Genomic DNA, 72089 nt, shown 5'->3' with positions numbered 1-72089 from the left:
TTTTTTCTTCTTTTTGTTGGACAAAAAAGTTTATAACCGGGCTGAGTCCCCAACTATTGTACATTTTCCTTGCTTTTGAATGAAAAAACCTTGCATCTTTCTGTTCGATCTGTGCTATACATGCATTCACTTTTGTACATAGACTAACATTTTCCTGCCGAGATAAATATCTCGGTCCTATACTTTGAAAATTTATTACAGCTACCAACCACTCTGTAGCCGAGATGCCTGCCTCGGCTGAAGAGTACTAAGAGTTGGTTTAATCCAGCCAACCACTCTTTAGCCGATATCCTTACTTCAGCTGAAGAGTACTAAGAGTTGGTTTAATCCAGCCAACCACTCTTTAGCCGAGATCCTTACCTCGGCTAAAGAGTACTAAGAGTTGGTTTAATCCAGCCAACCACTATTTAGCCGATATCCTTACTTCGGCTGAAGAGTGCTAAGAGTTGGTTTAATCCAGTCAACCTCTAAATTGGTTATTCCAGCCAACTTTAGAATAAAGTGTTTGGTTATTCTGACCAAACATCCTGCAGCCTGGATCCTTATCCTGGGTTTAGGAGGGGTGTTGGTTATTCTAGCCAACCTAGAGTAAAGTGTTTGGTTATTCCGACCAAACGTCTTGCAGCTTGGATCCTTATCCTGGGCTTAGGAGGGGTGTTGGTTTTTCCAGCCAACCTAGAGTAGAGTATTTGGTTATTTCGACCAAACGTCCTTTAGCCTGGATCTTTATCCTGGGCTTAGGAGGGGTGTTGGTTTTTTCAGCCAATCTCTAGATTGGTTTTTCCAGCCAACCTAGAGTAAAGTGTTTGGTTATTCCGACCAAACGTCCTGCAGCCTGGATCCTTATCCTGGGCTTAGGAGGGGTGTTGGTTTTTCCAGCCAACCACTAGATTGGTTTTTCTAGCCAACCTAGAGTAGAGTGTTTGGTTATTTCGACCAAACGTCCTGTAGCCTGGATCCTTATCCTGGGCTTAGGAGAGGTGTTGGTTTTTCCCGCCAACCTTTAGATTGGTTTTTCCAGCCAACCTAGAGTAAAGTGTTTGGTTATTCCGACCAAACGTCCTGCAGCCTGGATCCTTATCCTGGGCTTAGGAGGGGTGTTGGTTTTTCCAGCCAACTATGTTTTTAATGCCCCTAACTCACTAAAACAATCTTTTACAGAAGGAAACAACTATACTGAAAAGAAACTACTTGTTTTATTGAGAAAGGGAAAAATTACACATACTTAAAAAAAAGCTAAAAATAAAATAACTTGAGATTTGCAGTATTCCAAGGTCTGGGAATTGCTTTGCCGTCCTTATCTTCTAAGTGGTATGCCCCCTTGCCAGCTAATCCGACCACTTTGTAAGGTCCTTCCCAATTGGGCCCTAACTTGCCATCTCTCGGAACCACGGTGTTTCCCATTACTTTGCGCAGCACCCAATCTCCGATCTTGAATTGCCTTGGATGCACTGTTTTGTTGTATTTCTTGGATAACTCTTGTTGGTATGAGGCAATATGAACCAGCGCTCTTTCTCTTATTTTTTCTGTGAGGTCGAGTTCCAATGTTATGGCCTCTCCATTCAAGTCTGGATCAAAATTTTCGCTTCTAATTGTGGGGAGGCCAACTTCCAGTGGGATTACCGCTTCCATGCCATAGGCTAAAGAGAATGTTGTCTCTCCAGTTGATCGCCGAGGTATGGTACGGTACGCCCACAGAACATGAGGCAGTTCCTCAGCCCACTTGCCTTTTGCTTTTTCTAACCTCTTCTTCAATCCATCCAAGACAACCTTGTTTGATGCCTCTGCTTGGCCATTTGCTTGGGGATTCACCGGTGTAGAATTGTAGAACTCTATCTTGTATTCTTCACAAAAGCCTCTAAAGATTCTGCCATCAAACTGAGTGTCGTTGTCTGATATTAGGGCTTTAGGTATGCCGAACCGAGTGATGATATTCTGCTAGACGAACTTATTCACATCTTTTTTCTTGATTGATGCCAATGCCTCTGCTTCCACCCATTTTGTGAAGTAGTCTGTTGCCGCGAGAAAGAGCATCCTGTTTCCGGGTGCTGTTGGAAGTGGTCCTACTATGTCCAAGCCCCACATTGCGAAGGGCCATGGGCTGGTTAGTGGTAGGAGTTCTCTAGCTGGCTGATGTATTTGGTGTGTAAACTTGTGACATTTCTCGCACTTCTTTACATACTTCTCTGAGTCTGCTTGCATGTAAGGCCACCAGTATCCTTGCGAAATGGCTCTGTAAGCTAACGATCTTCCTCTTTGGTGGCTTCCACACACCCCTTTGTGTATTTCGAACAAGAATGCTTCCACTTTGCTGGGGTGAACACACTTTGAATAAAGTCCTGAGAATGATTTTTTGTACAATGCCATAGAAGGGGAGAGCCAAAATCGCTACGACTTTGCTCTAATTTTGTTGGCTTCCTTTTTTTCTTCTGGTAAGACGCTGTCTTTTAAGAACAGTATGATGGGATCCATCCATGAGGGGCCTAGTTCAGCGCAACATACCTCTTCTGCTTCCGGGTCTTCAATGCTTGGTCTTGGTAAGTAGTCAATCAGCAACGGATGAGGGATGGATGTATCTGCCATTAAAGCAAAGCCTACTAGTTCGTCTGCTCTGCTGTTTTCCTCTCTGCTAATCTGTTCTATCCTCACTACTTCAAATTTCTTGATCTCTTTTTTGACTAAGTCTTGACACTTAGCCATCCTGTCATCCTTTGCCTCGTAGTCGCCTGAAATTTGGTTTACCACCAGCTGTGAGTTGCTGTAAACCATTAGCTCGGTGGCCTTCATGTAGGATGCTGATTTGAGACCTGCAAGAAGCGCTTCATACTCTACTTCGTTGTTTGATGCTGGGAAGCCAAGGTTGACTGCTTGCTCCATAACTAGGCCGTCTGGTGAGATGAGGACTATGTCAAGTCTTGCACCATGTCGGTTGGATGCTCTGTCCACAAAGAGCTTCCACATCTCTCCAACGAACAACTTTCAGCAAGTGGAGGGACCAGATGATGCCGTGGAGTTAAGAATGTTGTTGGCGTTTTCTTCAAGGTCCATGCTTGCTGTCTGCCCCTCGTTATCTGATTGTATCAAGTCTTTATTTGTTGGTGAGTCTTGGCTTGGTGTAGCATGGTTCGCTTCTTCCTTACTTTCTTTACTCTGGTCTGCCTTGGGGTCTGACTGAGCATCCTCCACCAGGGGTTGCGGTATTCCAGCGTCAACTTCTATCCTTTGTTCAGTTGTGTCAGTCAGGTCGACTGGGCAGACATGATGACTTCCTGGGGTGAATTCTACGACAAAGTTTGCCAAAGCTTGGGCCTTTATCGCGGTTCTGGGTTGGACCTTGATGTCGAATTGTCCCAACTCTACTGCCCATTTCAAGATTCGTCCAGAAAAGTTCGCCCTCTCAAACAAAGCTTTTAATGGGAAAGTGGTGAGGACGACTATGGTGTGGGCGTGAAAGTAGTGCGACAACTTCCTTGAGGCCATCATCAAGGCCAAGGCCAGTTTTTCCAGTGGCAAGTACCTTGTTTCGGCACCCAGCAATGTCTTGCTGACATAATAGACGGGCAGATGTTGGATTCCTTCCGCACGGACCAACACTGCGCTAATTGCGTGCTGAGAGACTGCCAGGTACAGGAAGAGTTCTTCTCCAGGTATTGGGGTCACCAGCAGTGGTGGAGAAGACATGTATTCTTTCAAGCTTTCCAGAGCGCGGTCGCATTCTTCGTCTCACTCGAACTTGGCTTTTAATGCTTGAAAAAATGGTTGTAGTCTGTCTGATGACCGGCTAATGAATCGATTAAGTGCAGCTGCCATGCGGTGAGATGCTGTACTTCCTTTACTGAGTTAGGCCTCTCCAGATCCTGAATAGCTTTGATCTGGGAGGGGTCTGCCTCTATACCCCGGTTGGTCACCAAGAAGCCCAGGAATTTGCCAGATCCTACACCGAGCGCGCACTTAGATGCATTAAGGCGCAACTTGTGCCTCTTCAGAATCTGGAACATCTCACCTAGGTTCCTTAGATGGTCGTTCTCATCCTTGCTTTTGACCACCATATCATCGATGTAAGCTTCCATTGTTCTTCCAAACAACGGCTCAAACATCCTGGTGACCATTCTCTGGAATGTTGCCCCTGAGTTCTTTAGGCCAAAGGGCATGACCTTGTAGCAATACAGTCCTCTTGGAGTTGTAAAAGACGTGACCTCTTGGTTTGGTTCGTACATGGCGATCTGATGATAGCCTCTATACGCATCCAGAAAGCTAAGTCAGTTGTGCCCCGCCGTTAGGTCTACCAATTGATCTATCCGTGGTAGGGGGAAGTTGTCCTTTGGGCATGCTTGTTGACTGTCTTATAATCGACGCAGACACGCCATTTGCCATTCTTTTTTGGCACCACAACTGTGTTGGAAATTCATCTGGGGTAGTGCACCTCTCTGATAGCTCCTGTCTTTAGCAGATTTCCCACTTCTTCCGCCACTATCTCGGCGTGGTGGAGTGCTGATCTGCGAGTGCGCTGAATGATTGGTCTGGCGGATGGGTGGACATTGAGTTGGTGACATATGAAGTTTGGATCAATGCCTGACATGTCATAGGGTATCCAGGCGAACACTTCGATGTTAGAGGTCAAGAATTCCAAGACCTCTAATCTCTCAGTGCTGGATAACGACGAACCGAGCAAAAAGAACTTATCCGGGTTCTTTTCATCTATTCTTACTTCTACCAAGTCTTCCATTGCTTTTTGATCAGCTGCTTTGCCAACATCTGCGAACAGTTCATTGCTCTCAGGTTCTTCCACTGAATGAACATATCCTTTGGCAGCGCGGCTGCCATTAACCGTGACGAAGCATTGCTTGGACATAATTTGGTCTCCAACGATTTCTTCAATTACCCCGGCTTCGTTGGGGAACCGCATTACTTGATGGTAGGATGACGCTACAGATCGCATGGCATGCAGCCATGTTCTTCCCAAGATTATGTTGTAAGTGGAAGGGACCTTTAACACCCAAAAATCCACTTGTTTTGTCACACTTCCTGCCCTGACTGGAAGGATGATCTTGCTGACTGGCCATTCTGGCATTGAGTTGAATCCGATCAGGGGGGACACAGCTGGTGCCAAGTCTCTGTCCTCCAATTTCAGTTGTTTGAAGGTGTCGTAGTACATTATCTCACACGAGCTACGTTGGTCTATCAGAATTCGCTTAACATTGTAGTCCTTGATGCGGAGGGTGACGACCAATGCATCGTTGTGAGGGCAATATATTCTTTCCAAGTCCTTGTCTGAAAAAGACATGACGTTTGTGGCCTCCATTATTCCTTTCTTGATTGTGGGTTGTGCACTTAGAACCTCCCTTAAGTGCTCAGCCTTTTTTATCATGCCCCTGAGCTCACATACGAGCTCAGGTTCGCATATCCCATGTATTACGTTTATCACGCCTTGAGGTGGGGCGTCGATTGGCATTCCGTTCGGGTGGTTGTCATTTTAGGGGGTTGGCTGCGCCCCTCCTTCAATGTATTTGTCCAGGTGACCGGCCGCCACCAACTCTTCTAAATGCTGTCTCAATGGTGTACAATTTTCAGTGCGGTGCCCCTTTTCTTTATGGAAGGTGCACCGTGATCTTTCGTCGTAGTCCTTCTGAGCCTCTCCTAGCTTGGCAGGCCATCTGACGAAAGGTTCATCGCGTATCTCGCTTAGAATCCGGTAGATTGGCTTTTTGAATACCGTGGTAATGGCAGTGTGGACTCTCAACCATCTTTTATCCTGGTCTTCTCCGTTGCCCCGCCTGCCTCGTCCGTTTTTGTTCGGATGTTATACTGCGTTGACCTTTGTCGCGGTCTTTTTATCTGGTACTGCGGTCGTGCTAGACTTTGCCTTAGCACGAGCGACATCTTCTTCTACCCGAATGTGTTGGTGCACTCTCTTCATTAAGGCCTCCATTGTGAGAGGCGGTGTCATAGTGATTGAGTCCCTTAGTCTGTTCCCGACTGGAAGGCCTCTTTTGTACTGTGCGATGGCGAGATTGGTGGGGCAGTCCCCAATCTGGTTAAAGGTCTCCCGGTAGCGGCTATTGTAGGATTTTAATGACTCTTTTTCGCCCATATCGATGGAGAGCAATTGATCAATTTCCATCGGGGTTTTGGTGTTCGTTCTGAACCTAGTAACAAATGCCTCCGCCAATTGCGCCCAGGAAGCTATGCTGCCTTCTAGAAGTTTTTCGAATCAAGTCAAGCCTAGGTCACCAAGGCTTGATGGGAAGAGGATGCACATCAAAGCCTCGTTTCGTCGATATACCACCATAACCTGGCGGAAGTGGCTTAGGTGCATGTAAGGGTCTGTCTTCCCTTCGTACGTGGTAAATTTAGGCTGGATAAAGCCTGAGGATAATGATGCGTTCTCAATCGCCGGAACAAACGGCGAGCTATGTAGTCTTGCCAATGCTTTATCTGTTGGTTCGTAGGCAAGGTGTGGTACTGGTATCCTCCTTCTATCGCGCTCTGTGTGGGTCGCGTGCCCTGGTATCCTCCTTCTATCGCGCCCTTTCTTCAAGCACGGTCCGTAAGTCAGACGATCTAGGCAATTCTGTCTGCCTGGATGATGTTTGGTGCGAGTGTAAGGGCCGATAGGTACTTCTCTCTGTGTAAGACCTTAGTGATCTCGTTCTCTCAGACCTGGAGTAACGAGTTCTGGAAGTCCCTGATTGATTGTCGCTCGTCCTGAGGCTTCTACTCTCTGCTTGCGATGTCGTGGTATGTCTACTACGATCTTCTGAGTGGCGAGGAGGTGCATTGCCTTTGTGCCCCTCTCCTGTCGCTACCCATTTTCCTTTGATCTGGCGCTTCAAGGCCTCCATGTCCACCTCCATCTTCCTTATTAATTCATCTTGCTCCATCACGCGGTCCTCTAGAACTTGAGGATCAATCCTCCGCCTTTGTCTGTCGGGACTTTGTGAATGAGAGTGACGGGGGCTATTAGTCCGCCTCCTCCCCCTTGCATCCCTCCTAGGATTCTGTTGCTGTGGCTCTAAGTCCGCCATGGGAGGGATAGAAGGTAGGCCGTCGCGCCTTGCACCCCCCTTTGGTGTTTGTCCGTCGATGGCGGACTGCGGCAAATCTTCGTTGTGCGCCATTGCTTCTAAAGAGGAAAAGCTTGATCAAGAGATTTTGTTCTAGTTTGATTTTCCCACAGACGGCGCCAATTGTACGGGCATGAAATATTCTTCCCGTATAATCCTGTTGATCAAGATTGCGCTCCTCCGTACATCGTCACTTTATTCCCTGAAAACACAAACGTGAGCTAGCCGGCGGGTGTGTACCGGATACCTCTCCGATGCCTAAGTCAGCAAAATAGACGAATAGACAAAAAGCTCTGTGTATTTGAGAATCAAAGGTTGTGTTACCTCTCCATAGGTGATGTTGTGAGCTTTTATAGGTTCCGCGGGCACAATCCTACTAGGACTCTTACTCCTTCATGTAGAGTCCTCCTAGGAGTCATACTCTCGAAAGATAATGCTTATCCTTCAACACCCTCCTCACTACTTAAACCAAGTGAGATGGTTTTACCATGGTCGGACTCTAATATGACCGAGGTAAGCATGGCTATGCTAAGCCGCAGACTAGACCGAGCTAACTTTAGCTCGACTCTTCCATTCAATGCTCTTACCCCGGTTTCTCCTGGTGCTGACCATGGTATGTCTTGATCGGGATAACCAATACCGTGGTCCCGACCGGGATAACTTCATGTGTGACGACCAAGCTTACCGTAAGCCCTTTGGGACCGGAGTAACTTCAAGCCTCTTTTGAATCGGAGTAACTTCAAGCCTTTTCTGGACCGGAGTAACTTTATGGCCTTTTTACTCAGTCCTTCGTACTGTGGCCCATAACGGCCCATTACCCAGCTCGGCCCAATTTTCATATAAATTACCCTCTCAGATGTTGTTTTGATAATGATGTCGTGATGTTTGATGCTGTTTTGATGGTGATGATGTTGTTTTGATGATGATGATATTTGATGTATATGCCCTCTATAGTCAATTTCCCTATAATGGGACCTTTCAGTCTATAAGAAAGCTTTTAGGACTAAACAATGTATAAGTTGTTAATTTGGGATTTATTGGTACATCACCCTTAAAATTTAAATAATTTTATTATTATATAGAAGAGTAGTTAGGATTTTTTTTTCTATTAATATTGTTAAACAAAAAATTTTGACAATAGAATTTTTGTAATTTTTAAAATTACATAGGACAATTCATATTTTAAATAAACTGTAATAGTATGTTTGAGTTTAAAAAATAAATAAATAATAAATTTGAAACAATAGAAGGAAACTAGAGACTATTAACAGATTTAACAGATTCAATCCTCTCTCGTCCGTGAATTAGTGTAATCTAAATCCTAAATTTTTTCAATAAAAAATAATCTTTAAGCTATCCCTATGAATTTGGTTACAAATTGTTCAATCAAACGTCATTTACATGCCTTTGCTTATCCGATGTTTTTTTTTTTTTTTTTTTGGAGGGACTTATAATCGTCTTTAGTAATTTTTTTAAAAAAATTTCAAAAAGTTTTAGGGCTTGGTTTGTTTTTTGGAGGATTGTTTTTGAAAAAAAATTTGAGGAGAGAGTTTAGAAATTTTTTTGGTTTGTTTGGTTGTATATTTTGGGAGAGTTATTTTTTTGAGAGTTTGGGATGATTTGATATTTTGAGAGAATTTGAGTAAATGTGTATGAGAGAAAAAGTGATTGAAAATGAGAGAGAAGAGAGAAAAAGTGATTGATTGATGTGTAAGAGAGAAAATGTGATTTTGAAATTTTTTTGAGAAAAACTCAAACTAAACAATTTTTTAAATTTTTTTTTCTAAAACTCATCTCCCAAATACAAACTAAACATACCCTTAGTCTTTTAGATTCAGTTCGATAAGAAGAACCAAAAAAAATTTATAAATTCAGAAAAGACAAAAAAAAAAAAAAAAAAAAAAACCAAAAATAATGGAGTTTTTTTTTTGTTTTTTTTTTGTGGCTTATTTTTGCTTGTTCAATTTTTATTTTTTTTTTTACCTTTTAAATACATCTATACAAGACGGACCGGAAAAGTAAAAAAAAAAATCCGTAAAAGAGGTAGCTTTTTTTTTGGCTTATTGAAATACCCTTTTGATTGAGTTTAATAACTAAAATACTCATTTTCTGTTGATTTTACTTAAGAAAAATAAACAAATTTTTTAAATTAAAAATAAATCAAAAGATTAATGGTTAAATTGATAAAATTAAAAATTTAGAGTTTATTTGTTACAAGTCTCAAATATTGAGATTTTTTTTTTTTCTAATTGTCCATAAAATATATTTATGCCAAGTGGCTGTCAATGCCTAATTTTTTATCTAATTTTAGACATAAATTAATTTTTAGAATAATTTAAAATATAAAAAGTTAAAATGAGAAAAAACAAATTTAGAAGCCAAAATGAAAAAATGACTACACATAAAAGAACAAACTGTAATGCCTCTTATGTTAAAACCTTTTAGGGGTGGGTCCAATGTGATGATGTGGCAATGCCACGTCAACTGGCTGTGTCAATGGCTGTGAATTTGGGTTTGGTTGGAATGTGTTGCTAGGCTAGTAATTGTAGCGATCCCGGTTTCGACCCTTCTTTTATGTTTTGCCACTTCGACTGGGCAAGTCGGGGATCAAGCTGCCCAGTCAGGTCGCGGGGGTCCAGGGGGTAGCGTCCCTTGGCGAATTCGAGGGCAGTGCCCCGACGAGGTCGAGGGGCAGCGCCCCCAAACTAAAAATGCAAAATGCATTCGAAGTTACTTGTCCACTCGAGTGACCGTTTTTGCACTCTAGCGGAAAATGTTTGGTTCCAGAAGTTTAACCCGTCTGCAAAAGTACTAGGAAGTTGTTTCAATGCTCGAGCGGGGCTTTTCACGTTCGAGCGGACCATGTTATATCAGTTCATGAATCTGATATTTCATATCACTTTTGTATATATCTCTCTTTCTAAAAACATTTCCACTCATTCTCTCTACATTTCCCTACGCCAAATTGGATCAAAATCTTGATTTCTCAAGATCCGTTGGGAGTTAGACCGAAATTCTTCATCAAAGTTGTGTAACTTCTCAAGGGTTTCGTTGTGTGCGATGGAGATCGAATTTCGACATCGTAAATTTTGAGGTTTCATCTCATTTTTTCTTCAAAACTTGAGGTAGGAATTTTCTTAGAGTTATATATATATATATATAATTGCAAGATCTATATGATTTTCAAAATTATCTTTCAATAGCTTTGAAAATTGATTGTTAATTCAAGAAGTTGAGCAATTTTTAAAGTGGGTTTGTCTCTTGTTCTTCTAAAATGATCTTATGGGTTTTGATCTTCGTTGATTGAAGAAAATATGATTTTGAAAAGTTTTCTTTCAAAAGATTTGAACTGTATAGTTTTGGTGAGAAAACCTAGAATTTGGGAAAAAAAAATTAAGAGACTGAAAATTCATGAATGATATTTTTATATTTATTTTGTGTGTCAAAATAAATGGATGTTAGGAAAATTTCTTATTTATATTTATATAAATGATGAATTTCAGGAAATATGAGAATTATTGTTCATTTTGAAAATTATTGTTTAAAACGTTGAAATAGTCTTGAAATGACTAATTGTTGAAGATACTTGAGAAGAGAGAATTGTGTTATTCCTTGGATGATGAATTAGAATAAAAGTATTTATATTCATCTTGTGTTATTGGCATATCAATTCATTGATTACATTAAATTTTGAAAGTTGATTTGAAAACTTACATTGAAAAAAGAATGTTAAGAAACAAGTTTTCATGGAATGGTTTTGGGATAAATACGTTGGTAAGTCTCGATAGGTGGTGTAGATGATATTGAATAAGTTGGCCTGAGAATCCGGGGTGAAAGATCGAAAACCCGCGCGGATAGGTGTCGAGCCTTCCAGTTAATACCGGTAAAAATGACAAATTGGTAGTACTTGTATAGTCTACTTGCAGACACCGACCTAGGGATTACCAGAGTCGTATTTACTGCTCTTGAAATTAATTGTTAAGTTTTGAAGAATTGAAATTGCATGACAACATTGAGCATGATGGTTTTCAAAGATGAACATGTGATTTTCTTTCAAAAGGGCATAGCATGACATGTGCATTTCATCTCTTGAGACTTGTATCAAATGTATATACTTTGTTAAGGATTTTCTATTGTGTTTTATGTTGACCCTACGGGATTTTTGTGCAGGAAAACATGTGGTGATGTCACCTAACTAAAGGCAAGAAAATGTGTATTGAGAGTACGAGACTCTCATTTTGCTATGACTCTGTGTGTAAGCCAAAGGATGTATATGTATGGGTTTGAATAACTATTTTGTGTAACCAGGCTCAAGCTTTGGAAACTTGTAAACCCTTGGGGGTATTTATTTGTTTATTTACTTGTTGTTGGATTAATGTATTGTTGCATGAAGAACTATTATATCATGCAATGTAAGTTTGGAGATTTATATTTGGTTTTCTTTGAAAGAGCTATGATTGTTGTATTATCATTTGGGTTAGAAATTTGGGGCGTTACAGTAATAATAGAGACCCCCACAAAACACAACTCCCACAATCCCAAAATGATCTGAAGCATTCATGTTACTGTCAAATTCAACTTTTAAAAAAAAATTCAAATACATCAATGGCCAATACATCAGTGGGGGGTTATGGGGGGAGCTTCTTTTGTGGGGTCCCAAACATTTTCTGTTGCTAGCCATACTCATTTTTTTTTTTTATAAAAAGATTTATGTGTTGTTTGGAATGATTTAAATAAGTATATTTTTTGACTTTCAAAAAAAAATATGCAGAAAAGTAAAAGAGTTAATGTAACTCAAAAAATAAAATAAAAAGATAAATAAATACACTTTTGCAGTGCACCTCAAATATCCTCTTAGAAAAAAAATATTTAATTCATAAGACTGGTAATGGTGAAATTTTGATCACATTTAATTTTTTAGTTGAGTTTGAGATAAAAAGTTTTAATCCAACCAATTCAGCCTGGCCATTTATAAAAATTTTATTTTAAATTTTTTATTATTTAATTACAAAAAAACTAAGAAAATAATAAAGACAAGAAAACATTTCTTGAAAATTTATATTTATTTTATAATTGAATTTTGTTATCATTTTAAAATTAAATAATTGTTAAAATTGTCTAAATAATTTAATTGTCTTTCAAGATATATTATCTATTGGGTTCAATGGGTGGTGAACTGGTGATTTAAAAATTTGTTTAGGGCTGGGCTTGTGATGGTTAGACTTGGCCCAATGCCTAGCCCAATTGATTTTTGTCGACCCTTTTTGTATATATTTTTTAATTTTTTTCCTAATTTGTACTCGGTGGTGGCTCTTTTACTTTTTAACTATTGTTGAACTTTAATTGTCTAATATAAGATAATGTTTGATTGAGTTAAAAAAAAATAGAGAAAAAAACAAAAAAAAAAAAAGAAAGAAAGAAAGAAAGAAAGAGCTTACGGTTTGTTTTGGGAACATGATTAAAAATAACTTTTTGACTTTTTTGACTTTTTTTGAATCACATCTCCTCTCTATTTTTTTTTAAATTTTTTTATATATATATATTTTTTTAAAAAAACTAAAACTTTAACTTTTAACTTACTTTTCAAAACAAGCCTACATAGATATATAGAGTGGGAAGAATAGTTAGTCTTTGGAAATTCTAGGAGAAGTTGTCAAAACCAATGCTTTGAATACGACTGGTTTGGTAAGGATGAATATGCCATGGAAATATTCTTAGCAGCTTACAAGCATGCTGTCATCAATTTATATGTATTGACTTATTTGAGTCAATTTTAAGTTTTCTTCAAGAGTTAGGTCCATGTATGAAGTGGTGTTTTTTAGTGATTTTTTTAAACAAAATATGAGGTGAAAAAATTGAAATGTTTAAGAATAATTTTTTGATTTTTTTTTATGAAAAATTGTACAAAAAGTAAATAGAAAGAAAGAAAAATTTTGACTTTTTTTTTTGCATGAAATATTTTTTTTTTAGCTTTTTGACTTTTTAATGACTTTTGGTTAAAATATTTACATGTCAAATGACACCTTAGTTCAAAAAAAATTAGGTAAAAATAAGCCAATAAAAAATTTAATGTTAACAAAAAAACAGTTCATTTGACATATTTTTAGTTTTCTTACACTACTCTAAAGACTTTTTTAAGTAGCTAAAGGTGATTTATTTGTGAAAAATCATTAATCCTGAACAACTTTTTTTTTTTTAAATAGAAAAATAGGCTTATAATCCAAGTTATAAGAGCTTCCAAACGAATAATCAACTTTCAACAAAAAAGCTAATACTAAAAAATAAGGTTGTAACTTGAATTGAGTGAAGGTATATCAAACTCAGCCCGAAATGTAAAGAGATTTGCTCAAACTAATGCCGAAAATTCTTAACAACAAATTTCTACTATATCATATAGTTCTAGCATTTCTCCCTTAAAAAAAACACACACACACAATTGTTTACAATTATGGGTAAAGAGAGAAATATTGTATAAAGATTAATACTAACTGTTGTTACAAGAAGTGACCTATGTATAGGCCTATAAAGGAGTGTTCACCAAGTAATCTAAGGAAATATGTAAATATAAAAATACAATATTATTAAAATATGAAAATATAATATTATAAATATTCTACAAATAAGCTCCGAGTGTACATGCCATGTTTTTGTTTTTTGCTGCTCGTTCTCTATTTTGTTTATGTGTTGCTGTTTCTTTCTCTGCTGTTCTTCTCCTTTAGGTTTGGTTGGTTCCTTGCCAACCTTTCTATTCTTGATTGGTGCTTGCGTATGATAGTGCTTGCGTGGTCATGCCAACGTAGTTGGAATGCATTCTACACCTTCTTTCTTTATTGATACTTGTATTAGTGTCCTATTTTGTACTTTTGGATTCATCGATAAAAAAAATTTTACTGATTGATATATGTGTGTGTATTGTTATAGTTTTACTTTTTATTAGGGCAAGATTATGTATGAGTATAATTGAAAGAACTTAATGAGATCAAAGTCTGACAAATTGAGAGGTGGTAGAGAGAAGTGACGGTACGTAGAGCTCGTTTTTCTAATCTCTTGCATGGTCAGTAGTGCTATAATTGTAGTCTTAAAAATTCCTTCACTTGAAACTTCAATTTCTTCTTTTCCTTCTCGCATGCCTTTTTCTCTGACAACTGGAAACATCGTGTCTATGGTGCTTTCACATTCTTTGACAAGCTTTGAGATGACATCAGTTCTAAGGAAAGGTTACTGTAACACTTTCTGAATATAAGGCGAACGCAACAACCCACCAGTTCTCTTGTCATATTTCTTCAAGATCTTAACCAACCCTATAATACTCAAATTGTATGAAGTTCTCTCATTATTGATTGACAGTTTTGTAAAGTGACAAAGACACACAACAATGACAGCTCATTATGAGAAGATTTTGAATTATGGTGAGTAGTAGTAGTCATTGAACTGTCTTTTTGGCATATAGTTTAGGGTTAAGTCAATACTGTTGTGATCAATTTTTTTCTATCAAAAGTTGCAAATTAAATGACGTGTCACTGCTGCAGTGGTGCAATAAACATACTTTTTTATAGATTGTACCAGTGCATATTTATTTATTTATTTTTAAAAGGGAATAATTTTTTAAATTATGTTGGCTTTTTGACTTTCGAAGGTTATTATTGTAATTGCAAGCGTACCAACAAGGATCAATCAGTCCTTATAGAAAATTAATTGCCAACTAATTATCAGACGATTGTGCTTTAGTTCGTTCAGCCTCAATGAAAAGGACTTTTACTGGTGGCTTGATTTAGAAGAATTAAGTAAAGTAACAATTAAATGAAGAATAATTGAAGCATTTCATTAAAATGAAAAACTTACAATGATCCAAACTTAGCCTTGTAGAGGTTTACAACAATAATCTACTTGAAACTACTCCTATGAACGAAGTGCAGTGCATGAATTTAAAGTACAGGAATGTAAAGAACAGGAAAAGTAAGACTGGAAATGTAAAACTGGAAAGTAAATATAAAACTAGAAAAGAAAATAAGTAGAATAAGACTGGTTTTTTGGATCTGAGTCTGGGGCTTTTTTCTTGGGCCTTCTCTGCTATTTATACTTCTCAAGGATGACCATCAAATTGCATTTCCAACCGTCGAACTGCTCCTCCATGATCGCTTGATCAGGGTGCCTTATAATTAACTCCACTATGCCATCCCTTGCAGTTAGGCTTCCCTCCTAATTTTGAATTTGAATATGAGTAACCGTTGAAGCCACATCACTTTGCATCTCTTTGCTGATCCAATGCTACTCAGATCTTGTAATAACCAATACTAACTGTCACGTGTACGATTATGATTGAAGACTTGAATAGTCTTCCTGTATTACCCTTATTCTGCCACGCGTCGAATTGTAACTGGCTTATACAAAATATGTAGCCAACATTACCCCCCGCACTAATATACCCAATACTTGGTGATATTAGTGGATCAAGGTCTTTTAACCACGTCTTAGAACATGCATGGGCTTTGCATTCTTCCAGAAATGCAACTGTCATTCATCATCGGCATTAAACTCTCCTCCAATCTTTTGAACACCCTCACCACCTTAGTATTCGAACAGACTGATACATTTTTTATGGCCGAATCAATTTTCTCCTCCATTGATCGAGCACACGAAGAGTCATCTGATGATGTTGTTCCTCCTCGAAAGAACCTCCATACATTAATTAGCCACCTTTACCCACCTTTCTATATTCAAGTCATGGAAGCCTTTGCAAACTATCAACCCTTGGACTACGAACACATTGCCCTCAATCCTTTGATTCAGAAAGTTACGAATATGGACATGGGAAGTTTTTCTTCTGATTCACCCTCGGACTACGAACAATTTGCCCTCACTCTTTTGATTCAGAAAGTTGCAAATATGGACATGGGAAGTTCTTCTTCACAATCCTCTACATGGGATAAGGTTGTGGCTTCTTCTTCCTCTAGGGCTTCTGATTGGGCAAGCTGGTCGGAACCTGAGGCCTGTAATTTAAGGGAGTGAATTAACCATCACTTTGTCGAGTTCACTGACTCTTTACAATTCCTTTCCTATGCGCGAAGCTCGATGGTTTACCCTTACGTGCCCATCAACTAACGACGCAGTTTGGAGGACAATCTGCTTGTAGCATGGTACACATCCTCCATACCTACAAAGATAGTGCACGCTACCCGACGCCCAAAAGAGGCATAAGGGTACAATCCATCGTTCTTAGCCTAGAAGGCAAAACTTTGCTCTTCTGACTGGCTTGATGATATTAATGCCCTTGTTCCTTCTACCCTTGCTCCTTCTCCTGAAGTGGAATCTTCCATACCTCCTCCTCCACCAAATCGTTGCTGGACAGAGAGACTACGACTTGCCTTCTCTGCAGATAAAGTCTTTCCTCCTTACAAGCCTCCACCTTCCCCTACTCCAGCTGAGCGGAAGCAAGCCCAACTTCTGCTTGCAGCCTTCTCTCACGTGCCTTTCAATGTTCTTAAGAACGACATCCCTCTCAAGAACCTTCGATGGGCTTGTGACATTCTGACTCGGGGTCACGTCCTCAACCCCCTCACCCAAGCAGAGCTTCACATGTTTTTGGACCAACTCCCATTGCTTCTTCACTGGCATCGAACTTCTATGGCCACCAATCAATCTTTGGACCAACTTTCATCCCTTCGAATTCATGCCCAGTACGAAGCAGAGAACCTCATTGAAGAATTCGATAACTTTAAGAATAAAGATTCTGCGTACTAGGATGACTTAGATATGGATGAGTTGGAACAAGGATTGAGAGACATAGCGTTCGAAATAAAGGCTGAAGAGCTCTTCTATGAAGTGAGAGCACATCAACTTCAGCAGCCAATCTTAGAAGAAATAGAAGATAGAATAAAGAAAGAACAGAAATTCATTGATTATAGTTAGACCAAATTTCATGATCTTGTTATTTATTCTATTCTTATTTTTATGAACTTGAATTTGTACCCAAAGAGGGCCATTCGATGTAATTGCTTTTGCTTTAATACAACTAAGACTTTTCCCTTTGTTCGTTTGATCTTGTCTCCGTTTGTCTTTAAAAGCAAATTAAGGGCTTCAAACTGAACAATCTTATCCTTTGAATCTGGACTCAATTGGTTTAAATGAAACACTAAAATACCAACATGAACTTTTTCAATTTATGGAATACAGTTGACATTTTGCTGATTTCATTAAAAATCAGTGCTTCGAATTCAACAGTCTTGCCCCTTAAAGTTTGTTTTAATCATAACCAAAATATGGTCATGGTTAGTATGATCAATCAGTTTTAAATTGACCATTTTTGCTTTGAACAACAGTCCATACTTTTAAAAATATGGAAACCCCTTTTGAGGACTGCACTGTTTTAGTCTGAAAAGACAATCTTTTCTATATATATATAAACCAACTATTGGTTTTGATGTTTCAAACACCAATTCTTATCCTTAAGGGATCTCAAGTTTAGCTTCGAAGGACACTACTCTCATTAAGAAACCTAAAATAGGTCTTTAATCCCTTTGAAGTAAACAAATACTTGAGTATTCTTACATCCTTAGGTATAGAATGTGCTTTGAAGTCGGCTTCTCAGTTTCGAAGCCGTTGTTATTTGACTTTTGGCACCAAAATCTGGTTTCGAAGCCAAACATTTTACTTCGAAGCTGGCATCAACAACTGGGATGTGTTTTTCCCTAAAAAAGTATCAATATTGAAGGAAATTCTTCATATCTGTACTTTTTGTACTTAACGAATTACGCGATACATTTTTCAGACACAAAGGTTTTTAAAACCCTTTTATTTCGTGTTTTGAAATCACTCACTCGTTTAACACACAAACCCTTTATCTCTACTAACCTTCCACTTCTCTCTACTCCCTTTCCCAACTTCGTCCCCTGAGAAAGCTTTCAATCAATGGCTTCTTCTTCATTGAAAATACCAGTTGTAGAGCACGCGAGCCCATCTGTAACCTTGAAAAGGATCATTGAGGCAGAATGTGAAAAGTATTAGGCCGGTGAGAAAAGCACCATCGACGGACGCATCTTCATCCCTCGACGTCATAAGCAATAGGACTATGTGCTTGGGCCCATCTTCAAGGAGATTCTTACTGAGCTTCCAGCGTTATATCCACGTCTAGAAGACCATTGTCTCCTTTACGAAGGTGGTCTTGACTGGGGAAATTGGAGGATGAACCGTCCTCACCGATGTTAGCCCACGGTGAGACCGGAGTGGCAAGAATGGTATGATCGGGTTGTCCCTGATAGGACTTTGGACCTTCAAGAGCTCTGCCTTCTCAATGCCTTCAACTATTCAGGTTTACTATCTCAGAGGACCCTTTCTTAATTCCTCCTGCCCTTTGCTTTTGGAATTCTGCCTTTAATTTCTTCCAATTCAGATGTGGGATGATGGCCCCTACTGTTCTTGATATTTTCCATCTATTTGAATTATCCCCCATTGGTACCCCCATAAGACTAGATTATCCTGACTTACCAATCCCCTTTTCCCTCCCCTCCCTTAACTCATCCTATAATAACTTTGTCAAGGCTGAGAATAGAAGAGAGGGTCCTGTAACTGATAGAGAATTCTTTTCTTTCATACTATATTAGCTTTACAAATTCCTTTTCTGCACTTCTTCTCAAAGAATCATTCCTGAATTTGCCCCTCTTGCCAAAGCCCTTGTCCTACAGAAAAAGGTGGCCTTAGCTCCATATGTTCTAGGTCATGTATATAGAGCTTGTTCTCTTTTTGATGAGAAACCCTTAGATGCGAATCAAGGAGGTCCATTTTGGATACTTCAGCTTTGGCTTTTTGCTTATTTTGCTGAGCTACAGTCTAAGTGCCTTAAATTTTTTGAGCCAAACCCTCCCACTCATGGCATGAGGCTAGCCAATGCTTCACTTTATCCTTCTACCTTTGCTTTTTACCTCTCTTTCTTCCACCAACTTCCAGCTTCCCTTCCTTCTTACAGCTTTCGTCCCTTCAAACCCATTACTATTGGCCCATCTTGGTTGAAGAATTTTCTAAGTGATAGGCTATGTGTTTCACCTCCTCACAAGGATATATGGGCTTCTATTCTAATCCCTATAGAGCTATTTATTGGGACTATGAACCCCAGAGCCTACAAATGCATTGCTGAGCCCTATTGTCCTGCTCAATTTGCTAGACAATTTGGCTTCTCACAAGGGGTCCCAATACCTCTCTGCAGTAACACCAATTTGAGTCTTACTAGCAGGGATTTAAAGGTTCGAAGGTCCAGACTAGAAGAGGCAACTTCTAAGTTTATACAGGATTTGATCGATTTTGAATATATCCTTTTCATTCCTCAAGGTAACCTATTGAAGAGGCACCAAAATTGGTAGGTGACCAATATGGAAGTATACTTGGCCATTGCTCCTCAAGACTTATTAATGGTGCTGGATGTGCCCCAATCCAAGCCCAAAAGAGCTGGAGTTGTCATTTCCACTGCTCTTACCACTTCAGTTTCTGTGCCTGCCACCACACAATTTACTCCTGTTGCTTCTACTCTTCCTAGAGTTACTCGGGCTGCCTCGAAAAAAGGTATATATCCTTGTTTCTTCTCCTTTTGCCTTCTTTATAATGCCTTTTAGCCTTATCTTTAGTTCTTTGTGAAGGTGGTGCGGGTGCTTCACATGGAGATTCTCCTCAGAAGACCCAAGCTTTAAATCTTCTCAGGAGCAAACAACAAAAGAAGAAAAGGAAACTTTTGCTTGATCCTGAAAAGGAAGCACCTGAAGTTCAGGCAACAGAAGAAGAAGAAGCAGAGCAAGAGCAAGAGACACCCTTAGAAAAAAGAAAGAGAGTGACTATCTCTTCTTCTGATTTGGTTCAAGATCCCACTTATGAGACAACTGCCAGAGTAATAGAAGAAGAACTCACTTATAAGGAATTTGAATCTCAGATTGAACAGAGAGAAATTGAGAAGGAGCAAGCAATACCAATACAGAGAAAAAAAAGAAGGAAGATGACTGTCTCTCCTTCTGATCTGGTTAAAGACCCTATTCATGAGGCAGCTGCCAAGGTAATAGAGCAAGAACATTCTAAGGCCATAATTGTTTTTCAGAGAGATGAAAAAATGCGGCAGCAACAACTGTTAAGAGATGAAGCTTCTGCTGCTGCTACAATCCAAAGAGAAACTGTAAGGAGGCAGTATATTACCAAGCACTATTCTCTTCGCAACCCTCCCATTGTTACTACCACTTCTGAAACAAGTAGCTTCTTTCATGTCTCTATTCTTTTCCCTTGTCAATTTCTTGGTATTGAGACTTGACATTACTTTGTATTTCTTCTTTTGCAGCAACAACTACTGAGCCTATTCTTTCAATAAGGACTCCCTCAGTTTCAGTTGAAGTGGAACAAACTCAAGATATGGCGACCATTCAAATAATTCTGCCACTTCCAGGCCCTATATTTTCTATACCCTTCCTAAGGCCAAGTATTCCTGCATCACTTTCTTTTGGCTTAACTCCATACCTTCCTTATTTGTCTTTTGATCTTACTTAATTTGGTTCCCTTTTGAGCTTTGTTTCTCCTTCCCCTTCTAAGGAAATTCTAACTATTACCTCATCTTCAATGGTAACTGATTCCCCTATAGAGGGTGCTGGCAGCTCTCCAACTTATGGTCTATTGCCTTTGCCTGATTCCAGCCCTTCTTTCCTTGATCTATTGGTGGCTAGAACCATAGAGACTGCTGAAGATGCTCCGCCCATTTCTCCTATCCCTATGCAGTCCTTTGTGCCTTCCACCAAAGCTCTTTCTGCACCCTTCATGTCCACGGATGAGGTAGACATCTTCGAAGCAAGGCTAGCTAGTCTCTTCAACATGCCTTCTACCTCTCCAATGGCTAGTGATGAAACTAAGCCATTAGTTTTGGTTGATTCTCTACTAGAAATTTTTGAGAGCTCTTCCTCTAGTAGTAAACCTTCTTCACCTTTGATAGACTTGGACAGCTGCCTAGAGCTATTGACATCTTTTTCGAGGATCCTTTTTGAGGCTTTACAGAGGCCTATAATAAGAAATGGCTTCCTTCAGTGCTGCAAAATCGTTGAGCAATCCGACATGATTGTCTCCAGTCATTTATCTCATGCAACAGCCACTATTGACTTTTACATCAACATTTGCCACGCTGCCAAGGCTGTAGAGAAGAAACTGGTTAGAGACCAGAGCTTTGTTTCCACAGTACATACTGAAGTATCAAAGCTAAAGGAACAACATTCCTCTGTCTCTCACTTTCGAACCCAACTACTGGAGAAGAAAGCGCAACTTGAGGAGGAGCTATCTGCAGTTAACCAAGCCTTAATCCGAACTAACACCAAGTTGCAGATTACTAATCAAGGACTGGCTGACCGAAAGTAGGAAATGACTACAACCATCCAGTTGTTCTCATCATTTAAGAATATAACATCCATTGTAAAAGAACAACTGAGACATTGTAATGACTTTTGAGCCAATTTATGGCAGAATGTATTCAACTCTTTATGAGAAGCAAATTCTTATTTATCATTTGAATATTCTCATGTTCTTTAACATTTATTCTATTCCTTGTGTTTCCCATATAGTTGGAAAATAAGGCTTCAAATATCTGCCATTAATCTTTTTGCGATGTACATATCCATTCAAATTTCTCAAATAGTATGCTCCAAAAACTTGATATGGTCCTTCCCAGTTAGGTGATCATTTACCAAACTTATGGCTTTTAATCTCTATTGAGAGTATTGTCTTCCATACCAAATCACCTTCATCAAAGCCAATGTGTTTGACTTTTTTATTATAGTTTTTGGCTACTTTCTTCTTTTGAAAAAGAATGCTATTTAATGCCCGAATTCTAGCTTCATCTATGTTTTCTAACTCCAAGCACATACTCTGAAGGTATTGCTCAAGATCTAACTAGTCTTGACATCTTACCCTTAAGGACATAACATTAATTTCCACAGGTAACACTGTATCATGCCCATATACTAAGGCATAAGGAGTGACTCATGTGCTTGACCTTGGGGAAGTTCTATAAGCCCACAATACATCCAACAATAAGTTATGCCAATCCCTAGAATTGTCTTCCACAACCTTTTGTATTTCTTTTTTCAATAATTTATTGAATGATTCAGCTTAACCATTGGCTTGTGCATAATAAGGGGTGGAATTAACAAGGCTAATTCCAAACTCTGCCATAAAAGACTTTACCATTTTCCCATCGAATACAGTCCCATTATCAATAGTTATAGTTTGTGAGATACCAAATCTATGGATTAAATCCTTAATGAATCCAATGACCTCAGTCTGGTCTACAGCCTTGTATAGCTTAGCTTCGACCCACTTAGTGAAATAATCAGTGGCCACCAAAATGAAACAATGATGCTTCGAAGAAGATGGGTGTATTTTCCCCATCATATCCATGGCCCATCCTCTAAATGGCAAAGGCTTCACTACTGCATGCAAGTCAGTTATGGGCACATGCCTTATTGTGCCATGCTTTTGACATGCCTGGCAACCTCTTGCATATTCTATGCAGTCTTTAAGGATAGTTGGCCAATAGTAGGAATGCCTTCGAAGCAACCATCTCATCTTCACACCAGGCTGATGAGCACCACAGATGCCTTCATGAACCTCAACCATAGCTGTCAATACTTTTTTTGGGCCTAAACATTCCAGCAATAGACCATCTCCCCCCCTTTTGTAGAGAGCATTACCATATATCATGTATTGCATAGATTGTAATTTAATTTTTCTACTGGCCTTTGAAGATGGGCCAGCCAAATACTGCATTATTGGATGCCTCCAATCTTGCTTGTAAGTCATTATGATTGACTTCCAAGACCACATTCCTTTTATTTAAGGGTGGTATTAATTTCTGAAATGTTGTTTGGCTTATGTCCTTTTGAACATTATCCCTTCTCTTGAAATTCGAAACTTTTTGAGCCATATCATTAGCTCTATTATTCAAGAATCTTAGGACATGAGTTACATTTGATATTTGAAATTGGAAAAGCAGATGTAATGCAACAACATAGTATGGCAACATGTTTATACTTTGACATTTGAAAATCCCTTTCACTTGGTTAACCACCAATTGAGAATCTCCAAATATGTCAACTGCATGAACTTGTAATCCAATAAGAATTTCTAGTCCCACTATTAAGGCTTCATATTCAGCTTGATTATTAGAACAAGTAATTTCATCCACTCTGAAACCATGTGTGGTTTCTACTCCTTGTGGTGACTTAATCACTATACCAATTCCAATTAGGCCATTGGCTTTTGATCCATCGAACCACATTTGCCATGGCTCAACATTAACCATACCAAGTTCCATTATCTCTTGGCTTTCTGTTTGAGATGGATGGTCTGCCAAAAAATTAGCTAAAATTTGTCCTTGTACTGCCTTTTGGGGAACATATTCTGAATGAAATTCTGATAAGGCTAGTATCCATTTGCCAATTCTTCCCCTCAACATAGGTCTAGACAACATATACTTAACCAAATCTGTGGTTGCAATTACCAAGACAGTTGTAGGTAAAAGATAGTATCTTAATTTCATTGCAGCAAAATATAATGCAAGGCACAACTTTTCTACAGCTGAGTATTTACATTCACAAGAATTTAAAAACCTACTAAGGTAATAAACAGCTTGCTCCTTGCCTTCTTCATTGTCTTGGGCTAAGAAAGCTCCCAATGAATCCTCTGCTGCAGCTATGTATAACTTCAAGGGCTTCTCACCCTTTGGTGGCATCAGCACTGGAGGGTTGGCCAAGTAGGCTTTGATTCCTTCGAAAGCAATTTGATGCTCTGCTATCCACACAAATTCCTCTTCATCTTTTAGCCTTAAAAAGGAAGAAAATACTTTAGTTTTCCCTGCAGTGTTAGAAATGAATCTTCGAAGAAAATTAACCTGTCCAAGGAACTTTTGTAATGCTTTCTTACTTGATGGAGGTCTGGCTTCAATGATGGCTTTGGCTTTATTGTGGTCAATCTGTATTCCTTTCTTGTGTACTACATAGCCCAAGAAGTTTCCAGATGATACGCCAAAAGCACATTTAAGAGGATTGAGTTTCGACTTGAACTTTCTCATTCTTTCAAAAGCTGTTTCTAAGTGAAACAGATGCTCCTCCATGGATTGAGATTTAACTACAATATCATCAATATAACACTCTAAATACCCTCTAATGAGGTCATGAAAGATAGTGTTCATAGCCCTCTGATATGTAGCCCCAGCATTCTTCAGACCAAATGGCATTTTAACCCATTCGAAGGTGCCAATATTCCCAGGACATCTGAATGCTATCTTGTGGATATCCTCCTCTGCAATGCAGATTTGGTTATAACCAGAGTGCCCATCCATCATTGATAAAAATTTGATGCCCCGCTGAACTGTCTACCAACAAATCCACTGTAGGCATAGGATACTCATCTTTTAGAGTTGCTAGATTTAAGTTTATGAAATCAATGCATACCCTCATTTTACCATTCTTCTTAACTACAGGCACAATATTGGATAGCCATTCAACATACCTGGCTGTCCTAATAAAGCTTGCCTTGAGTAGTCTGAGAATTTCCTCCTTAACTTTCTGAACCACTTCTGGACTCATTCTTCTTGGTTTTTACTTGTATGGCTTGAAATTAGGCCTCACAGGGAGCCTACGTTCCACTAACGACCTATCCAATCCTGGTAGTTCATTATAAGACCATGCAAAACAATCTTTATATTTCTTCAGAACAACCAACAATTGGTCCCTGTCCAGAGCATTCAAACAAGCACTTATATAAGTGGGCTATTATATAGAACCTTCCCCTAAATTTACTTCTTCTAAGGGGTCTTGTGTCTAAGAACTTACTGAAGCTTCTTCTTTGATTCCTTCTGCCTTCGAAGCAATCTTCTTGCTTTGTTCTGCTCCCAAGTTCCTTAATTCAACACCTTTACCCTCCTCTTCACGGACAAAGTCTGTCCATAAGGCTTCTTCTTCCTGTATCTCCGGGACTTTTGTTTCAATGTCCAATGCACAGTATTTATCAAGGGCCAAAACTCTGGCCTGTTGCTGCTCCTGCTTGCAGCCAATTATCATGGTTTCTTTCTCTTGCTCTTACACTTTCTGGACTATTGATTTTACATCCAATATTGAGAACTTAATTAGAGCCAAAGACTTGGCTTCTCGTGCTTCATCTCTTTGCCTACAACCAGGCATCATTGTCATCCTTAACGACAATCTCTTCATCGGCACTTTCCTAGACTAAGTGCTTCAAGTGTGTCACTTCCTCATCAGCCGTCACTTCGGCTGAGCCATCAGGTTTCCTTAGTATACTGAGTGGTGTCACTCCCTCAATATACAATTTGGCCTCTATGAAGTCTGCACAGGCTATAAAGGGTTGAGGATCTGCAGCAATTTCCTCTGTCTCCCCATTGCCCAAGGCCATCTTTATTTTCTGATGCAAAGATGAAGGCACAAATTTGTTAGTGTGGATCCAATCTCTACCAAGTAAAGCATTGTACTTAGCATTGCTGTCGATAACGAAGAATGCCGTCATGCAGTCCCTGGTTCCCACACTCAGGTTGATGGGCAGAATTCCCTGAGCCATTGGTTTGTCTCCAGTAAAGCCAGCAATGGTTGTGCTGGTTGGGATTAACCTGGAGTTTCTTTTCCCTAGTTTCTTCAAGGAAGATTTCAGTAGTAAGTTCACCGCTATCCCATTATCTACCAAGACTCGGTTCAATTGTATGCCATCGAAAAAGGCCTTGATATACAAAGGCTTGACATGCTGTGTCATAAAGTTCGAGGGATACTCAAAAGGATATGAGAGGTTAATACTCACCTCTTCTTCACTCTCATATTCAGTTTCCATTGGGGTAGCCATTCCGGATTCATCTTGCACCATACTCACTTGTGAGTCTTCACTAGAGACTAGAATTGGGTTAATTTCTTGCCTCTCCTGGTTCTCATCTCCAGCTTGGAATTCATGCGGTAGTATGTGTACCATATTTACTGACACTGAGCCAAATTGGATGGCTGGCTGTGCCTGTTTCTCCTTTTGGCCACCTTGTTCAGTTACTTCAGAAGCATCCTCCATGCTGCATTCTGGCACTTCATTACTAACAGACTCCTTCGAATGGTCTTTTCCGACTGGCTTTTCAACCAAAAATGTTTGTTCAGCCATGAAGGCTTCGAACATTTCTTCCTTAACCATTCCTTTCTTCTGGCCTAGGCCAACTTCTTCTTCTGTCACGCTATCACTCTCCATCAAAGCCTTCTCCAATCCTGCTAAACTGGACTTCTTTTTGGCTTTTAGTTCAGAGTGAACTTTGGCCAACTGTTCTCTACGGCAGCCCATTTTGCCTTGTAGAGTTGGTTTTAGAGTATGGTCTGACTTTGGATTCTTCTTTCCTTCTATCTGGACCAATAAAAAGCTCTCTCCACTTTCTTTCAGGTCTTTCTGGTATTGAGTGTACCTACGCTGAATCTTTCTCCTTTGTGATCTCGAAATTACTAGGACCATATCTGGTTCCTTTGTTTTTGGGTGTTTAAGCAATACCCAATTGTCTGGGGCCACCAAAGGAGGCTTGACCATCCTACCTTGGTTTCCAACAACATCTCTTTGGGTAGACACTTCCCTAGGTTTGTTCTGCATCACAAACCAATCTGGAACTCCAGGTACCCACGAACTTGCTGACCCAGATGTTGAATTGTTCCTTTCTTCCTTCGAAGCCATCTTCGAAGCTGGCTGTGAAGACCACTGCTTGGTTCTGACTTCATGTTTTGGGCCTAACTCATGCCTTTGATAAAGGTGGCCACTTTCTGTCGTGCGTGAGGCTGGTCTAGGGGGCCAATCTCTGGCTTTGTTCCCATAAACTGAACCCTTCTTCAGTCTTCTTTCACAATGACTGCTCTTCGTTCTGTAATAATTAGGTGGCCTAGACTCATATAAAGGCCTCTTGCCTTTAGAATGCATTCTATCGGCTGTTGGTTCAACTATTAATGGCTGCTGCTTAATACCAGATGGATATGGCCTTTTATTATAAGTATTGGTTGGTTTAGGACGTCTCTACACATCCCTGTAATATTGCTTCCCATCAATTGGAAGCCCTTTCAACCACTTATACCTTAGTCTGCACCTGGGACACATCCTTTGCATTATAACTGCCTCTAAAGAGTCGTCATCCAGTGCTTCTTCATCAGAGTCTTTCCTCTAGTGTGAGAAACCTTGTCCAATAGCTGGTAGATTTCCAATGTCTTTCTTGATAGTTGTCTGGTCGGCAACATGCATCTGCACAATAACTTCTTTCAATTCTTTCAAGGACAAGTTCTGGAAATCTAGCATAATGACGTTGGCTGCCACCTCTCCAATTTTTGGAAATGGATTACTGTCGATCCCCATGGACTTTTCTGCTTTGGCTGAGAATTTCAAACTTCATTTCCGAATTTGTTCTTGGATCCTGTCTCGAAAAACAATACCGTTTTTAGTCAAGTAAGACCAAGAATTATGCCATTTACAATATACTTTCCCTTTAAGTTCATCTGGAGATGGAATTTTGACTACTTTTGGTAACTTAAGGAAGTTGGCCGCAAGCAAATGATCAAAAATGTCATCTGCCTTAGTTAAATCGAAAGAGTATTTCCTATGAAGGTCTTTCTTTTTAAACTATTGGTCAATTGTTGTATCCTTATGAATTAATGCCTCACAAATCACAGGATCTTTCCCCACAATCTCTACTGCATCAATCTCATAGTTAGGATCTCTATAGTATGTCTTGTATGATGCATTATTTCGATCTTGTTCCTCCTCTAGTAATGCTTAATACCTAGACACCTTATAGGTTAGTTCTACCAAGTCTCTAAATTCAGTTGAGTCAAACTTCTTTCGAAGCCTAAACTCTAAACCATTTTGAGCCAATCTCACGAATTCTGGCTCTGGTAGGACGACCCTACATTTGTTTCGTGCTCTTTTAAATCTGGTAATAAATTGAGTAGCCTTCTTTTCAGGCCTTTGACTCAATCTTGCCAAGTCTGCCATGGAAACCTTTGGCTTCGATTGGAAGAATTGGGCATGAAATGCCTCTTCCATTTGTTCGCCACGTTTGGATAGAGCCAGGTGTAAGGTTAATATATCATACAAATGCTCCCCCAGTTAGGGAATTTGGGAATAGCCCTAACTTCATATAGTCATATTAGTAAATTCACCGCATTGAGCAGCAAACCTAGCAATATGCTCCACTATTGATTGGTTTTCATTCCCGTAAAAAAGGGAAAAATCTGGTATCCTGAAACCTCTTGGGTATTTATGTACCCTATCTACCCATTATGGGTATGGTTTCCTGTACACAGGAATCTAGACCCCCCGAGCCATCGATCCACACATTTCTCTAACAATGTTAGCAATTTGGTCCATAGGGATCATATTTTGTGCCTACTGAACCACTACTGAAGGGACAAACACAGGATTTGGTGGACAAACTTGTGCCTGTGGTCCTCTTGGTCCATAAGGTGGTATATTTGGGACTAGTTGTCCCTGTGGTGCAGGTTGCTGTTAGGGGTGTGGGTAACCCTTTTGAGCCTGTCTTGTGAAAGGACTTGCAAAAGGTGCTGAAACAGGTGTTGTGTCTCTTCCATTTGTAGGAAAACTTTCTAACCCCCCTGGTATAAATTCGAATAAGGGATTAGTGAACCCCATCGTGCCAGGTATGGCTTTAAACTTGGGATTTGGAACCATTCTTATGCCATTTTCTTGTACTGGGCCAGATCCACCAACTTGCATGGCTTCACTGTTAAATATTGAGGCATTTTGACCTGCTATAGGCCTCAAAATAGGTTCGTACCAAGATTGAGGTGATGGTTTTTCATAGTTCTGATTATAAGTTTGACCATTAGAATGTCCATTAACTTGCATATGCTGTTTATCTCTAGCCAATCTTTGCTGAGGGACATTTGAAACTTCCTCTATGTGTCTTGCGTTTGTTGGTTGGTGGTTATTCATTCGATCCAAAAAGGATGTTGCCCACCTTTCCATTGTGTTCATTAACAGCTGTCCCATGGCATCTACTAGGCCACCCCATGGATTTATTGGCTGAGTAGATGGAACAGTGGATGGTCCAATTCCTTGGTCTCGTCCAATATTATGAACATGTGGTACTTGTTCCGAAGTGCTGGTCTGTTTGACCATAGGTTCTGACAAAATTAGTGTTTCCACTGGATGTGTCATCACATTATCCTTTGGATTAGGTATCTCTACCTCTCATTCTACGCCTTCTTCCAAGCGTTCATTTTCTCATTGTCTCCTACGTCTAGCCATTTCAATTAGTCTCACTGGGCGTGGCAAAAATATATATTGGCTTTTTGGCTTTCGAAGGTTATTATTGTAATTGCAAGCGTGCCAGCAAGGATCAATCAGTCCTTACAGAAAATTAATTGCCAACCAATTATCAGACGATTGTGTTTTAGTTCTTTCAGCCTCAATGAAGTGGACTTTATTAGTGGCTTGATTTAGGAGAATTAAGCAAAATAATAATTAAATGAAGAATAATTGAAACATTTCATTAAAATGAAAAACTTACAATGATCCAAACTCAGCCTCGTAGAGGTTTACAACAACAATCTACTTGAAACTACTCCTATGAACGAAGTGCAGTGCAGGAATTTAAAGTACAGGAATGTAAAGAACAGGAAAAGTAAGACTGGAAATGTAAAACTGGAAAGGAAATATAAAACTAGAAAAGAAAATAAGTAGAATAAGACTGGTTTTTTGGATCTGAGTCTGGGGCTTTTTCTGGGGCCTTTTCTGCTATTTATACTTCTCAAGGATGACCATCAAACTGCATTTCCAACCGTTGAACTGCTTCTCCATGATCGCTTGATCAGGGTGCCTTATAATTAGCTCCACTATGCCATCCCTTGCAGTTAGGCTTCCCTCCTAATTTTGAATTTGAATGTGAGTAACCGTTGAAGCCACATCACTTTGCATCTCTTTGCTGATCCAATACTACTCAGATCTCGTAATAACCAATACTAATTGTCACGTGTACGATTATGATTGAAGACTTGAATAGTCTTCCTGTATTACCCTTACTCTACCACGTGTCGAATTGTAACTGGCTTATACAAAATATGTAACCAACAAATTTTATCATATGATGTATCAGTTTTTGGTATAAAAATTGAGTAATATCATTGTGATAAGATTTTGTACAAAATTTGTTTGCCATTGGACGTGACTTCTTACAAGTGATTCATGAATTTCTGTACAGTACATCAAAATTAAGGGTAAATTATGAACACACCCTTGAAATTTATTTAAATTACAAATTATCCTCTGTAGTTATAAAAATTACATTATGCCCTTTAAAGTTTCTAATTTCATAACAAATAGGTCCTTTTATTAATAAATCATCAAGTTAATTAACAGTTTCTAATAATGTTAAAAATTTTATTTCAATTAATAAATCAGAAAATTTTATTATTGTATTGGTGAATAGTTAGAAATTTCACTTTTTTAATTAATTCTATTAAATAAAAAATTCTGATAGGGAGGTATTTGTAATTTTCCAAACCACAGGAGGCAATTTGTATTTTAAGTAAATCTCAGGGGTGTATTTGTAATTTACTCATAAATTAAACTTTTAGAGATAAAAATTTAGAGACAAAATCATCTTTTAAGGATGAAATATTTTTATTGCAAAAAGTGTCATTATTGTATTTTTTGTGACGAAATTGAATATTCAATGATGAATTACTATCATTTTGGGAGCAAAATGTTGTCAAAAAAATATATATACATATTTTGTGGACCAAGTTATTTTGTCGCTAAAAATACATTTATTAATGACATTTTCAAAATTTTGACGCTAAAAGTTTTTTTCTTTACACTTTCGGAATGACCTTTAAATGACTATCTTTATAACAACAAAAATTGGCCTCCAAATTTTTTTGCAATAAAATTTTCACTTTTGGGACAAAAAAATTAGTCCTTGAAACTTTTATTTGTTGTAGTGCATAGGAGATAGGGTCTATCATTACAATTTTTTTTTTTTGATCGGCAAATATTAGTTGTTAGATTAGTACCTATTTGAGAAAATCTTCCTATCCTTGGCAAAGCACCTAAGTGCTTGCACTCTCTTAATTCAACTCTCCTAAGGAGAATTGAACCCATGATCTCCTTGAAACTAAGTCTTAAGAAAGGTATGGTGGCCAAATAGGCTAGGCCTAGTTGGTTGGATCTATCGTTACACTTGATAACATATCAAATGATAAAGAAATTTAATTTAAAATTTTAGATTACATTTTGATCATCAAAACTGGGAAGAGTTAAAGCTGGTTGAGTTGTACCTGTGTAATTGACATTGCTGTAATTCATCAAGAGCACCATTTCACCATGGAAATTGACTGTCTTTTCTGACCCTCCCCATTTTCTCTTTGTAATCCTCCTCTGATGGAAGACTACCATTTGGTCCCCAAATATCAATTACTCTCTGAATTCTCTGTTGCAATTCCTGGATCAACAGATAGTTGAGCTCAAGAAATGCAACTCTTGGATTTTGAATTTGTAGATAAAGAGAATAGAAAATGAAGAGGAAAAGAAAGAAGGAAAAAAATGGAAGAGTAAACTACACTTTTTAACCCAAATATCTATTATTAAGTATATAAAAAAAATTGAACTTTCTAAAAGACAAGAAATTTTAGGCTATTGTCTAACTTGCCTACATGTCTTTCAATGGGGAATTTATCCACAGCCGTTTCAAGGCACGATTTCATTTCGAATATTTGGAGAATATTCTCAAAGTTAGACTTGTGGTGGACTTAAAGGCAGAACTAAACCATTCCATCGATGCCTCTAAAACCGGAGACAAGCCAAGTCAAAAAATGAGCTTCCTTGTAACTTTAGCATTCCCTAATTTTTAACAGTTACCATTGAGTCAAGAGTTGGGCCAAGTTCAAAAAAAGAAAAAAGAAAAAAAGAGTGGGGCTTACCATTTTGGCCTAATAAGTAATTTGTTTGCCTTTGTCTCATAGATAAACCTTTCTTGGTCTTTCATCTAAAACCAAAAGTCTTTTTGCACGAAGGTCAAAATAAACCCAAAAACTCTCAAAAAAATGTTTTAGAGCTCTAAAGTAAGGATTCTAGAGTTGTTCTAATAATATGACAATTGTGTGGGTCCGATCTTGATGTTATATTTTGGGTTAATCTTTTTTTTCCCCCTTTGAAGCTGCCAGCTCAGTAGAGTTTTGTTTAGAGCTACCAATATCTCACTTAACCTTCTTTTAAATGCCTCACAAAAAAAAAAAAAAAAAAAAAAAAACCATAGTATACATTTCAAAAAACAACAATAAATTTTTCACCCTATGCGAGATAACAAAATCCTCTTCTTGTTCCATAAAGAAGGCATTAAATTTGCCGATCTCATTGTCCAACAAGTACACAAAGTCCTCTTCAGTCTTTCCATGCTCGTGCGATCCTTCCATCATTGAAGAAGCTGAAGAAATTAACCTAACGATCTTCTTCAAATCCTTGTACGACAAAATGTATACTATTATAAGACGGTGATCTCGTGGGTGGTGCTGAATATATTAAATAAAATATAAATATGCTGCTTAAGAATTTTTTCCCTATAAAAATATACTACAAAATGTATACTATTATATAAGCTTTATTCTCATTAGGTACAAAAATCTCAATACATAAAGTACAAAAATTATAATTGGAGTGTAGTCATAAACTCTCATATTGATTATCATACCTCTCTTTTTAATTTTTTTAATTTTAATTAAAAAAAAATAGGGACAAAGACAACAACTAAAATGTCCATTTTCAAAAAAAAAGAAAATTATAAATGTTTGTGATGTGTGTCACTTACAAAAGTTACAAATAACAAAATTAATGGTATGCACCTTAATGTAAAAGTCATCCTTTTAGTATAGGTAAATTACATTGCCATCTCTTGAGATATGTCTTTAATACAAGTAGTCTCCTCATATTTTGGAAATTATATTCCCTTTCTTAAGGTTTAAATTTCCATTACAACTTAATCCTTTCGTTAGTCAACCGTTAAGTTAACTAACGGAAAAAACTAATATAATAAATTAATTTTTTTAAATGTCTATTTTACTCTTATTAAAAAAACGTTTTTAAAAAAAAAATTTACTAAATGAGTAAAGAAAATCAGCAAGGAAAATACATTTGATACTAATATATATTATTATACTATTAAACATTTAGGTAATGTTATGGTACACAAACTTTTTCTTGTTAATTATCACAAATATTATAATTAGATCATTTTCAATCATAACTAAAAAATAATAATTATAATTAAACACCGCATAAGACATAACTAAATATATTTTGAATTATAACCAAAACAATGTTATAATTAACACCAACCACAGGGTGGTTGGCCTATTGGGTGATGACAGGGCCTGGAGGTTTGCTCACTCCCAGGTCTCAAGTTCGAATCCCCTAACCAGCAAATGCATACCTTGGAGCCACAGACCGCAAGTCGTAAGCCCTGTTTCGGAAGGCTTATTCGGGCTGTAGTAGTCTGGTGTACGTAAGCTGACCCAAGATATCCTACATAACAAAAAAATAATAATAATTAACACGATAATAGGTTATGGGTCCGGATTGTCTCTAGTCCAAATCTGGGATAGTCCGGTCCAATTTGACCCATTGGGCCTACGTTTTCAATAATCAGAATCGTTCATATTTTAGGGTTTGTTGAGTACATTATTCCTGTAAAAAAATCACGTCAATCGGATAACGGATATTATGTATTCGGATCACTTTTGTCTAAAAAAAATGGATGGTCAGAAAATTAACGGTTCATAAAAAAGTGATCCGAATACATAGTATGCGTTATTCGATTGACGTGAATTTTTATTGAGATAATGTACTAAAAAAACTCTAAAATATGAACAGTTCGGATTATCGAAAAGTGGCCCAAAAGTGGACCTAATGGGCAGGACTACACCCTCCAGTCCAGATGGTGGACTAGAGGCAAGCCCCAGCCTAGGTTATAACCAAAGACCATGATTGGGGAATATAAAATTTTCATAAACGATAAATTATTTATCAATTTTATATCGCAAACAAGGGTAAAATAGGCATTTTAAAAATTAATTTCTTATATTAGCTTTTGGAAAATGTTATAGGTTCTAAATTTTCTATCAAGTGAATGACCGAATATCTCACATGAGTGTGAAGTCCATAAAAGTGTAGATCTCATACCCATGTGAGACATTTGATTATTTATTTGGTCAAAAATTTGATATCCTTAACATTACATTTAATTTTTTCCGTTAGTTGACTTAGCAGTTGACTAACGAAAGGATTACATTATAATGAAAGTTTAAATCTTAAAAAAAGGAGATGTAATTTTCAAAATATAAAGAAATACTTGAATTAAAGACAAACCTTATTCCTTAAATTAAAGACAAACCTCAAAGGTATCATCAATGTAATTTACCCTTTTAGTATTAAGTAAAAAGTCATACATATATATATATATATATATATATATATATGTGTGTGAGAGATTAGAAAACTTATGTCATTTGTAATTCATTACAAAATTTTATAATATTGTTATAAAACGACATATCATACGCACTATTTTAGGGACGCACGTTGTGTCCATACCCTTCTTCTTTTTCCTTTTTTTCTTTCTCTTTTTTTTTTTAAATTTTTTATTTTTATTTTTATGAATTAGTTTAGTATTAAACCTTAATTTATTTTTACTTTTGAAAATAGTTGATTACCTAAAAGTCCTATTTATAAATGTTATGATAGTTTAGGTCCTATCTAAGATCTTTTGAACAAATAAGTCCTATTAAGTAAAATTGAGAATATAATCAATTTTTTTTTCAATTTTTAAAACTAAGAACGTTATTAATTTTGCATAGTAATGGTCAAGATAATTGTTTACTAACTGATAAAAAAAAACAAAGCATGAGAAATTAAAAGTTTTTACCCTTCTACTTATTGGTTTGATTCAACTATCTAATAAAACCGAAAATATTATCAGTTTTTTCAGTTTTAAAATTGAGAACATTATCAGTTTTTTCATTTTTAATTTTTTTTCTCAGTTTTGCATGTCAATGTTCTATCATCATGCTCCTTTATAGACACAATTTTTCAGTTTTGCACAAAAAAATAATTCAATTTTTTTTAAAAAAAATATCAGTTTTTTTTATTTTGCACACAATATTTTTTTTTTAGTTTTTTCAATTTGAAAGTTGATATATTAAAGTTTTGAAAATCAAAATAAATGTTAAATTATCATATTCCTTTATAAAATAATTATAAATGATGAACAATCATTATTTGAGTGGTTCTGCTACGTAGCTTGAATTTTTCGAGCTCAAAATTGGCCCGAATTCAAAATGACGTCGTTTTGATTTTTTTTTTTTTTCTGCCAGAAGAAGAACAAAGAAGAAGAAAAGGAAGAAGAAGAAAGAAAGAAGAGAAAAGGAGAGGAGGGGAGAGAGAGAGAGAGATCATCTTCATCATTAACCAAAAATCAAACCCACTCCAACACATCATCATCAACACGGCACAGAGGGAGAGAGAGAATCATCATCATCATCAACCAAACACATCATCATCATCACACATCACACATAAAGATCAACCAAAAAGAAAAATAGAGATCAACCAAAAAAAAAATGTAAAAATCTGAAAAAAAATTTCAACGCAGCATCCTCATACACAGATCGGAAGCGGAGATCAAAGATCGGAGGCGGCAAACATCTTCATCAACAACAACACCATCACCATCAATACATCATCATCGCCATCAACATCTTCCTCTTCCACCATCACCGCCTTCTTCTCTTCCTCCTCCTCTTCCTCTCTTCTTCCTTCTCTATTTCTCTCTCTCTCTCTGGGTTTGGTTCAACCTTAAAGAGAGAAACGAGAAGTGAAAGGGAAAGAAGAAAAAAAAAATCAAAATCAAAACGATGTCGTTTCCAAAAATCGGGCAATTCGGGGGAAAATGTTTCGAGTTACAAAACATTTTCCTTATTTTAAAGGCAATTTCGACTATTAAAATTTTAATAGGGCTTGAAAGTCTAAAAAATCTTAGTTAAGATTTAATGGAGTATAAATTCATAAATTATGTCTTGTGTGTAAATGCCCCATTATACAATCGGCTAATGTGACAATACTGTATCAACACAGTCCACCAGTTAGTAAGGGTGTGCGCGGTGCGGGTCGGTGCAGTTTGAGAGAAAAATAGAAACCGTACGGCGGGTGGCGGATTGATAAAAGTGTCACTAGAATTTGCCATTTTCCTTATCAAAAACCGGCGGTTCAGTTGGTAAATAATGACGGATTTGCCTTGGCGGTTCGGGCGGATTGGCGGTTTATAAAAAATATAATTCAAATTACAAAACTTAAATTAAAGAGTAAAAAAAAGATGAGAGATACCGTGATGTTAAGTATCTTGCGAAGCTTTCTTCTGATGCAGCAAGTGTAGCAACAACATGATAATATCAACGACTATGCCATCAGTTCATTACAAGCATATGTGGAAGCTACAATGATCAAATACAATACATAAAATTAATATCATTCAGGATTTACAATATATTGAAAATGTTTACTGTTGAAAAGTATTTAGATTGAAAAGTGAGCTGATGCAAGTTTGCAACATAGCCAGAAAAAAAAAAAAAAAAAAAAGATTGAAAAGTGAATTGGAATCCAACTTTATTTTGGATTACTGACATCTTGAATTCCCCTTGAGCACTAATGTAATACTATATTCTAAGGTATAGAACAACAAGCAATCTTAAGTAAAAAAAAAAATTTAGAATCTTATAAAACATGATTTAATAGCAGTGCGGGTCGGTGCGGTTTGGAAGAAAAATAGAAACCGGCGGATTGATAAAAGTATCACTAGAATTTGCCATTTTTCTTACAAAAAACCGGCAGTTCGATTGGCAAATAATAACGAATTTGCCTTGGCGGTGCGGTTCGATTCGATTCGGTGCGATTTTGGCGGTTCCGGCGGTTTCGACGGTATTATGCACACCGCTACCAGTTAGACTAATAATAATATAATAATAATAATAATAAAGATAAATTAGAAATATTTGTCTAATTTTGAAAATTATATTTTACCCTTTTAAATTTTTAATCACACAATAAACAATTCTTTATCAGGTCAATTAACAATTATTAATGATATCAGAAATATATTTTAATTAAAATTTAAACAATTTTATTATTCTATAGAAGAGTAGTTATGCTTTTTTTTCTATTAATATTGTTAAACAAAAAAATTTTGACAATAGAATTTTTGTAATTTCAAAACTATATAGGACAATTCGTATTTTAAATAAACTGTAATGACATATTTCAGTTTAAAAAAAATAACTAATAGATTTGAAACAATTAAAGGAAACTAGAGACTATTAACAGACAGAATTAGTGTAATCTAAATTCTAAAAATTTTCAATAAAAAATATCTTTAAGCTATCCCCTCTAAGAATTTGATTACAAATTGTTCAATCAAACGTCATTTACATGCCTTTGCTTATCTGATAGTTTTTTTTTTTTTTTTTTTTTTTTGGACTTAGAATCGTCTTTAGTAATTTTTTTTTTAAAAATTTCGAAAAGTTTTAGTCTTTTAAATTTAATTCGCTGAGACGAACCAAAAAAATTTAAAAAATTCAAAAAAATTTAGAAAAGACCAAAAAAAAGACAAAAATAATGGAGTTTTTTTTGGCTTATTTTTTCTTTTTCAATTTTTCTTTTTTACTTTTTAAACACATGTATACAAGACGGACTGGAAAAGTAAAAAAATTCAGAAAAAGAGATAGCTTTTTTTTTTGGCTTATTGAAATACCCTTTTGATTGAGTTTAATAACTAAAATACTCATTTTCTGTTGATTTTACTTAAGAAAAATAAACAAATTGTTTAAATTAAAAATAAATGAAAAGATTAATAGTTAAATTGATAAAATTGAAAACTTAGAGTTCATTTGTTACAAGTCTCAAATATTGAGATTTTTTTTTTTGTAATTGTCCATAAAATATATTTATGCCAAGTGACTGTGAATGCCTAATTTTTTATCCAATTTTAGACATAAATTAGTTTTTAGAGTATATTTAAAATATAAAAAGTCAAAATAAGAAAAAATAAATTTAGAAACCAAAATGAAAAAATGACTCAACATAAAAGAATAGACTGTCATTTGTCTTATTTTAAAACGTTTTAGCGGTGGGTCCGATGTGATGATGTGGCAATGCCACGTCCACTGGATGTGTCAATGGCTGTGAATATGGGTGTGTTGCTAGCCATACTCATTTATTTATTTTTTTTAAAAGATTTATGTATGATTTGGAATGATTTAAATAAGTATATTTTTTAACTTTTAAAAAAAATGTGTAAAAAAAAATGTGTAAAAAAGTAAATAGATAATATAACTCAAAAGAAATAAAAAGATAAATAAATACACTTTTGTAGTGCACCTCAAACATCCTCTTAGAAAAAAAATAAAAATTAACTCATAAGACCAGTAATGGTGAAATTTTGATCACATTTAATTTTTAAGTTGAGGTTGAGATAATAAAATTTTAAACCCAACCATTTCAGCCTGACCATTTATAAAATTTTAATTTTAAATTTTTTATTATTTAATTACAAAACAAACTAAGAACATAATAAAAGACAAGAAAACATTTCTTGAAAATTTATATTTATTTTATAACTGAATTTTATTATCATTTTAAAATTAAATAATTGTTAAAATTGTCTAAATAATTTAATAGCCTTTCAAGGTATATTATCTATTGGGTTCAATGGGTGGTGGTGAGCTTGTGATTTAAAAATTTGTTTAGGGCTGGGCTTGTGATGGTTAGACTTGGCCCAATGCCTAGCCCAATTTGATTTTTGTCGAACCCTTTTGTATATATTTTTTAATTTTTTTCCTAATTTGTACTTGGTGGCTCTTTTACTTTTTAACTATGGTTGAACTTTAATTGTCTAATATAAGATAATGTTTGATTGAGTTAAAAAAAAGAGAAAAAAAAAAGAGAGAGATTATGACTTGTTTTGGGAACATGATTAAAAGTAATTTTTTGACTTTTTTGAATCACATCTTCTCTCTATTTTTTTTTTAACAATTTTTCAAAAAAAAAAAAATTAAAAAATCAACTTTTAACTTTCTTCTCAAAACAAGCTACATAGATATATATAGTGGAAAGAATAGTCAGTCTTTGGAAATTCTAGGAGAAGTTGTCAAAACCAATGCTTTGAATACGATTGGTTTGGTAAGGATGAATATGCCATGGAAATATTCTTAGCAGGTTATATGCATGATGTCATCAATTTATATCTATTGACTTATTTGAGTCAATTTTAAGTTTTCTTCAAGAGTTAGATCCAATTAGGAAGTGGTGTTTTTTAGGGATTTTTTTTTATTAAAATATGAGGTGAAAATATTGAAATGTTTAAGAATAATTTTTTAATTTTTTTTTACAAAAAATTATGCAAAAAGTAAACAGAAAGGAAGAAAATTTTTGACTTTTTGACTTTTTAATGACTTTTTGATTAAAATATGACTTTTTGATTAAAATATTTACATGCCAAATGACCCCTTAGTTCAAAAAAAATTAGGTAAAAATAAGCCAATAAAAAATTTAATGTTAACAAAAAAAATAGTTCATTTGACATATTTTTAGTTTCTAAAGACTTTTTTAAGTAGCTAAAGCTGATTTATTTGTGAAAAATCATTAATCCCAAACGGCCTAATTTTTTTTAAAATAGAAAAATAGGCTTATAATCCAAGTTATAAGAGCTTCCAAACTAATAATCAACTTTCAACAAAAACAACTACTACTAAAAAATAAGGTTGTAACTTGAATTAAGTGAAGGTCTATCAAACTCAACTCGAAGTGCAGAGAGATTTGCTCAAACTAATGCCGAAAATTCCTAACAACAAATTTCTACTATAGCATATAGTTCTAGCATTTCTCCCTAAAAAAACACACACGCAGACAATTGTTTGCAATTGTGGGTAAAGAGAGAAATATTGTATAAAGATTAATACTAACTGTTGTTACAAGAAGTGACCTATGTATAGGCTTATAAAGGAGTGCTCACCAAGTAATCTAAGGAAATATGTAAATATAAAAATACAATATTATTAAAATATGAAAATATAATATTATAAATATTCTACAAATAAGCTCCAAGTGCACATGCCATGCTTTTGTTTTTTGCTGCTCGTTCCCTGTTTTGTTTCTGTGTTGCTGTTTCTTTCTCTGCTGTTCTTCCCCTTTAGGTTTGGTTGGTTCCTTGCCAACTTTTCTGTTCTTGATTGGTGCTTGTGTATGATAGTGCTTGCCTGGTCATGCCAACGTAGTTGGAATGCATTCTACACCTTCTTTTTTTTATTGATATTTGTATTAGTGTCCTATTTTGTTCTTTTGGATTCATCGATAAAATTTCTTTTTACTGATTGATATATATATATATATATATATATATATGTGTGTATTGTTATAGTTTTACTTTTTATTAGGGAAAGATTATGTATGAGTATAATTGAAAGAACTTAATGAGATCGAAGTCTGACAAATTGAGAGGTGGTAGAGAGAAGTGATTGTACGTAGAGCTCGCTTTTCTAATCTCTTGCATGGTCAGCAGTGCTATAATTGTAGTCCTAAAAATTCCTTCACTTGAAACTTCAATTTCTTCTCTTCCTCCTCGCATTCCTTTTCCTCCGACGACTGGGAACATCGTGTCTATGGTGCTTTCACATTCTTTGACAAGCTTTGAGATGACATCGGTTTTAAGGAAAGGTTGTTGTAACACTTTCTGAATATAGGGCGAACGCAATAACCCACCAGTTCTCTTGTCATACTTCTTCAATATCTTAACCAACCCTACAATAATCAAATTGTATAAAGTTTTCTCATTATTGATTGACAATTTTATAGAGTGACTAAGACACAAAACAATCACAGCTCATTATGAGAAGATTTTGAATTATGGTGAGTAGTAGTAGTCATTGAACTTTGTCTTTTTGGCATATAGTTTAGGGTTGAGTCAATACTGTTGTGATGATAAATTTTTTTCTATCAAAGTTGCAAATTAAATGACGTGTCACTGCTGCAGTGGTGCAATAAACATACTTTTTTATAGATTGTATCAGTGCATATTTATTTATTTATTTTTAAAAGGGAATAATTCAAGCAAAAAAAGGGACAATTTTTTTTTAATTTAAATTTTGTCATATGATGTATCAGTTTTTGGTATAAAAATTGAGTAATATCAATGTGATAAGATTTTGTATTAAATTTGTTTGCCATCTAACGTGACATTTTACTAGTCATTTTACAATAAATTAAAATTTTAGAGATAAAAATTTAGAGACCAAATCATTTTTTAAGGATGAAATATTTTTGTTGAAAAAAATGTCATTATTGTATTTTTTGTGAAGAAATTGAACATTTAATGATAAGTTACTATCATTTTGGGACCAAAATTGTTGTCAAAAAAATATATATACATATATTGTGGACTAAATTATTTTGTCTCTAAAAATGCATTTATTAATGATATTTTCAAAATTTTGACTATCTTTATGACGACAAAAATTGATCTCCAAATTTTTTTGCAATAAAATTTTTACTTTTGGGACAAAAAAATTAGTCCTTGAAACTTTTATTTGTTGTAGTGCACAAGAGATAGGGTCTATCGTTACACTTGATAACATATCAAATGATAAAGAAATTTAATTTAAAATTCTAGATTACTTGTAAAATTTTGATCATCAAAACTGGGAAGAGGTGAAGCTGGTTGAGTTGTACCTGTGTAATTGACATTGCTGTAATTCATCAAGAGCACCATTTCACCATGGAAATTGACTATGTCTTTTCTGACCCTCCCCATTTTCTCTTTGTAATCCTCCTCTGATGGAAGACTACCATTTGGTCCCCAAATATCAATTATTCTCTGAATTCTCTGTTGCAATTCCTGGATCAACAGATAGTTGAGCTCAAGAAATACAACTCTTGGATTTTGAATTTGTAGAGAAAGAGAATAGAACATGAAGAGGAAAAGAAAGAAAATAAAGGAGAAGAGTAAATTACACTTTTTAACCCAAATATCTATAATTATGTAAAAAAATGAACTTGATTGTCTAACTTTTGCCTAACATGTCTTTCAATGGGGAATTTATCCACAGCCGTTTCAAGGCACGATTTCAAGGTGTTTTCGGTATAAAGTTAAAAGTCAGCTTTTTGACTTTTTAATTTTTTTTCGTCAAAAAAACTACAAAAAATAACAAAAAAACTAGTTTTTTTAGTCAAAAAAGTCACAAAAGTTAAAAAGTCAGTTTTTAATTAATTTCTCAAAACACCCTGTTTAACTTCCATGTTGAGTTTCATTTGGTGTGATATCTACAAAGCTAGCAAACTTGTTACAAGCCAAATACCACATCGAATATTTGGAGAATATCCTCAAAGTTAGACTTGTGGTGGACTTACTGGCCCGACTAAACCATTCCATCGATGTCTCTAAAACCATAGACAAGCTAAGTCAAAAAAATGAGCTTCCGTGCAACTTTAGCATTCCCTAATCTTTAACTGAGTTACCATTAAGTCAAGAGTTGGGTCAAGTTAGGTCCCAAAAAAAGAAAAAAAGAAAAAAAGAGTTGGGTTTACCATTTTAGTCTAATAAGTAATTGTTTCCCTTTGTCTCAGAGATAAACCTTTCTTGGTCTTTCAACTAAAACCGAAAAGTCTTTTTCCATGAAGTTCAAAATAAACCCAACTACTCTGTTTAACCAAAAAAACTCTGGAAAAATGTTTCAGAGCTCTCAAGCAAGAGCTCTAGAGCTGCTCTAATAATGCGACAATCGTGTGGGTCCTATCTTAATGTGATATTTTAGTTTTATTTTTTATTTTATTTTTTTTCTTTGAAGCTGCCAACTCAGTAGAGCTACTAATATCTCACTTAACTTGCTTTTAAATGCCTCACCAAAAAAAAAAAAACACCATAGTATACATTTCAAAAAACAACAATAAAATTTTTACCTTATGCGAGATAACAAAATCCTCTTCTTGTTCCATAAAGAAGGCATTAAATTTGTCGATCTCATTGTCCAACAAGTACACAAACTCCTCTTCAGTCTTTCCATTCTCGTGCGATCCTTCCATCATTGAAGAAGCCGACGAAATTAACCTAACGATCTTCTTCAAATCCTTGTACGACAAAAACTTGTCGCGCCACCCTGGCAAGGTGTCTTGAATTTGTTGCTGCAATTTCTTGCCAAACTTCATTTAACCCGAGTTTAATCTCTCTTAAACCCAAGATTTAAAAAGTGAAAGTGAGTGAAAAAGAGAAAGAAAGATCAAGATTTGTGAAAGTGTGTAATGATGAATGTTGCGGAATTAAAGGGTTTGTGGGGTGGGTTTTATTTAGGATAAGATGTTAGAATATTTAGAGAGGATATGCTTGGCGTGGTGAAATGGGGGTTAGGAAAAAGACATAAAAGAGAAGTTGAAGTGAGAGAATTCGCGGCATATTCGGTTATTGTGCTCGTTCTTGACACCAAGCCTAAGCCATTGATCTTTTTTGGTACTATAATAATCAAATGTAGCTATTGGGTGATGTGGTAGGAGAGGCTTTACATATCACTCTGTTTCATTTCGTTTTCATTATCTGTCTTTTTTAAAAAAAATTATAAAAATAAAAAATTTATATGAAAATCATGGGTAGAATATGCATTGGAACATAGAGAAAAAAAAAAAAAATCAGAAACAATTGGTTGACAAGTGGGTGACAATGAAGGTGCAGTGATTGAGTCAAGAACTTAGCGAAGGGGCAACAAATTATTGACAACATTGAAGATAAGCGGAGACAGAAAGGATATATTTTAGTAGGATCCTTGTAGTAGTTAGAAGGAAAATCGTTAACATGATTTCAAATAACTACTTTTATATAATTATTTCAAATATATCATGATAAAACTATTTAACACAATTTTGAATTTTGTAACTAAACTATCAAATAAAAATTTGAGCTTTGAATGATTAATGTCAAATCTTTGCATTTCAAATCTCTAAATACAAATGAAGCCTAATTGTTTGGCAAATATTAATGAGTAATATTGGATTGGGGTAAAAAGTGCTTTTAAAAACAGGTGAAAATCTCAAAAGAATTCTAAAATCAATGAAAAATATTTTCAAATAAAAGCAAGGTGTTTCGTACATTCTTGGAGTATTATCTTGGAGTATTATCTTCTTCTTCTTCTTCTTCTTTTTTTTGGGTGTCCCAAAGGCATTTGTTAACAAGTTTGTTTTTGCATCAGTAGTTGTGAATTACATCAATTTGATTTATAATTCCATAATCATATTTTTCAAAAGGATACAATGAAGCATCTAAAATTTCAAAATACAAGAAGATTTTTAAGTAGAGATACTATTATAATTTTAGAAGAGATATATAAGACATAATTTATATACATAGGGCCACTAGTATAAACATTAAAAGTTTAGGCCTAGTATTATGCTAAATCCGTCCCTGTGAAGTGCATAGAAAGGTCAAAGTTGGGGAAAATCTCAAAGTGGTGGAATAGTCAGTGACAATTTTTATTCCATTAAGTGCAAATCTTTATCGTGTTTACTGCAAACTTTTTTAATATATTAGAGTTGTATTAAAAATATTTTTATCTGTAATATAATTTTTATTAAATTATTCCACTCATATGTAATTTGTCTTAGTAAAAAATTTTGAAAATTTTATAAATATTAATAATTAAAATTTAAAAAAATTCAAAATGCACTGGGGTTTACCCTTTAAAATTATTAGGAAAATTTATAAAATAAAAAGAAAAAATCCTCAAAATTTGATCATTGTAACAAAATAAATATTGAGTTTTTAGATTTATCAATTTAAATCTTAATCTTTTAATTTATTTTTAATTTAAATCATCAATATATTTTCATTAAGTAAAACCAACAAAAATGTATATTTTATAAGTTTACATATATTGTCTCAAGTATTATTTTTCGTTAAATTTAATAATTAAAATACTTTTTTTTTATTATCAAATTCTACTTAGTGAAAATAAATAAACAATTTAAATTAAAAATAATAAAAAAAATTAAATTTAAATTAATAAAATTAAAAATTAAAATATTTAATTATATATATATGTATATATAATTTCTCCAAATTATTATAAGGGTTGCACGAATGTGCGAGTCTTAGGTGCTGAAAAATAATCTTAGGATCATCGAATAACTTGTCGAATAAAAGAGAGAATCATAAGTAGATTCCTATCGCATGTCCTTGTCATATTGGTATGTGCTCCTGGACTATTGGGAATTTCTATATAGAATGCAGATTCTTATTCATCATTAATGGCACCAAAGATTTACATTAATAAATTTGTATTTTAATTTCAAATTTAAAAGTCTGTGTTAAGAACATAAAAAATTTCAAATATAGAATATACAAATGTGAAATAAAAAATATTTACATATGTAATTGTAAAGATATAAATATATGTGTCACATCTATATATTCTATATTTAGAACTTTCTGTAGGTATTCCTAAACTTTTTTACTTCAATTATGTTGTAGAATTTATAATGAAGTGATAATTATAAATCATTAATATGATGGATTACAATTTTATTAAATGAAATATTTCCTTCACAATACTTATGTCTATTTATGTATGAAACTAGCTCAATGTAATTAATTACACTTAACACTCATATACTTTTATTATGATCTCAGTTTGGTTCTGTCATTTTTAATTGTCTCGTTAACTTTTTACACTTCAAGTCATGTTTCAATGTCATCTTTCCGTCCATCTATCATTAACAAGGCTGATGAAACTTATTATGTGAGCTACCATAAATTACACTCACCTCCTTATAGGTTTGAAAAAAATACAATTTGCTTCATACTTTTGACGTAATTGACCTCTCTTGATATTTAATTTACATAACAGTTAAACACTTTTTTATATATAATTCGTTAGTCGTGTAAATAAAAAAATGATATTTTCATCTATTTTCTACTAAAATGTATATTTATCTTTATTTATTTTAATATCTGTTTATTATCTACATTAGTTTTAGTTATTTTAGTTTTACTAAAAGGAGGATCAATATAATAATTATGTCGAAGTGTGGAGCTAATTGTATTTTTTTTTTCAAACCTCAAGGGATGTGAGTGTAATCTATCTATCTCTCTTAGCTTCTCAATAATCAATTCTTCTTCTTTTTTTTTTTTCTATTTTAAAAATTTGTCCCAAAGTATTTTATGCAAATTTTGTTTACAACTTATGTGACAAAAATAACTTAAATAAACTGAAGGCGAATTGATTATTGAGAAGCTAAGAGAGAAATGATTTTAACTTCTATTTTTTGATTATCAACTTTTTAGTTTGAAGAAGTTCCACCAAACAAGACTTTATTTTGTATTTTTTATAGACTTTACATTAAAAGAAATTTACAATGAAATATAATAAATTTATAGAAAATTTATGAGACATATAGTTATTGTTAGAAAAAAAAGAAGAAGTTAATTATCATTATTTTGTGTAAATTACAATACAAAAAAATAACGAAGTGCTACCATAAAATTTTACTATAAATTTATCATATTTAAAACTTGTTAAGCTTAATTTTGAAGTTATTTTATGTATATATTCATCACAAAACTGATTAAGTTAGGGGAAAATGCAAAACTGTGCATTTGCTTTGAAATGGACAACTTAACACAACACTCTGTCATATATTATTAAAATATTAAGGTTAAACATGTAATTTTAGTAATTTTAATTTCATAAAAGGTAATTCAAAACGAAAAGACTATATATATATATATATATATTTGGAATAGCAAAATGATTTCATTAGGAAGGAATAAAGGTAACATCAAAAGCTAACAAAGAAGAAAGCAAAACAGGTGGCTTGCATGAAGTTGGAGTTAGGATAGTAAAGCCCTTTGAACATTCTAGCCCCAAAGAGTTGGACTTGCTCCAACTTAAATATCAAATACAATACGATGTTCATTACAATTTAGGGTAGTTGATCTTAATATTTAGATTTAATTTCCATCAAGTTTTATTAAAAATAAGTCATAATAAAATCATCGTTAAAAATAATTTTTTGTGATAATTTTTTACATATATCACTAAAAATTGACAATTATCGATTTTTTGCCATTATTTTTATAAATTGTCGCTAAAACTTACAATTAGTGATGTTTTTCTGTGACTAACTATTTAAACTATTGTTGAAAGTTAAAAATTAGTGACTTTTTTGTGATGATTTTTTTAAACTGTGGCTAAAATTTATAATTTGTAACAAAATTTTCAAACTGTTACTGAAAATTAACAATTAGTGACATTTTTTAATAGTGTTTAATAAAAATCGTAATGAATTATCATAAGACCTATTGAATAATAAATCCACCTATTAGAATTGTCACAACCTAAACCCGCCCCTATGGGTTTAGCATCGCAACTGGCCAGTAATCCGTAATTACCAAAGGCCTACTTAACAGTAATGACAGTAATACGGAGCAAAGAGGCTGGCGGAAGCCAAAACAGTAAATATTTGTGTCCAATGAGCTGTGAAAGTCTGAATGCAAAAAGACTTTTATGAACAAGTCACATTCGTAACCAAAACACATTTACATATCAGATATACATACACACAAGTTAGGGATTCAATCCATATGCCATAACTGTACAATAGGAGTCTATAACATCTATTACAAAACAGAAACAGAAGGGTGAATCCGAACACCCCAAAACAGTCGTAGCTTGAACGGACTTGGAACCTCGAGATGAGGCACGGTGGTTGGCTTGACAAAACAAGAGCTAATCCGACGCTCCTAGCTCTGGTCCGGTGCCTAGACACTTACATATATATATATAAACAGTGAGCTAAAACCCAGTGAATAACAGTTATGTAAAGAAGTTAAGAATGAATGTCTTTTTGGTAATTAAACAGTCATATCAGTCACTTAGAAACCATAGCAGTCATATGTGGTGCATCCCATAGCAAAACAGTACAGTAGGTCTTAACAGACCGAACAGTTAGTCGATGGCCATCATAACAGTAACAGTAGTGGTTCCAAACATGGGAATCGACAGAGATCTCTGTCTCAGTAGTAGTAACAGTATAATAACAGTAATTTGCTATGGATGCCACGAATACAGTTTACAAACAGGACAAACATTCATTCATTAAACAATAACGTTTCAGTAAGCAGAACAGTTGATCATTCAGAAAATAATCATAATTGAACATATCTTTACAACATTGTTACTCACAGAGCACTGGGCTATAGACAACCTAACGAGCGTCCTCGAATGCCAACCCTACAGTTGCAGAACGAACACACACTCGGGATTAATAACTTAGCCCCTAATTATACTTGGTGTGGTTCTATAACATTATCCTTATTAAGATGCCTTAAATGCAAAAATGCACTTTAAAATACTTTTCAAAATTTTGCTGAAATAGGGGTCTCGCTCGAGCGTGGCTTTCTAAGCTCGAGCGGACATGCAGACAAAGGAGCTCCGCTCGAGCGTGACTTCCCTCGCTCGAGCGGACTGTAAACTCATGAAAAAGTACTGGATGCACGATTTTCACGCTCGACGGACGCTCGACCTCCGCTCAAGCGTGAGACTCAGGTTCTCGCTCGAGCGTGAACTCTCTCGCTCGAGAGAACTGCAAAACATATAAACTTCTGGGCATATGCATTTCACGCTCGAGCGTGACTTTCTACGCACGAGCGGAAGTGAATGTACTCAGAGTGTACGCTCGAGCGTGAAGTCCTCCGCTCGAGTGTGGATCCAAAATCTGGAATTTCCAGATTGATCCTCAAGCACAAAATTCAACTTCAAAAGCTCCAAATTCGATCCCCTTAGGCTAATTTTCTGGAAAACACTTGGAAACCAACAACATAACATGTTTTGAAGATCAATTTGTAAAATCAAGCACAAAGGTGAAACCATTGAACACAATTTCAAAGAAACTCCATGAATCAAGCAAAAACATGATGTAAATGCACCATGCATGTCTCCATTTGAATTCAAAGCTTCTAACGCATGATCAAATGCAAGATTTAGCGCCAAAATCATGGTGAATTCATGGGTTACAACTAAAATATGGACATGCATCTGAGGATTTCATGAAGAACAACTTCAAATTTCAAGAACATGTACATCCATGGAAGAATTCACTCTCAACTCAACACTTTAAATCAAATCTTGACTTAGATCACTAATTTTCCCAAGAATCATGCAAGAACAACTTAAATTCATAACCAAGAAGGTGAATTCTTTACCTTAAGTCTTGAATTCCAAAAGTGCTAGCTTAATTTTGCAATTAACCTTCAAATCTTCTAAGTTGAAACAAAATCTAGGTGAATTCAACCCTTTTCTTCTACTCTTCCTCTCTCATACGGTTTGGGTCTAGAAAAGGCTGAGGAGATGATATGAAATGCAACAATTAAGTCCAAACAAAGTTTGTAGGAAATGGCCACTCAATGGTAATTTGGTAATAACCTCAAACTAATGTGATTTAACTATATTTAATCTAATTTAATCCTTCCGAATCAAATTTTAATTTAACCTATCATAAAATCACATAAATTCTAATTAGCATATAACACTAATTAATTTCTGAATCGGTCGCCGATAAGGCTTTCAATTCGCAGTTTGAAACTTAAAACATGAACAGATCGTTCTATAGCTAACAGATAGAAATGCAATTACAAACATCACACTCATATAATCAATTCAGGATTTCATCCTAAGCAGTTACTTATCATGCTTAATCAGAGATTAGCACTCATCAGAGGTGAGGGTTGTCACAAGAATCTATACGTAAGTCCCTCTAACAAATATTGACTATCAGTAGAATGAATAATTGACGGGTGATGAAAACATTTTTTACAATGCTATTTATGTTTATAATTTGTTTTTATCATAAAAAAATATTTTGAACTCCTAAAACATCTCTTTTAAATTGATCTCAATGACGTGGACTGTTGAATGTTAATTGTTGATTTGTTTAAAAATCAGCCAACTAATACCCTATCTCAAAATTTATTTATTTATTTATTTTTGGCTAGAAAAGTGTAGAGCTAAATTCTTTAACTATTTGGTGATAATTTTTTTTTTCTTTTATTTGATTTTGATTTTTTGATTTTTGATTTTATTTTTTTAAAGTGGAGGAGAGCAAGATGGTTACATCTGCCAAGAAATTTCATGCCATGTTTATCCTTCGCAGTACCACTTTGAGTACATTACTCCAGGTGAGTATCAAAGCAAAAACTATTCCCCATTCGAAGCTCACTACAAAACTATCCAAGCTTTCATTGTTGCTATATCCTTCTATGTCATTGCTTTGGCAGCTGAAATTAAAACTTGGACTCAATATACAATCAATCGTGCAATCTGTGATCAAATCAGTATCTTCTTAGGAGCTCTCGAACCAATTCTATTGCTCATAACTCTTGTCCCGGCTTTTGGATGGATTCTTTTGGTTTAATGGGGGTTTTTTCTTTGTAAAGGGATTGCATCACTCATGTGTTGATTTGTTTTACCAAACGTTGTTGAATGTGTAACAAATTTTGTTGATGGATGTGTAATGGCAGTTCCACTCTAACTAAGCTTTGTGATCAATGTAATAAATTGTCAACTTACATTATTTTCTTAGCAAAACAAACATTGGTTTACATGTAATAGCAGTCATTTCTATTACACTATGTTATATTTTCATGATATTGTGTTCTAAACTTGTTCTACATTATAAATGGATTTATTTGTTAGTTGAGTTATTCTAATCATTTAATTTTAGTAAATCCATTTAAGTTACAAATGATTTGTTATTGCACCTCACATCAAATTATAAGAAACGAAAATATAGTATAAATTTTATATACTCTTTTCATTAACAAATATGACACTTATTATATCATTGAAGTAGATTATGTTTTAATTTCTAAAACAACAATGATAGAGACCACTAATTTTGGAGCTCTAAAAAGACCACTAATGACATGGCACTCAATAAAAAAAGAAAAAAAATACAACACCAAGGCCAAAATATCAAATCATTCCTGGTGGGGCCCACTGCCACATCATTAGTGATAGCACAAATTAGTGCTCTCACTCATTTTCCTTTCTAAAATTTCTTGATTGTCACATCAACATGGTTCCAATGTTTGCACAGATTTACAGTTTTTGACATAAATAAGTAAATTAATAAATATTTTATCCTTTATGTTGGGTTTGGTTGGGGGATTTGGGAAGAGATTTGGAAAGGGAAAAGGAAAAAGTGTGTGAAACTATGTGAAATATAAGCATGTTTTATTCACATTTCACCTACCTTTGCCATTTTCCTTTCCAAATCCCTCTCCAAATGCCCCAACCAAACACAGCATTTAGGGTTTTTTTATGCATATTGGTGACTTTGCCTCTTCTCATACAATGAAAATTTCTTGGAAAACAATTTTAAATCTTAGAATTAAAATAACATAACTAACTCATACTTGTTAATCAAAATACAATGAATAATATTTTAGAGCACTAAATTGGGAGCTCTAGAGCATCACTAATGATGTGACACAGTGGCCCCCACCAAAGTGATGTGATGTTTTGGCTTGAGTTTGTTTTTTTTTTTTTTTATTAAGCTCATTAGAGCTATTAGTGGTTCAAAAATTAGTGGGATGAATCACCACTCAAATACAATATATATGCTAATTAAACCTTTTTTAAAACTTTAATGGTGTTTTCAATCACTACCCAATTGAGAAAATAAACTAAGAACCTAGCAGTAATTTACATAAAATATATAAATAATAAAAAAAGGCACCTCAATCACTGGAAAAGAGACCAAGTTCCATTATTCACACTGAAGGAGTAATACAGATATGAGAGAGAATTTAGCACTCGGTTTATTCTATAGAATTTTTTTTTTTTTTAGTATCTGATATGTTAGAAATAAAAGTTAATGAAAACATTCAGTGATAAAAAAAATAAAAAATAAATAAAAAGTTGATTTTGGTCGAAAACATTTTTTTCTTTTTCCTTTTTTTTTTAAAAATAAAATAAAATAAAATAAAAAACAGAAAATAATATGTTACAAATTAGAGTCTTGTAAAAGCCTTTGCCAACACAATACCACCACCATGTTGCCGCCACCTTGCAACCACCAACACTCGCGAACCAATATTACATTATTTTTAAGGTCGCAACAAAACATAAAAAAAGGGTTTTCTGCTAACAAATGGAGTATATCATGAAGAATCAAAGAATAGAATTATAGGACACAGCAAAACTACAATATCATATTTTGAACTATGACAAAAGATTACTAACCTGATTGTAGAGAGACAAAAATAGAAAAAGATACCACCACCAAGTCCAAAGCTCTTCTTTCTTTCTGGGATTTTTTCCTCCTTTCGCTCTGTTCGTTGGAGACATTTTAAGTCATCCAAGTTGTCAAAACTCTCCTTTTCTTTTCAAGTTGGTAATAAAATATTCAACCAGTTGCTGATCAAAATATATATACACACACACACACACACACACACAAAAAAAAAAAAGGTGTATCACATGCTCTGTCTTTGGATGATTTTCATTGAGGGCAATATAGAAATGAAGTATATTCAAAGGATTCCAAACTTACTTATTTCATACGAGGACTAAAAAAGGATATATAAATTCTATGGTAATTGTTAAGTGTAAATCAAATTCCAACTTCTTAATATCACAAGATAATAAGATCTCCAAAAAATTAATCTACTTCCAAGAAACATTTCAAATTAGCAAGGATCATCCATGTTCATCTACCAAATAAATAATTAAAAAATAAAGAAGAAGAAGATAATAATAACCCTTCTGTCTAAATTACTTCAAACACTTAAAATACATGTTCTGGAGTTATGTTCCAATTTATGAAATCAACCTCATTCTGTAGCCATAAACTGAGTGGATCATCAAACGTGTCATTCTCCATTATCTCAGAAATTGATTCAAGGTATGGAAAATCATCCAAATCTTGATGATCGACATATTCAGGAAGCCCAATGAGTTTGCCAAGGTCAATAGCCTCCAAGTCTTGAGCTTTTGTCACACTAAATTTTCCATCATCAATATATTCATCCGTGTATAGTCATCATCTGTCTTGGGCATCAACTTTTTTATCTTGCATGACGAGCTACAAGGTTGGCTCAAAATTCGTATAGCATATTTTTTCAATACTGGTAGATGTTCACCACAATAAAAGATAATTTAAATAAAAAGTAATGAAACTTACGCGGATGTGATGTTTTTGACATCTTTAATGCTGTAGTTGTGAAAACATTTGGTGCTTTCGGGTGATACAATTGTACCTGTTCTGCAAAAGCTTGTCTTTCACTTGCAGCGACCAAGTTATCCTCAATAAAGCTTATGCCTTCTTTCATTTCAAGATCCTCCACAAAGTTCTCATTACACATGTTGTCAGGGTTTAAAAAGGCTGCAGCTGCATGTATTGGATGAATTATATCATTCATTTTTCTTTCTTCAAACAGCTCTAGAATTAGCTTGTGTTTGGCTTGATCTTCATTACAACATTGCCTAATTTCAGTGCTTGCCTTTTTCATTGCTTCATATAAGTAACCTGAAGTAGGAGCATCGCCACTAACTAATCGGAGAACTTGAAATAGGTTATCGACAATATGTAACACCTCTTTCACTAATGTCCAAAATGGTGTGCTCTCAATGACATTGGCAACCCACTTTGCCAACTCTTGCATATTAAAATCCAAGCTTTTCCAATCTAAAGATGCATCTAGTAATTGTAAGTCCTTCAATTCAGATTCAAATTCTAAAATTGAGTGGAGCAACAAAAAGTTAGAGGCAAATCTAGCTAGACAAGGATGTTCAAATTTCTTGTATTTTGTGTGTTTTTGTATTTGAAAAGACAGATTAATACCGCGCTTATTAATATAAGAGAGAATCATTTTTCCAGCCATGGTAATCCTTCGAAACCAATCAACTTTTGAAAATAAATCCATTAAAAGTGATTGAATGCCATGAATTGCACATCTAGTTATGTACACCTGAGAATACTCTAAAAGCATGTATGCGGTTAACTCAAAACCTTCATCGTTGTCAACGATAAGTTGTAGAACCCTGTCGACCCCAATTTCATCAATTGTAGAAGACACAATGTCTTTAAGATAAATCCAGGTCATCCCATCCCTTGAGGTTACCAATGACTTTAAAAACACTACCCCTTTTGGACAATATGAAAAAACATTAACGTATGAATGTTCATCGCCATTCTCTATATCAACCATCAATGTACAACCTGTTACAACCCAAGATTCCTTAGCATTTCGAACATACCACAAAATTTCCCTATCATAATCCAAGACTAACTTGGCTTGATGAACTAAGTTTGGCAGTTCATAATTGGGGCCAAATTGACTAACCCCTTTCACGAGGTCAATGAAAGCTTGTGATCGAATAACATCCTCAGAAATGTTATTTAAAAGAATGAATTTAATGAACCTTTTGTTGACCGCATCCTTGTCATTCATGGATGTTGTCGAAGTTGAATTAATTCCACCCCCAATACCACTAATTGAAACTGCAATGTTCTTAGCTTTCTTGTAAGGAGAGCTAATTGCTTGACACTACAAGAATTAACACTTTTGGCAACAAAAAAATTGGTCGCTAAAAGTCTATTTTTGGTCGGCAAAAGTTATCCGTGACCAAATTTTTTGGTCGCTACTTTAGTCGCCAATTGAGGGTCGGCAAAAGTAATTTGCGACCAAAATTTTGGTTGGTCGGCAAAAGTCGGATTTGCCGACTAAATTTTTGGTCGCGAAATATATCATTATCGCGACTAATTCATTTAGTCGCTAAAATACTTTGGTCGTGAAAAGTGATATTTTCCCGACCAAAAAGTTTGGTCGCCAATTATCACATTCAACGACCAAAAAGTTTGGTCGCCAATTTGACATTCCGCGACCAAAAATTTTGGTCGCCAATCGTGACATTCCGCGACAAAAAATTTTGGTCGCCAATCGTGACATTCCACGACCAAAAAGTTTGGTCGCCAATTGTGACATTCCACGACCAAAAAAGGTTTTGGTCGCTATTTGTTACTTTTCGTGACCAAAACTTTTGGTCGGCAAAAGTGAGTTTCCACGACCAAGAGCTATTTTGGTCGGCAATAGATGTATTTTTTGCGACCAAAACTCTTGGTCGGCAATTGTCATTTTTTGCGAAAAAAAATTATTTATTTGTCGCGACTAATAAATTGGTCGCCAAAGCAGGAAAACAATACACTTGTAATTCCTAATAATTTATTCAATCCATAATAAACCTATAATTTTAAAGCATCACTCAAATTAACTGAATCATTAACATTCGACACAATACATAATTCATTAACATTCGATTTATTAAATTTCTATCAAACAACCAGACATTGTTCCAATTCAAACTGAAACAACCAGACATCCCGACCATGGTGTTCCACCAGACATTGTTCACACAAAATAATGACAACCAAAGAATCCAATAACACCTTTCTAAACTGTCAAACAACCTACTTCCAAAATTTCTTAAATTTCCCAAAACACTAGTGTACATTATATACATCCTATTTATAGAACTACGTTCCAATTCAAACTGAAACACCCTAGTTTTAGCAAGAACAAAAAGAAACAATTCTACGAGTAAATAATATGTGGAAGCTTTGACTAAAACAAGAACTCTGTGTCAGAAACTTCGAGGACATTGTGGACGCCAATAGGGTTCACACCTGGCCGGAAAGCATTTCCTTCAATATACCTATGACAACATTTAATCAATTAGCATTTCACCTAGTGTTGGGTAATTGCAATTTGCTTGTACTGATTGAAGACAGAAACTCACATTTCTTTCAAGAAAGTGTGCTTATAGAATGCATCCGAGATTCTCCCAGTAAATTGATTATGATCCAGGTACCTGCATATTTCAGTACAACAGTAAAATTAACACCACCACAAAACTCTTTTGGAAACATAGTAACACTTTTTCCTTACTAATAACAAACACCACCACAAAACTTTTTTTTTGAAATGTTTCTATTTTCATGCCAATTGGAACAACATATATATCAAAATGAAATTTTGATCCTTAATATTAAACATATAACTCCTCCGAGTGTATCAGAGAAAATTGTTCTAAGTTGTAACAACATATCTAAAGCTAGAGACAGTTTTCATAATAGAATAATACATACATATTAAATTTTTCAGAATTGATAAACATTTTTTTTAGATTTGATAAACATTAATAACACTAAAAAATGGTTTCAAACTATCAAAAGCATATTTAACATGTACTGGCTTTTTTAAACTAGTAGATGTTTATGGAAAAGTGTGTTGTATTGTATTGTATCTCTCTCAATACTCAGTTGTTCTTATCGATTGATCTTTTGATATAAAAACAGCAGCCTTTTATGATATATCTCAGATTTTATTACTGAAAAAATAAGGTCACAACTGACAATATAATATCAATTTTGAAAGATTAAAACTATTTTGTGAATATTAAATGCTTTCAGTTTTTTTATTTTTTTATTTTACAGTTATCATCAAACTAGAGGAAAAGGCAAGCACTAAACCACCAAAAAACTAATAGAAATACATAAAGTTCAAAATCAATTCACTCCACTAAACCACCAAAAAATCATATAAAAATACATAAGAAAAGCAAATTCAACAGGAAAGTATGTAAATACATAAAAATGAATTATATCATACCTTTCAAGGTAGTCTTGGAAGAAGGGGAGAGAAGGATCGGAGAGGATTGAGGAATTGGACTTGCAATCATCGATGAATTGCTTTAACTGGTTCAAGTTTGTGATCAGAGAGGAGATTGCAAAGAGGTCAAATCATTCGATATAGAGGAGCGTGTAGAGATCAGTTAGGGTTTGAGATCAACTTGATTAACAAAATCTATAATTGTGATCTATAGCCCCTGTTGGTTAAAGAGAAAATATTAGGTTAGATGAACCTAATACAACCAAGATATGCCTAGTTCTGGACAGTTCAGTGTTTTGGTAAACTCTGCATTACTCTTTTTTTTCTATTTTTTTTTTCTTTTCCCCTTTCCCTCCACTTTCCCGGTAACCAAATAGTAAGTATTTAAAGCATTTAGTAATTTATGAATAAGTAACTTCTTCCAAGCCCTTTCATAAAATTGATCTAAAAACTTTCCATTAATCCTTTTTTTGTTTTTTGTTTTTTTTGGTTAGTGAGATTTTATTACCAAAAACAGATAAGTACATCAACAAGGCAGGCATACCTTCCGAATACCTCTCAGGACATTGCACCACTGGAACCCCAAAAAGCTGCTTCAAGTGATCCCTCCAATCAGCATCATTTGGACTAAAAGAGAACTGATTTCTCATAATTAATCAGCTAACCAGAGGCTTGTTCATATGCAGATATAATTTTTTTGTTTTTAATTTTGAAATTAAGTCCCTCCATAGTATCCCTCCCAAAAACCAAGTTATCATCTGCATAAAAAAATATGATGAGATACACTAGGATTTCCCTGAGCAACCTAAAGACCATGTATCACATCCTCTTCTACACCTCTGGAAAGCATAATAGATGAAAAGACGATCTCCCTACCTAATACATCTTGAGGGATGAATACAATCCTTTGTTTCACCATTAATAAGAACTAAGTATGCAAGGAGGAGAGTGTTGATAAGTTCTCTGAAACTCAATTTAGAGATCCATTCTTGCAATGATCTTACCTTTGGAATCTTCTATAACTCTTATCTATGCCAAAATTGAGAATTCTTCTATGAATTGGTCAATTGGAAGTTAAGAAGACACTAGTTACTCTCATTGCCTCAATTTTCCTATGCTCCCTTATTCAAATTTACAACCATTTAAGTCACAGGATGAGACAGTTGAGAAAATCTTCTATGTTCCATGTGAACAAACTCAAAAGTCACCACTATCACTTTCCAAAGGTGATGTTTGCTTAAGGTTACATTTTAGGAGGGGTAACCTAACCTGGAAATGGTGAATTTTATGAACCAATTTAAAGTTTGGTATGTACCCCTGTCCAAATACATGATCCTATTATTTGTCACTGTGTAAACAAAGTAAGTTAATTATGAGCCATTATTTCCTTTTATTTTCAGTTACACTTTCTAAGAAAGAGTTGTATTTAACAATAAATAAAGATAAATTACACTAGTTAGCATTGGCTTTTGTCAGAAAAGAAAAAAAGAAAAAATTACTCGTGTTCTCATTTTTGGGAACACAAGCAGCAGATAGATTGGGGCAGTGACAACGAAAAATACTAGAATTTTTTTGTTCAACAGTTTTGACAGGCAAAGAGAGTCAGGAGAAATAGTGGATGAGGTTCTTAAAATTACATAAAGAGAACAAGGGAACATGACTTAACATATTCAAAATGCAACATAGAGGAATTTGATGGAGAATAATGATTGTTCAGGCTGAAGAGGTTCTTTGTCCAAGTGTTTTCTGAAACCAAACAATACACAGGGAAGCAAAATACTATAGTAGTCCCCCCAAAAAACAAAGAAAACATAAAATTGCATTATAAGTAGAAGAGATTTCTGAAAATAATGAACAAGATAAGACTTGTTTTATGCATTATAGTTTTACAATGCTAGTAAGTCGTCCTACTGCTAAATCGAACCAGGATATATAGCTCATTCCGGATCTCTGGTATTCAGCTCAAGTACTTTTCTATGGACAAACATAAGACAATTGCAATGAATATTTTGAACACTTCCACATTTCAGTGGCAGTCTCAAGAAGCTCTAAAAGTGTAATACAATATCTAATTTCTTTTATAGAATTGTACCAACTAATGATATATTGGATGATCTGTTGACTGCTGATAAAGAAGAAGAAAAAAAAGGAAAGAAAACAGGGTTTCCATGAATAGCATGCACTTTTTCACATCAAAACAAATAGAGTTGAGGATAATGCTACTAAGACCATAAATTTAATTTCTAACTATCATTGTTTCTGCAACTAAATAGAACAGGCTTGAAGATTTCATAGTTTGCACCACCACGACAGTTTAGATCTTATAACAGACCAGGAAATTCTTGTTGAAGGACCTGAGTCATTATATTGATTTCCAATTCTGCTGTGCTAAGTGATCTTGTCACTTCAAATATTGATGAAGGAATTTACTGCTTTATCAATTTATTTTATTTTGTGATGAAAGATACAAACTCGCATTCAAAGTCCACTATTTGATAAACCACAAACCAAAATTTTTAAACATTTCTGTATATTGCAATTTTCTCAAACTATGATTCATATTCAATTTTCTCAGACCATTCCCATGGCTACCTATGTTTCAATTGATCTTAATGATGTTCAGATAAAGAAAGCACAATCACAAAAGATAAGTAATTGACTAAACCCGATACCTCCACATGCAAAGGCATGTATATCACCTGGGCACTCTGATTCTGATTACACTACGCAATACTCGAATGGTGGGGTACCATATATATAGGTAAATTGTATAATTTTATATTTTTTTGAATCCATAATTAAATATAATATGAGTCATATGTAAATATTTTATCAGTTATCATTAAAATAATATCATAATTAAAGAAAAATTAGTCATAATTAAAGAAAAAATAATATAAATAAAGTGCATATAATACACCCTTTTAAGGGTGTCTATATTAGAATTTTCCCACCCACAACAAATTCATCAATAAAAACTAAAATATACAGGAAGACTATAGTACTATTTGCTACATGCCATGGAGAAAAATTATTTATTAAATTAAAATATGTGAAGAAACTGTAAATTTACTTTTCCTCTGTCCCTCTCTCTTTCTCTCTCAATATTGTCTTGTTTCCACCAACAACAAACCAACTAAAAAGCATTAAATTTTTTCCATACACTAAATAGAAGAGGCAATTCCCAGAGAAAGCACTCAAGAGCAAATATAAAGATCAAAGTTCTATGGAGAGGATTCAGCATATTTATTCCAAACCAAACCAAACCAATTCGGCATATTTATGGCAAAAGAAAAAAAGTAACTTAAAATATATAGCAAATTTAGCACAGAGTCTTGCTTACCTATGTGATCCAGTTGGAATGTTTGAGATAGAAAACTTATCTATGCTGCTGTAAGTTAAATTAGAATGCTCCAAAGATCCATTGGTATAATTAACTGGCACCAGGACTGTGAAAGCAAGGAATGCAATAGGAACAAAAAATTTAAGTCTGCATTGGGAAAAAAGGAAACATGATCAGTCCAGAAAAGTAGAAAGAAACTAGCATTCTCAAACTCATGATGAACATAAGGTTAGACTATTTATTTATTATAAAGCTAAACAGTACCTGATGCAAGAAATATATATATATATATATATATATATATATATATATATATATATATATTGGGATAAAAAAATACCTGATGCACGAAACTTTAAAAAAGGAAATGATCATGCAAAAGTATAAGATGCACTACACTACTCTGCATTGACATTATCATGCCAAAATCACAATGTGTTTCTCACTTTTGATCAACTTTCAAGATTTTGATGAATTTCCTAACAATCTAAAAGTTGATATATTTTAACTTGTTTATAAAGTTTATATCTAAAAGTTTATAACATATATTTATATTTGTGTAAATCATGAATATTTATATCTAAAAGCTTGATCCCCCATGCAAAGATGTAATCTCTCTCGCCGGACGAATTACATTTTTTTTTTGAGCTGGTTTTCCCTTGACAGAGATACAAGCAACTTTCATTACCAAATGCATTATTGTCCTAGAAGCAACTCAATCAATAACTAATCCTGTGGCAAGGAAGGATTTTCAACCATACAGAACAATAGCCCACACTTATTCAGGTTTGATGCTTGAGTGACAATAATTGCCAAGTATGCTGAAGTATTTCTTCTCTATTTCTATGTTACAACCATATCAATGAACTACTGTGTTAGACTTCCTACTTATGTAGAAACTTTGTTCTACCTTAGAATATAAATAAGAGAAAATATGAATGTCTTTACCAAACATTGCCTCAAATAATGGGACATCTTGATTCAAATCCATACCTGAAATGCATGCCAAAGTCCAAATATAAAATTGGTGGTCAACCTCAAACAACCCAGTATGCTGCACTACTTTAGAGTATTTAATCCACATAAGCTTAGTTTGATAGCCCAAGACGAAGTGCACGATAAGCCCTAAAGAATGAGGAGAGGGGGTATTTTTGTAGAAGGTAGGTGAGTAAACACCTGTCTTGCACTCATTGCAAAACAGTTCCAAGGCCCAATGTCAAGAACACTAAATGTTTATCTTCACATGCTACTAATGATATTCCACAACAACCAAGCACATACCTTTATATCTATATAATACTTCAGCTATTGTTAAATCATCAGAAATTCAATCAATAGAGACAACATTTTCACTTAGGGAGAGCCGGTCAATTCTTGGCTTGGTTGGGGCTAGGGCTGTAGATCAAGCTTTGTTGCATGTGAAAAAATTCATATAAGCCCATTAGGAGCCCTTTTGAGCTTGATTCTTGTGCATAAATTGGTCGAACTTGAACTTGATTTCAAGATTGAGTAGATAGAGATCAACACGTAAAAGTTGAATGACATTTTGTTACCAGCTTAAGGGGCTGCTTCCTTAGCTTTTTAGACTATAAAGGCCAGCTTTTGGGGCTTTTTTAGCCTAAAATACCAAAAACAAAACGTATGGATTTTAAATAGGTGACTGATAGGGATGAAGGAAATCCTAATTTTTTGTAATTCAAACTTGAATATTTTTACCTCACACTAGGCAACATATTTTTTTAAGCTTAAAAGTAGCATTTAAAAACACAGCTTTATAAAAGTTAAGTTTAGCTTTTCAGCCTATTTTGAAGGTGAAAAAACAAACAAGCTAAAAACCTAAAAAGTTTTACTTTTACCAAACAACAATCCTTCCCAAAGTACAACAACTTAAGCATGTGAATTTTAAATTTAAAAAAAAAAAAAAAAAAAAAAAAAAAAAAACAAACTCAGTAATTTTTAACATATGGGACCAAAAATCTACTAGAGCTACACCATCTAGAAATCATCATCGAAGTAAGATAATAACTTGCCATGGCCAACCATTACCTTTAGCCATCATCACAATTTTGAAAGTATTGCATGAAGTATCAAGGAGGGCAAGTCTACTGAGAAGCTTGAGTAGGCCATTGCAAAATTAATTCAAGCTTGATCTAATCTTATAGTAGCCATCTTCATGTGAGTTAAGTTTTAATTATTATGATCAAAATTAATTCCCACATAAAAGCATATATACATGAAGGATTTGTTAGATGAAATTATTTGTTATGTAATTATAGATGAAACTTTATTTTTTGATGATGCACCCAGTATGATGCCATATGCAGAAAGACAGGCCATCTATTTTATAGTCAATAAGTGGACCTCACAAGCCAGCACTTCACTACTTCTACTCAAATATGCAAAACATATAGAAAAACACAAAACAAAAACCAATGGGTGAAATTTAAAAATATCATATTGTACGTACCATAAGTGCCTTGAAATTTAAACAAGCATGCTACCAATCTCTTTTTACACAAGTGTTTGTGCTTTATTTGCTTTCACAACCTCTTCTTTTCCTGAAAACTTAAAGCTTCAAAACATCTTGTACATATCAACATTGAAGATGAAAGATAAACATATACATATTCTACCCTTTTCGACATGATTGTGTCAGGATTAGGGTATTAAACTAAAAAACATAAGACCCCATATGTTTAGGATTTGTCTCCTAATTTTGTAATGTCTCACATTTGATTCACCAATAAGGGGATTAGTTGTGCGGACAGATTAATACTCCCTCAAAACCATGGGTTAAATTTCTCAGTGCCTTGGCATAATTAATTTCGCACGAGTACTCGTCGGATTAACTTTCCTCCATCCCAACTCTTACTAAACATAGTACTGTAATTTCATAATATATATAAATCTCTCCAACATCCCATGGTATGAAAAAAAATCAGATCCACGGTATTACTTAGACCATTATCCTTTCCCTTAAGAGTAAACATGACTGAACTTGCTAGCACAATGGGAAAAGAAACTTCAAACTGAAAAATGAATGCTCATGCAAGAGAAAAAGAATTATAGGAAAAGATTATAAGAATTATAGGAACATGAATTATAGGAAACTTCAAACTGAAAAAAAGTCACTAGAAGAAAAAGATTCTAAGTGAATGCTCATGTAAGAGAAAAAGAATTATAGGAACACATTCTTCATGTGATGTCAACTGTTTTGCCAAAGTCCAGCGCAATAATTTAATTAGAGCAATGTTAGAAATGTAGAAAACTAAACATAGACTTTCTGCTTTTGTGAGACATTTGTAAATTTGTGAGATATTTTTGTGTTTATTATGTGTTTGATTCTCTATGTATTTAGACTTTCTTATTTTATTGGGTACTTGAATAAGGTCTAAAGATCAATGATATAAATGCACAAACATAGATCATATTAGGATTAACTACACTCAATGGTACATAAAAGTACGTGCTTTGTTAACAGGCATGTCACTACAAGAACGAAAAACAATGAGATTGAAATTAGGATAGGGCCACCAATGAGTCCATATCCAGGAAAATCCATTGCCAACATTGTATACTCAATTCAAAAAATTTAATGGGTATTCACAGCTAGCATCTTATTATGATTTTAATTGGGTATGTGATAGAAATACTCACAATATCTCCAAAGTCTGCAGTAGTCCTAGCGTTGAAGGAATCTTGCCACTGAGTTCATTGTTATTAAAAACCCTGCTCAAATTAATTCACAAAATTAATTAAAGCCAGTCAAGGCTATATAGCTTACAAGCTATTCACAAAATTAAAGCCATTTCTTATTTTTGGGATGGTGATAACAAATTCTATTCTAAATTAAAGTGTGATCTTTGGGAGTGTGATTAAAAAGGGTCTTTTAATCACATCTTTTAAGTGTCATTAAAAAATGATTTCATCACATCTTTTAAGTGTGATTAAAAACATCAAAAAATGAGTTACGTAGATAGAAGATAAGAAAATGACAAAGGAAAGCAAAAAAATAATTGAAAATTATAGTACTAAAGTACACCATCTCGTATAAAGAGAAAAAAAGCTAGAGGGGGAAACAAAACAAACTGAAGGCAAAACCACATCATCCCATCAAAAAATAATGATTAGTGCGACTCAAGATATTGACTTTTGCAGTATCTGTTCATCAAGGGACAAAGGGAACTCTAATCACATGGCATGCAAAAGACATCACAAATACATGGAACTTGAGGCACGCAAGAGAATGAGGTGCAGTGTAGTAAGAAACTAACCTGACAATTTCCATCTCCATGAACCATAAACTCCACCAACTCATATAACTGCAATCTGAAGAAGAACAGACATCTCCAGCATCAAAAACTATATATATGAAATAAAAATCCCACAGCTGCAAAAAAAAAATATATATATAATAATAATAATAATAATAATAATAATAATAATAATAATAATAATAATAATAATAATAATAATAATAATAATAATAATAATAAAAATAAGTAAATAAATAAATAAAGGAAGGCAAAAGAGACAAAGATGCATATATATTTTCTTCTCTGGATGAGGGGAAGGGGAGCTTTTGTCCAGTCCTAAAACAATAGCTGAATACCTGTCCAATAATCTTTGATGGTCTAAAGTTGCTTCATCAACAGAAGGTATTTCTCCATTAGTTCTAACGACATGCTGCACAAATACAGCTACATAATAGTGAGTTTATTTATAACAAGTCATCACTAAACCATAGCAGATAGAAGCACATATGACAAATATGTGGAGAATGTCTAAATCAACCTGATAGCATTAGATATTGTTGTATTTCTTTATGTAGAATGGAGCTGTTTACTGTTTTTGTGTTGGTACCTCAAATATGGAACTGGTTAGGCTAAACTCTGGTGGTCTGTCTATACATTCTACTGGAGTGTCATGTGATCTGCTGTGTAAATCTATCCAGGTGCCGTGTCCGCCTGCTGTTATTGTCTATAAATTCTGGTTTGTGTTGTGTTTGCTTTAGTTTAGCTGCTATGAATAGCTGCCCAGGTGCTGTGTGGGAGTGTGTCTTTGCCTTGCTGCTGTTGATTCTGCCTTGCTGCTGCTAGCTCTGTTTTGCTGCCGAGTGTTTTAATGGTTATGGAAATTGTGATGTCAAGTACACGTAAAACTCTATAGTGCAACTCATAAACTAATAATGGGGCTTTTAGTTATTATTTAACACAATAGTCTATGGCTGCTATCCTGACTTGTAGAAACACTAACTTAAAATATTTGAAGTCTCCAATGTATTTTTTCCACCATCAGATCTATATATAGCTAAAACTTGAAATATGCTTCATATCAAGCACTATAATACACTGTCTACATAAAGAGATTGGCTAGAGAGAGATCATGAAAACCTTAAAATTAGGAGCATTTCTTCTTGTATTGATCACATTTCTTGTAACATATTTCTTCTTCAACTCTTTAATCTTGCTTCCATGTTCTCAACTCAAAGTTCTGTGGCTGCTATCAGAAGGTGGGCTGAAGACCAACATGGATCCAATTTGCTTGTGCCTAAGCGATAATGGTTTAATGTTGCCCCTTCCAAAACCCAGTTTTTTGGCTGGTTCGCTTGGTAATGGAGGGTGAAAACAGCCGTCTCTTCATCTCTTGCATCAATAGAAAAAGAATAACCACTTTGATTGTTACTAGTATAAATGTTTGGATTACCATATCGATATGATACATACATAGAATCAATAAATCCAAAGCCAGATATTTTACAGTCATAAAACCAAATATACATAGAATCAATAAATCCAAAATGAAATCTCGAAGTGATTATATATTCCTCACCACTTGTAGAATCCTAAACTTACTTGTAGAATCCTAAAACATCCTCATGCTTCAGTAACTTCTTTAATGATTGATAGACCCATACAAAACAGAACCCTTCAGTTCTAGTCTATAAATATCCAAAGATAGAGGCAGTTAGGAAAATATAATAGTAATGTATAAAAATAGTAGATACTAAGAAAATTTGGCAATTGGAGTAGGCTGATTCAGATCACATGGTCAGAATGTGATGAGGTAGTTTTATATGCAATAGTAATTTAGAAATAGTAGATACTAAGAAAATTAGGCAATCGGAACAAAGAAATGAACACTTGCTTTCAAAATTATATATACATAATGGAACCAACAATGTAAGGACATCGATTCGGGTACAGTGTTCAAGTATCAAATCTTCACAAATTTAAATCTTATGACATTGAAATATGTATCTAAATATTAAATATAGTTACGAGGATGCGTCCTAGATACACACACATATATATATTACATATGATATAATATTATAAATTATGTAGAAATGTATATGAAATTAGATAGGATTTAGGAGAAAAATATGAAATTTCTATCTTTTATCTATAAAAATATTCTATTACTAAGAACTGTGAGTTCTTATTCAAATATAATAAAAAAAATTACATAATCGAAGGGTTCAAATTAAATATGGTGTTGGACACACATTCACACTCATACCCTTGTCTTATGACATTGAAATATGTATCTAACTATTAAATATAGTTACAAGGATGCGTCATAGACACACACACATATATATGTGTATATATTACATATTATGTAATATTATAAATTATGTAGAAATGTATATGACATTAGATAGAATCTAGGAGAAAAATATGAAATTTCTATCTTTTATCTATAAAAGTATTCTATTACTAAGAACTGTGAGTTCTTATTCAAATATAATAAAAAAAAATTACATAATCGAAGTGTTCAAATTAAATACGGTGTCGGACACACATTCACACTCATACCCTTGTCATATTTGGTGAATCCGAGTATTTTAAATATTCTCACAAGGGAGTGGGAGACAAAAAATTCATATGCCATGGGTACACCAACCGACCTATTGTACTAAACTTTCTAAGAAAGAGGGTCCACAATTCAGGGGGAGAGATAAAGTTTTAGAGTGTACTCAGCTCTCTCACAAGGGGTATTCATTACTGTAATGAAAATAAAGAGAAAAGAAAAGAAAATTGCAGGCAGCACAACTATATCTAATAAATAGAATTACATTTCTCTATGCAGTAAGAAATTAGGTAGAGCAAAGCAAATCATCTATATCTAATAAATAGAATTACATTTCTCAAAACTTCAAGAATTTTTTCATTTTGAAGGTCCAAGCTATATATAGTGGTGACACATAGGTTATAAAAGCTTATTCTAGTCCTGCCTGGTCGTTATAGACTTCTAGTGGACAATGAGAAAATTTCAGAGATTCCAGTTTGTTATGGCAATTTATGCCGGAACAAAAATATTAATGTGGCCTAAACTACAGAGTGCAGAAATTGGAAAGTAAACATTACTGATATCAAGCAAGTGATCAATAGCATAGAAATATTTACTATTATCTGCATCCCTATATGATCGTTAAACAAACTTCCAATTTTGAAAAAATAAAAGTGGCCAACACAAGAAACATGTATTATTACTTTTTTGTTACATTAACAAATTACTCCAAATTCCAATAATTAGCACTATTCCTTTTCCTCACAACAACAACAAGAAGCATGTTTTATAGCATGAGATGGGTTTAACTACATAGGTCCAATTTGTTTCCACTTAGTTGCACCTTATTTAGATTAAAATTTGAATTCACATGCTAAGTAGTTGTACTTCAAAAGGTAGAAACTTTTCAAGTTTTCATTTTATTTTCTTTTTCAACTTAAAAATCTCAAAATACTAACGTTGGTTTTTAGAAACTTTTTTTTTTAAAAAAATTCTTTCAAAGCAACACTTATACAGCCAATATACAACACAATTGCTTCTCAAATCTAAACGAAATCGCTTGTCACTTCAGCAGCATATTGTGCCTTATGTTGAAAACCCCTCCCATTTCTTATGCATCTTCTAACCTCTAACTTCGTATTTTAGATGTTCAAAATTGAATGTTTAATTTTGAACTTCTAATCAGCAGCATTTACAAGTTAAACCTGAGATCATCAGCTAAACAGTTTGGGGAAATGCAGTGTCCTCTTAGATTTATAATACAAAATTAAAACTTTTAAATCAATTCAAGGTTAAAAGGGCAGTTAGGATTACCAGGAGAGCCAAAAGTATAACAACCAATCCGAACAAATAGTATGCTTAACCTGACAATTAAAAATAACCTATAATTTAGAGCCCTAGCAACAACTTCATGCACATGAACTATAATACTAATCAATTGAAGGTTTTTCACTTTGACATTTTATCAAACACTTGGTGAATATACTATATAACCCAATTTCAACATAACCCATTTCCCTGAACCACCCATCAATGAAAATCTCTTATTTAGCATATCAAATTCTCATTAAAAAAAATTAACATCAATCAATTAAGCCCTAAAAGAACAAAAAAAAGTTGACATAAAGACAGAGCGAGAGAGATCAGAAATAGATGGAGAGAGAGAGAGAGACGCGCACACACATACCAGAAACACACATACCAGAAAGACAGAGCGAGAGAGATCAGAAATAGAAGCCCATGGCTTATCAGGAGTCGCATTGTCTACAGCTGAAACCACATTCAACTCAGGATTCAGGGCCACAGGATTTTGGCCTCTGCCTCCCCTTCCTCCACGACCACCTGACCCAGATCGACCTCCAATAGGTGTGTAAACCTTCGAATCAGCCATACCACCACCAACTCCATGAGAATGGACACTCCTAGCCATCGGAAGGGCATCAAGCTTCGATACCAGATTTCTCGCCCTAGCAAAAAAGAGGCTGTCTGGGATATACTTATTCGCGATCTACAACAGCTTCCTCACTCCCCTCCATTTCTACGATGTTTGACCACCGAGATTGGAGAAGATTTAGGGCAGAAGCTGTTAGGGTTGAAGTTTCCTCGTGGATAAGATCACACGGGATCAGATCCTCCCGATCCACACCAGACATGGAAGCCTTCATACGATTAAGCTCCTCTCTTAACTCCTCAAAGGGCTTCGACTGAGTAACTCGCCGAAACGGATCCCCCTGTGCAACCTCCACCGAAGCTAACCCCAACGATGCAACCCCTTTCTCTCTTTCATTCATCGCCAGAATATCACTCGTCAACCCTTCCATAGATTCCACAAAGGAAGAAGGGTTCAAATTGGCCTCACATACACAAAGGCTACTCACTGGTTCTAAATTTTTTTAATTTTTTTTTCTGTTTCCCAGGTACAAAACGACGTAGTTTTTTGATTGGCGACCAAATTTTTTTTGTCGCCAAAAAAATTTATTTCCCCCCTCCATGTTTCAAATTTCCCTCCACAAACTTTTGGCGACCAAAAGACCAAATTAGTCGCAGAAAAAGTACTTTCGCCGACAAACTTTTTTAGTCGCCAAATCTCAATCAACGGCGACTAAAATATCGGTCGCTAAAAATACAAATTTGGCGACTAATTTTTTTTAGTTGCTGAAAATAAATTTTTGGTGACCAAAAATTTGGTCGCCAAAAAATATATGACCTTCCGCGACCAAATTTGTAGTTAGTCGGGAAAATTATACAACTTTCTGCGACCAACTCATTTTTTGGTCGCCAAAATATAACCTTCTGCGACCAATAATATTTGGTCGCCAAAAACAATGATCATTCGCGACTAATTAATATTTGGTCGCCAAATGTCATTTTTTTGCGACTAAAATTTTTTTGGTCGGCAAAAGTGGTCGCCAAATGTGTTAATTCTTGTAGTGACACTTCCAATAAAACTGAGATTTGTTTTTTTTTTTGTCAAAGTGTGATCTTTAACTATTTTTGTAGTAGTGGGTAAAGTTGGTATTGAACATTTTTTGAATTCAATTTTTTTTAAAAAAAAATTTCTCAACCTTTGATTTTTTAAAATTCATTTCAATTTTCAGAATTTGAATTCAATTATAAGAACTTACACCGAGTTGTGAATCCATATTGTAGGGTTTCATGAGTAGATTGTCCATAAAAAAATCAAGTCAAGTAGATAATTGTAACCTATAACAAAATCACATTTATGTTTTAAAAAAATAGTTAGCATAATTTTGATATTTTTTTTTAAAAACAATTTTGGTTCGATCATGAGATTATGTATATTCAATTAACCTCATTTTTTTTTATGAATAATATATTCAATGAACTCTATAACATAAATAATTTAAATTATCAAAATTAAATCGATACAAATCTTAATCGGACCATCATAGCGGGATGCTGTGACAACACCCTCCCTTGTCCTCAATCATACAATTTATATCTTATTTTTGTAAAAAATAAAAAATAAAAAATAATCATATGTGCACATATCGTGTATATGATTACTTTTAATGTGTATATATATATACACATTTTCATAAAATCATGATTATTAAACACATTTTTTTTCTTTTTCTGAAACAGTGTTTAGTAATTATGTTTTTAAATTCATATTTGAAGTGAAAGTTTGATAATAGTACGTTGAAAAATCATGATTGATAATTACATTTTTTTGCAAATTTGGCCTTGCTTACGAATAGGTTATTTTAGTAATTTTTTAAATTTTTTATAAAATGATGTGCAAAAAATAGAGAGAATAATATGACAATTTATAGTAATTTTTTTTATTTTTTAGCTAAAATGTATAGTTGACAAACTAGGCCTTAATGTAAACATGAAATTATTTATTAAATACAATTTAATTTTGGGTGTTTGAAAGAGACTTTTAGGGCCTAAATTGCGAGTGGATGAAAAGGTTAACGATATCCAATTAATTTAATTTTTTACAGATATATTCTATTTGATATACTTTAAAATGTAAATAATTTAAATCATCAAAATAGATTCTAAAATAAACTCATTTGACTGTACAATAATGACTGATGTGCCCTTACCACAACGACCACCCAAAATCCTTTGTTTAGAGTTTATTTGCTTAGAATTATAGGGTTATGTGTGGTTCTTTATTGGGAAAATTACAAGCATGTGGTCTGTTGAAATTGTTTTTTACAAACATATGAAAAAGTTTAGAATTTTAATTATTAATCTTTATAAAGAATTAACACATTTGGCGACCACTTTTGCCGACCAAAAAAATTTTAGTCGCAAAAAAATGACATTTGGCGACCAAATATTAATTAGTCGCGAATGATCATTGTTTTTGGCGACCAAATATTATTGGTCGCAGAAGGTTATATTTTGGCGACCAAAAAATGAGTTGGTCGCAGAAAGTTGTATAATTTTCCCGACTAACTACAAATTTGGTCGCGGAAGGTCACATATTTTTTGGCGACCAAATTTTTGGTCACCAAAAATTTATTTTCAGCAACTAAAAAAAATTAGTCGCCAAATTTGTATTTTTAGCGACCGATATTTTAGTCGCCGTTGATTGAGATTTGGCGACTAAAAAAGTTTGTCGGCGAAAGTACTTTTTCTGCGACTAATTTGGTCTTTTGGTCGCCAAAAGTTTGTGGAGGGAAATTTGAAACATGGAGGGGGGAAATAAATTTTTTTGGCGACAAAAAAAATTTGGTCGCCAATCAAAAAACTACGTCGTTTTGTACCTGGGAAACAGAAAAAAAAATTAAAAAAATTTAGAACCAGTGAGTAGCCTTTGTGTATGTGAGGCCAATTTGAACCCTTCTTCCTTTGTGGAATCTATGGAAGGGTTGACGAGTGATATTCTGGCGATGAATGAAAGAGAGAAAGGGGTTGCATCGTTGGGGTTAGCTTCGGTGGAGGTTGCACAGGGGGATCCGTTTCGGCGAGTTACTCAGTCGAAGCCCTTTGAGGAGTTAAGAGAGGAGCTTAATCGTATGAAGGCTTCCATGTCTGGTGTGGATCGGGAGGATCTGATCCCGTGTGATCTTATCCACGAGGAAACTTCAACCCTAACAGCTTCTGCCCTAAATCTTCTCCAATCTCG

At 34.5% G+C, this 72089-nt stretch overlaps 4 protein-coding genes and 1 long non-coding RNA gene across 16 annotated transcripts in view; 1 reads left to right on the top strand and 4 right to left on the bottom strand.

The window, feature by feature from the left end:
* Positions 1–13741: 13741 nt before the first annotated feature.
* LOC114258361 (SPX domain-containing protein 3) lies at positions 13742–35864 on the bottom strand. The gene is given in 6 exon segments (XM_082913338.1): positions 13742–14365; positions 31379–31437; positions 31439–31542; positions 32390–32608; positions 33512–33617; positions 35794–35864. Coding segments are annotated over 6 exon segments (927 nt in total). The 3' UTR covers positions 13742–13997.
* Positions 35865–40060: 4196 nt separating this feature from the next.
* Positions 40061–43522, bottom strand: LOC114258360 (SPX domain-containing protein 3). The gene is made up of 3 exons (XM_028198326.2): positions 43092–43522; positions 41865–42030; positions 40061–40937 (listed from the first exon to the last, which is right to left on the bottom strand). Exons 1-3 carry the CDS (start codon positions 43335–43337, stop codon positions 40570–40572), a joined length of 780 nt encoding a protein of 259 aa, XP_028054127.2. The 5' UTR covers positions 43338–43522; the 3' UTR covers positions 40061–40569.
* A 9439-nt stretch (positions 43523–52961) lies between these two features.
* LOC114271954 (uncharacterized) lies at positions 52962–54627 on the bottom strand. Its single transcript, XM_082913337.1, has 3 exons — positions 54018–54627; positions 53358–53909; positions 52962–53164 (listed from the first exon to the last, which is right to left on the bottom strand). Exons 1-3 carry the CDS (start codon positions 54625–54627, stop codon positions 52962–52964), a joined length of 1365 nt encoding a protein of 454 aa, XP_082769463.1.
* Positions 54628–55561: 934 nt separating this feature from the next.
* On the bottom strand, positions 55562–69345 carry LOC114283941 (hyperosmolality-gated Ca2+ permeable channel 1.5-like). Of its 12 annotated transcripts, XR_014362314.1 has the most exons (12): positions 68685–69345; positions 68297–68346; positions 65581–65832; positions 65051–65296; positions 64800–64873; positions 64462–64577; positions 62655–63916; positions 60188–60334; positions 57400–57602; positions 56845–57061; positions 55973–56044; positions 55562–55888 (listed from the first exon to the last, which is right to left on the bottom strand). XR_014362314.1 is itself a non-coding variant. In XM_082916576.1 (11 exons), the coding sequence occupies exons 5-8, from the start codon at positions 64503–64505 to the stop codon at positions 57599–57601; spliced, it is 267 nt and encodes an 88-aa protein (XP_082772702.1). In that variant the 5' UTR covers positions 64506–64577; positions 64800–64873; positions 65051–65296; positions 65581–65832; positions 68670–69345; the 3' UTR covers positions 55562–55888; positions 55973–56044; positions 56845–57061; positions 57400–57598. The 12 variants fall into 12 exon arrangements, 4 of the variants coding, with proteins under 4 accessions (XP_082772702.1, XP_082772703.1, XP_082772700.1 ...); XR_014362315.1 differs by lacking the exon at positions 68297–68346 and having other exon boundaries at positions 62655–62745; positions 63845–63916; positions 65051–65832; positions 68670–69345; XR_014362312.1 differs by having other exon boundaries at positions 65051–65832.
* A 2448-nt stretch (positions 69346–71793) lies between these two features.
* LOC145788737 (uncharacterized) overlaps positions 71794–72089 on the top strand; it is a 4582-nt gene continuing 4286 nt past the window's right edge. The window contains exon 1 of the long non-coding RNA XR_014362308.1: positions 71794–72089. This exon is cut by the window's right edge and continues 368 nt beyond it. This is a non-coding gene — a long non-coding RNA (uncharacterized LOC145788737).

The sequence above is a fragment of the Camellia sinensis genome, chromosome 2, assembly GCF_055761805.1.
Source record: "Camellia sinensis isolate YWXY chromosome 2, ASM5576180v1, whole genome shotgun sequence".
Classification (NCBI taxonomy): domain Eukaryota; kingdom Viridiplantae; phylum Streptophyta; class Magnoliopsida; order Ericales; family Theaceae; genus Camellia; species Camellia sinensis.
Note: the sequence above shows the minus strand (reverse complement) of the source record. Positions and strands in the feature narration are given on the sequence as shown.

What these genes read in the sequence shown, in the direction of transcription:
- LOC114283941 (XM_082916574.1), bottom strand. Translation starts at nt 64,505, where the DNA reads ATGAGTTGGTGGAGTTTATGGTTCATGGAGATGGAAATTGTCAG. An exon ending in ATGGAGATGGAAATTGTCAG is followed by an intron (nt 63,917 to 64,461) that starts GTTAGTTTCTTA and finishes TAATTTGAGCAG; the next exon opens with GGTTTTTAATAACAATGAAC. An exon ending in CTGCAGACTTTGGAGATATT is followed by an intron (nt 60,335 to 63,844) that starts GTGAGTATTTCT and finishes TTCCCAATGCAG; the next exon opens with ACTTAAATTTTTTGTTCCTA.
- LOC114258360 (XM_028198326.2), bottom strand. Translation starts at nt 43,337, where the DNA reads ATGAAGTTTGGCAAGAAATTGCAGCAACAAATTCAAGACACCTTGCCA. An exon ending in ATTTTGTTATCTCGCATAAG is followed by an intron (nt 42,031 to 43,091) that starts GTAAAAATTTTA and finishes CTGTTGATCCAG; the next exon opens with GAATTGCAACAGAGAATTCA. An exon ending in CAGCAATGTCAATTACACAG is followed by an intron (nt 40,938 to 41,864) that starts GTACAACTCAAC and finishes TGATTATTGTAG; the next exon opens with GGTTGGTTAAGATATTGAAG.
- LOC114271954 (XM_082913337.1), bottom strand. Translation starts at nt 54,627, where the DNA reads ATGAATGACAAGGATGCGGTCAACAAAAGGTTCATTAAATTCATTCTT. An exon ending in CTCTTATATTAATAAGCGCG is followed by an intron (nt 53,910 to 54,017) that starts GTATTAATCTGT and finishes ACTCAATTTTAG; the next exon opens with AATTTGAATCTGAATTGAAG. An exon ending in GTCAAAAACATCACATCCGC is followed by an intron (nt 53,165 to 53,357) that starts GTAAGTTTCATT and finishes GTGTGACAAAAG; the next exon opens with CTCAAGACTTGGAGGCTATT.